Below are 72,089 nucleotides of genomic sequence, written 5' to 3'. Positions count from 1 at the left end.
ATATATATATATATATACACAATAACAGCAGCTGTACAAGTATTAAATGGAAATGAAGAATATAATGTCCAGTGTTGTGCAATCCACATTTGTAAGTGTCTTGTGCAGTGCAAATATGCTTAAAGTGATGAAGTGAAAACAATGTCCAGAGTGTCCAGTGTGTGTAAGAACTATATGTGTGGGTCAGTACTGTGTGGTGGTGTGATTGAGAGACCGTATCGCCTGCGTGAAGAAGCTCCTCCTCAGTCTCTCTGTGTTGGTCTTCAGGGAGCGGAATCGCTTTCCTGACCTCAACAGAGAGAACAGTCCGTTGTTGGGATGGCTGAGGTCCTTCACGATCTTCCTGGCCTTGGTCCAGCACCGCCTGCTGTAGATTGAGTGCAGGTCAGGGAGCTCGGAGCGGATGGTGCGCTCAGCTGATCGCACAACCCTCTGTAGAGCTCGTCTGTCCTGCATGGTGCTGTTCCCGAACCAGGTTAAGATGTTTCCCGTCAGGATGCTCTCTATGGTGCAGGAGTAAAAGTTTCTGAGCACCTTGGAGGGCAGTTGTAAGTCTCTCAAGCGTCTGAGGTGGTAGAGACGCTGACGGGCCTTTTTCACCACGGTGTTGATGTGACAGGACCATGACAGGTCCTGCGTGATGTGAACTCCGAGGTATTTGAAGCTGTCCACTCTCTCCACTGGGCACTCGTTGATGATGGGGGTCTGGTAGTTCCTCTCCTGCTTAGTGCTGAAGTCCAATAAGTCACAATAAGCGCGGCGTCCCGGTGTTGTGTCTGGTGCTGTGTGAGTGCCTCATGCAGCTCGCATAAGGCGGTGACCGTGTCCGCTTGTGGTGGAATATAAACGGCACTTATAATGACCGATGTAAACTCTCGAGGTAGATAAAAAGGACGACACATGATGGACAGTAGTTCCAGATTTGGTGTGCAGGAGCGTGTGAGAGGAACAACGTTCGCACTGTTGCACCAATTGTTGTTCACCATTAAACACACGCCGCCTCCCCTTGACTTCCCCGAGTCCCGTGTCCTGTCCATGCGGTGAACCGAGAAGAACTCGGCCGGCTGGATGGCGTGGTCCGGCACCGCTGGGTTCAGCCATGTCTCGGTGAAGCAGAGGAGATTGCAGTCCCGAATGTCTCTCTGGAACTTTATCCTGGCCCTGAGGTCATCAAGCTTGTTCTCCAGTGACTGGACGTTGGCGAGCAGGATGCTAGGCAGAGGTGTGCGGTGTGCACGAGCTCTCAGCCTGTTCCTGACGCCGGCTCGTTTCCCTCGAGGCCGCCGCTTCGCGTCGTGTCCTTTGTTCTCCCTCAAGATCTCACTCGGCCAGCTCGGATCCGGAGTTAAAAACTTCGAATTGTGAGTACATTGTATACCAATAGAAACAAGAGTGTCACTGTCATACCTAATGTACCCAATGGTGATGATTTTGCCGATTTAAAAACGCTGAACTTTGAGCTGCGCCATCTTGAATCATTGAATTATAGCATTCTGGGGTTTTTTCTTGATTTCATGCACCGTCCACCAGTGTTGGCTATGGTACTTGAAAATAGTAAGTACTAATTACTTCTCCAAGAAAGTAATACAGTTACTTTACTGGTGACTGGTGAGTGTCAGCACCACAGTCCAGGATGAGACAAGGAACATCTACGAATACATCACAAAGATGGCCCCAACTGACAGCGTGCTCAGTGAATACCTCAGGCAGCAGAAACCCAAGAAAGTGGAGGAAGGCGAGGAACCATCATGGAAGGACAGGCCCCTGCACCGTATGTACCACCGGCAGATAGAGGAGGTGGCTGATATCCAGAAATCCTACCAGTGGCTGGACAAAGCTGGACTGAAAGATAGCACAGAGGCACTAATCATGGCAGCACAAGAACAAGCACTAAGAACAAGACCCATAGAGGCTGGGGTCTATCACACCAGGCAAGACCCCAGGTGCAGGCTGTGTAAAGATGCCCCAGAGACAATCCAGCACATAACAGCAGGGTGCAAGATGCTAGCAGGCAAGGCATACATGGAACGCCATAACCAAGTGGCCGGCATAGTGTACAGGAACATCTGTGCCGAGTATAACCTGGAAGTCCCAAGGTCAAAATGGGAAATGCCCCCAAGGGTGGTGGAGAGTGACCGAGCTAAGATCCTGTGGGACTTCCAGATACAGACGGACAAAATGGTGGTGGCTAACCAACCGGACATAGTGGTGGTAGACAAACAGAAGAAGACAGCCGTAGTGATCGATGTAGCGAATGACAGCAACATCAGGAAGAAGGAACACGAGAAGCTCTAGAAATACCAAGGTCTCAGAGAAGAGCTCGAGAGGATGTGGAGGGTGAAGGTGACGGTGGTCCCAGTGGTAATCGGAGCACTAGGTGCAGTGACTCCCAAACTAGGTGAGTGGCTCCAGCAGATCCCGGGAACAACATTGGAGATCTCTGTCCAGAAGAGCGCAGTCCTGGGAACAGCTAAGATACTGCGCAGGACCCTCAAGCTCCCAGGCCTCTGGTAGAGGACCCGAGCTTGAAGGATTGACTGCCCACAGGGGCGTGCTGGGTGTTTTTATATATATATATATATATATATATATATATATATATATATATATATATATATATATACATATATATATATATAATGTCAGTGCTTCCAAGCTTTAAACACTGAATGGTTGTACTCTCTCCCACACTCCATATTGTTGTTGATCTGCACACGTCTGTTACCACAGACGTCGCACACTCGTATGTCATCGTCATGAGACACTCTCACAAACAAAATCACAGTTTAGTAACACAGTAACGCAGTTTGCTAAAGGGAAAGTAACAGTAATCTAATTACTTTTTTGCTATAGTAATCCCTTACTTTACTCATTACTTGAAAAAGTAATCGGATTACAGCATTTCTGCTTATCTCCGCTGTCCACTGGGTAGCCATGGCTCAGGAGGTAGACAGGTCATCAACTAACTGGAAAGTTGGTGGTTCGATCCCTGACTTCTCCGGTCAGCACATGTGTGATCACAGGTAAATGAGGGATGCTGTATAAAACACTTTGTGCGCCCAAGCGCAGTAGAAAAGCACCACATAATGCGAAGACCAAAGCATGGACAAGCTCATTTTTATTAAATTACCAGGCCCAGCTCCACTCAGCCCCCTCGGCTTCATGGAGGGCTGTGGTGAAATATCGATCTGAGGCCTGAGCTGACCGCTGCACAGATGACAGTAACTAAATGATGAGTCTTTCGATAGAATCCCTGAAGAGAGTATTTAAAACAGATATCTGCCGTCTTCCGGCCAGAACTAAGTGCCAGCAATGGCCTCGGGGATGTTAACTCTTATCTATGATGTATCAAGGTGGATTCGTGATTCCTAGCAAAGTGTTATAGCCTGTGTTCTGGCGCCCCAGGTTATATTTTCGCAGACTGTTCGAGCTGCAGACGTGTTCCTCAGATCTGCCTTTTTCCTCCACTCTCCTCCCATCTACCTGTCGAACACTGCAAGCTCCTGCAGTACAAGCCAACACAAATGCCTGGTTGGTGCTGATGGATAGAGACAGCTATAGTGCAAATTCAAATGTGTGAGCACACACTCACACACACAGGGTGCAACCAGAGCCCTGGAGCAGATTAACGACTTTACTTACCAATTAGCCCACTCAGCAGTAGAGGAAATGGCTCTAACTGGCCTTCTGCTTCCTTTCTTCTGTGTTTGTGCTTCCCCCTATGTAAGTATGAGCGTGTCGGCTCTGTCTGATCTAATTCTGGAGTGTTCGCCGCTGCTCCCTGACAGCTGCCTGCTGGCCAGCGGCTGTCACATGTTGCCTTCACTTCCTGTTCATGTTAAAGCTCTTCAGAGGCAGAACAGGTCTGGAAGCCTGTTACAGGGGGGTTACAAGTTGGATGTATATAAATGTGTTTGTGTGTGCCGTGTGACACACAGTCACACAGCAATTATTATTGACCCTGCAAGACAGAATCTTTACTATTTCCACTGGAAGTTTTTCAAAAGCCACATTTGTAGTGACCTAAATATCCGTGTACGTGACCTGCAGATCTCACAGCTAAGCCAACCATGTGCTAGCTGCTAAAAAATATTGAAGCAGCTTCCTCTTTTAGCATTTCAAAAAGGTGTTTTTTTATTGCAGGTAACCAGTGTTGGGTATATTACTTTTAACAGTAACTTACCACATTACACTGTAACAAAATACTTTTAAAAAGTCATCAGGACCTACTGAGAAGAGCAATTTGTATGTGTAATGAGCACTAGTGGTGTGCAATACTGCAAATACCAAGTACAGAGTACCAAGTAAATACAGGGCCGGTATTACTTGTACTAATATTCAATTCAATTCAATTTTATTTATATAGCGCCAAATCACAACAAAAGTCGCCTCAAGGCGCTTCATAGATACAGAGAAAAACCCAACAATAATATGACCCCCTATGAGCAGCACTTTGGCGACAGTGGGAAGGAAAAACTCCCTTTTAACAGGAAGAAACCTCCGGCAGAACCAGGCTCAGGGAGGGGCGGGGCCATCTGCTGTGATTGGTTGGTGTGAGAGAAGGAAGACAGGATAAAGACATGCTGTGGAAGAGAGACAGAGGTTAATAACAGATATGATTCAATGCAGAGAGGTCTGTTAACACATAGTGAGTGAGAATACTGATACTATTACTTTTAATTTGTCATGATTTATGAGATGAGGGGGCGACCGAATGGGGCAAGTTGTATAAAGTGCTTTGAGTGCTCAGATAGAGCAGAAAAGCACTATATAAGAACCAGTCCAACACATTTACCGACCCACTGTGATTTTCACATAGACATAAGTTAACACATCTTTCAGCTTTTCATGTATTCAAAGACCTGGAATGTAAACGTGCCTGTCTTTACAGCACTTTGAGTTAACGTCTGTTGATTGCACATGTTGACAACATAAAAAGGAAATTACATTCATATATTTTTAAATATAGTTGTTTCTATTTGGGGTAATTAATTAATTTCCAATAAAATAACTTATTTTAATGTAGTAAATTAAAACAATTCAGTTGGTTGAATATATTAATTGAATTTCTATGCCTGTAAGACGTATGATGAGCAATAACTAATGCAGTCATGACTGAAACGTTACTTTCACCACTGTAAGAGCTACCTGGTTATTCTTTGCCTCTCTGTCTCTGACTGTGACAGTGGGCTCTGTCTAATTACTGGGGTCTGTGTGAGGGATTTCCTTCTTCCTCTCTTCATTTCATTGCTGTTTGTTCTGGGCAAACCCCTCTTTTTTTCTTTTTCATGGTCTTTTGTGTCTTTATACAAGTCGATGGTGTTTCCACAGTGGAGAATTTCCTTCCAGCATGTATCGTTGTTTCCAGTTTTTTTTCTTTCACATCCCTGAAGCATAATGCTTTGCTTTCTCACTCACTGGCGGCTCAGTGCCACTGAGTCGTGTGGCCGCACAACTAAACACAATGAAGCAAAATATGAATACATGGGAGGAGAGGTGTTTGCACAGACATGTCTACTTTCTGCTGAATGGGAAAAAACTACTGAACTTATTGGAAGTAAAGTATTGACCCTATGGTGCTAGTATCGGTCTGTTATCATCATTATTTGGCTCAGTCGGCCCACCCCTAATGAGCACCTCTTAGTGGTTCTGCCACTATAACCTTTACACTTACTGGCTGTGCTGCCCATACAGTAGCATTTCTTTAGAGTTGCAACTTTAAACCTTCTAGGACCTGCGCCCACATATGTGGTCATCACATTTTGGGTTATTTAGACCAAAATACTCAGTTTTGCTCTACAAGGGCCTGATATCCACTTACAAGGACGTTATGCTGCCACTGTTCTATCAAAATTCTAACAAATATCCTCATTTGTGGCTCTCATTTTTCTTAGAGACAAAAATCAGGTAAAATAAAAATAACATTTGATAATTCTTTGTTTTTACATTCATCAGGCCCAAAGATCAAAGAGAAATTAAAAATGCATGCTCTGGAAGAGGTCGGGTTAAATGAGCTGAAAGCTCTCTTTCAGAGCTGTAGTGTCATTATTCTCTTCTTCAGTAGGCCACGCCACAATTGTTATGGAGCTATTTTTAGCTCGCTGGTACTTCTCCAAATATGAAGTGCGACAGAAATCTGTATGCTCTATAATATCCTGCTTTTGTTTTCTTACACGTTTTACATAATGTGCCTGTTTCCATGACATGCAGGCTATCCCGTCAGAGGTTCATTTTTGTGGACTTCTGTCACATCATCGTAATCTCAGGAATGCCATAATTGATATTCCACAATACATCTACAGAGGAGGATGTGTTCAGCTCTCTTAATGGTGACAAATTTAAAGGAGACAAACTTTTTGACTACAGAAAAACAATTCAGATCTGCATTTGTTGAATTAGAGAGCAGGTAGAAGCAAAAACATAAAATCCTCTGAGAGCTGCTCTCTCTGTGGTGCAGAGAAGCTTGAAAAGCCACTGATACACTTCCAGTGTAATATAAGCTCAGGCAGAGTTAGCAGTGCTCAGGCAAGTCACGCTTCCCAGTGACTCATATGCTTAATTTTCATTTCAACAGTTTGTAGCGCCTGTGTTACACAAACAGTGGTGTGTTTACTACAATAAAGAAACTCATTAAGACATCTGTGATCATAACAGATGCAAGTTTGTTCTGTGCACATGTAGGCAACACAAAGGATCAAAAGCGACTTCAGAAATTTACAGACTCAATCTGATGTTCATTTCAGAGCTCTCTCTCTCTCTCTGAGATCCCCCCTCCCCTCCCCCTCCCAGTTTGATTTTAACTAGCTTGTTATCAAGTGGGCAGATATGAAGCTGAGAAAACTGAGGACGGGGGGAAAGAAATAAACATAATTAAAAGAAGAGAGACACTGCTCAAAGAATTGACCACTAGAATAGGAAACAAATTGCATCATTGTAGTTGGAGGTGAGCAATAAAACACAATCTGAGCCAAGGACCAATGTAAAGTCTAGCTGGTACCATGTTCTCATCATATTCATCTTGAGATACTTGGAGTTTGTGAGTGTTGCAGGTGTAATCACTCTCACACTGATATTTGCAGAAAAAGTCCCGTGAACAACTAAGTACACCCCATGATTCTGCAGCTTGGAGAACTTCCTTTATTGCAGTAACACAAAGTAAGCCTCTTACATTACTGTGGAAGAATAGTGGCCTATGCTTCAGTTCAGTGAGCTCCATTTATGCATAGGTCTCAAACAACAGCATTTCAATCAGACTGCAGTCTGGACTTGGACTGGGCCTTTCCATCACCCTGAGTCTTTTGTGTGGGTTCACTGTCCTGTTGTCCTGCTCAGCAGAGCAAAGGGCCTGAACAGATCTAAAACATCATCTTTAGATAAACATTTAAATGTATTTTGTTTTCATAGAGCACTTTAGATTTATAACCACCATAACCACCACATAATGCAGAATTAAAATTAAAAAGTTTAGTGTGATGATAAGCAGCTGGATAAGCAAGTTGCAGTTCTAGCTGAACTTGATGAGACGCGTTGGGGGAATGAGTTATCACTGCTGCTGACCTTCAAAGTGTTCTGTTTATCGCTCCACTCCAAGGTTCTTACATGTTTGAAGTGTTTTAGTTCACATTAAAAACATCTGCTTGGCTCCTGCTAACACTCTGGGTTCTCCTTTCTGTCAGACCACCACCAACTGCTACTACCAACTACTATCAAAACCTCGTGCCATTCATTTGAGGAAATGAGTCATTTGAAGGACCTGGTAATTTAATTGGAAACTGCAAATTATTAATTTGAGGGAACAAATTGCTACTTTGTGCACGCAATTATAAAAAATTGTACCCTTGATACCTGATGGGCTGTGTACTTTTCAACCTCTCTGTCTCGCTTTGATAATTAGCCGAGTGAAAGTGCAAAAAGCCACAGCACTTTGATATTAACATGTCTGCAGACTGTGATTGTTTTCTAGGTTTGCACTTCCACTGAGCACTAGATCTATTTATATAAAAGTGAGAGTCAGATTTGACTGATATTGCATAAGGTCGGCAAAGAGCTCAGAACAAGCTTGATCATGCAGCTCTGTTTCTCCTGAGCTCTCTTTCTCTAACCAGTTCCCTGTTTTCTTCCTCCTTCCCGTCCTCCCTGTGGGTATTCTCCTACCTCTCAGCGATCCCAGCCGCTCCTGTGCTGTCTGCTTGACAGTGCTCTGTCAAGCCCCAGCATCATCTTCCTCCCCTTTAGTTGCCATAGAAACCGATGGCTGTGGAAAAGTACAAGTGAGTGGATTGTCTGGGTAAAGGACAGCGATAGTTGGCCATGCCACACTGCGAGGCAGCTGTGAAAAAGGGTCTGAGGAACCTTGGTGTTATCTGAAACAACAAAGAATTTTTTGCCTACTGCTGATGTCCGGATAATCAGAAGGTTCTGGAGGTTTTAGAACATTCAAGTTTGAAGTAATAACAGTAATAACACAAAAGCCATTCCCTTCCACCCAGACATCCAGGAACAGCATGTCGTGCAGAAAGTACACGAGCGGTTTAAATGTTTCAGGCACAGTCAGGCTTGTTTTGTATCGGACAACCGTTGCATGTCTACAGCTAGGAAACTAGAGCTTAGCAGCCCAATACGCTCGCATTTTTCTGTCACATGTTTCCACTAAATAAATATGAGTAGGGTGGAACTGCGTATGATCAAGATAAGAAAACAAATCAGTTAAATTACATTTGCAAAACCAAAAACAATTCTGGAGGGAGATGCAACACAAGCGTGCACATTACAACTTTTTGCAACTGTTTGCATGTGTTTTGCTCGTAGATATAAAAGATGGACGTAGGCAACAATTTATCAGTAAGGTTCCATACTGAAGCCTCACCATCTCACAGTCTTGTTTTTATGTATGGCTCTCACTGAGGGCTACTGCAAGCTCACAGTCAGTCATGTAAAATGATTTCTGATCAGTAACAGGGATCATATTTTAACTAATTAACAATTCTGTGTATTCAATTCAAGACTTGAAAGGAGCAATTAAAACATGCATTCTGAGTGCTGGTTAAGCTGACCAGGCAGAGCAGATGACCCACATGCTGTCATTTATGCCCCCACAAACATGTGTCTGTCTGCGTATGCATTTCCGGTTGGACAGCAAACAAAACTTGGTCCAGTGTAGTCCTCCGAAATCCCATCACAGATCGCTGTGAATGGGAGAAACAGGAAAACAACATTAAAATAAATGTCAGCTCTTCTTTCCAGCTGGCTGATGGACCAACACCAGAATAGTGAGACCAGCACAGACTGGTTCCAGATTCAATTCAATTCAATTTTATTTATATAGCGCCAAATCACAACAAAAGTCGCCTCAAGGCGCTTCATAGATACAGAGAAAAACCCAACAATCATATGACCCCCTATGAGCAAGCACTTTGGCGACAGTGGGAAGGAAAAACTCCCTTTTAACAGGAAGAAACCTCCAGCAGAACCAGGCTCAGGGAGGGGCGGGGCCATCTGCTGCGACCGGTTGGGGTGAGAGAAGGAAGACAGGATAAAGACATGCTGTGGAAGAGAGACAAAGGTTAATAACAGATATGATTCAATACAGAGAGGTCTGTTAATACATAGTGAGCGAGAAAGGTGACTGGAAAGGAAAAACTCAATGCATCATGGGAATCCCCCGGCAGCCTACATCTATTGCAGCATGACTAAGGGAGGATTCAGGGTCACCTGGTCCAGCCCTAACTATATGCTTTAGCAAAAAGGAAAGTTTGAAGCCTAATCTTAAAAGTAGAGATAGTGTCTGTCTCCCGAATCCAAACTGGAAGCTGGTTCCACAGAAGAGGGGCCTGAAAACTGAAGGCTCTCCCTCCCATTCTACTTTTAAATACTCTAGGAACAACAAGTAGGCCTGCAGAGCGGGAGCGAAGTGCTCTAATAGGGTGATATGGTACTACAAGGTCATTAAGATAAGATGGGGCCTGATTATTTAAGACCTTGTATGTGAGGAGCAGGATTTTGAATTCAATTCTGGATTTAACAGGAAGCCAAAACAGGAGAAATATGCTCTCTCTTTCTAGTCCCTGTCAGGACTCTTGCTCAAGCATTTTGGATTAACTGAAGGCTTTTCAGGGAGTTTTCCTGAGATGGTTCCAGATACTGATAGTATTCCTACCAGTGTTAGTACTGGTAGGAATACTACTCTGATATACTTGCATAGCGACTATCTTTCCTCATTCATGATGTGAGCCAAGTTAACATACACCTGACTGTGGTTTGTTGTTCTCTGCCAGAAAGTGAATATCCAACTATCGCATTAGTGTGGGAGCAGTTTGATACACACCCAGGGCACTGCTGGAAAAGTGTAAGCCTGTTATGTCGAATTTCACAGCATAAATAAAGGTTTCGAGCTTTGCCACCAAAGCTTTTGTAACACAACAACAGTCATCGCAGTGGTCCCACTCCTCTGCGTTTATCCTTGCACTGCAGGCAGCTGGGTTTTGGGGAGATATGCCGTAAAATCGAAGCTCAAATTTTAGCCGCCTGTCAGTCACCGGTTTGTTGTAAGTTCTCGCTGAAAGGAAAGGAAAGCCTGCTTCTTTTTTCTTTGTTCAAAGACTCAAAAGGAGTCTTTGAAGAAGCATTAAAGCAGCAAGCAGGAAGGGAAAAGCAACATAAAGAGCATATGTTCGTTTTTAACACAGGCGAAAAGGAGGTAGGCAATCACGAGCTAACTGGCTAACAGAGCAGAAATGAACAAATTCAATGGAGAAAAGGGGCTCCTTACTTTTATGGAGTTGCAGCTAGGTGTGACATGTTGCTCTCATTCATAAAAGCTGCTGATGGCAGTGAAGTCTCATCAGGGCCTCGCAGGCTACACATTTGTTATGCAACCACACAAGCCTATTTAGGGCATCTTCAGAGGGACGGGATCATCAATAATGAATGGCTTGCCCCTGTTTCAGAATACGCTGGTTTAATTTTGATCTCGCAGTCGGAGTGTGCACGTTGTCTGAGAGCTCATTTACCAAACACTGCCTGCATCGCAAGTGTGTAGCAGCCATGCCCAGAGCACGCACATGCTGCATTTACAATTTCACAACATATGAAGTTGTGATGTAACTGTCGCTTGTCCTGTTTCTGCGTCTTCATTCCACAGGAACGCTGAAATAAACAGAGCACTTCAGTTACAGACAATGAGACGTCACTTTCGCGTATTTGCAGGAGGGCGCGCTTGAAAACAGAAACGTTTGATGCAGCAGCCTAAACAGAATGAGTTTAAAGTCAGAAACGTTGTGTTGATAGATGTGCAGAAAAGGCTTCAGAGAGGATGATGAATTATACATGGGGTATATGCGCACTGACTGCATGTCAGTGTGGCTAGGGCTCCCAAATGTTTTAGATTTTCAGAGAAAAATGCCATAACCATTTAGAGTCGTTACTGTTTCAAAAAGGTTACAGCATGTGGTGGGGAATCAGCTTGCAGCTGGAGAGTTTCAGAATAATTCAGGGATGTAAATGTGAGCTGAAATTCATCGATGTCTTGCTGAAGAATTGAGTTTAAAGCAGCATGAAATGGGATTTTTGCTGAAAGAACTTGGAGATGTACGAATGACTCCCACAGACTGGTTCAGGTTCAGTGTTTCACTACAGGATGACTCTTGCATGTGTCGGCGTTAAGTTCTCTAAATGCTGACTGCAGCAGCCTCGCTCCGTCCTGTCTTTCTTCTTGTTTTGCTTGAAATTAGAAGTTACTTTTTGGTAAAGTTACAAAAATTCAAGTTTCTCATAGCTCGGTGCTTCCAGTATGTGATGATCAACTGAGTCGTGAAACGGTTAAACAGTTTAACCCTTTAAGACCTACCATAGAACCAAGTCCGCCAGAGCTTATATTATATTTTTACATGCTGTGGAGCCATTTTTGGGAGCATTTCAAGTTGCTATACATCAATACAACCATTACAGCCCAAATTTTAATAATATGTCTGCATTAAGTGCATAGTAATTACATAAATTGCAAAAAAGTGCAATAAACTACAAAAAAATTGAAAATCGTTTTTGTTTTTTTAACATATATTTCTAGTTAGAGAAATTTAAGAGGCTTATCCCTCAAAACTGTAAATACAAAAAAGTTGCACAAAATAGTTTCCCACCACAGGAAATTTATTTTGAGTGTCTTCATAGTTTTATTTTTGAAATACACCAATTTTTATACACTGCAGGAACAATGAAAATAAATATTATAATGCAAATTTGCATCAAAATAAACTATTTCCAGCAGTGCAATATGAGTCCTAAGCATCCCAGAAATGACACAGAAAGTCAGAAAGTCAAACATAACTTTTAAAAACACCAGTATAGGCTCATGAGGCCCTAATGGTAAAAAAAAAAACTACATTTCCGCGAAAATGACGTCACTTCCGGTTTCGGGCAGGTCATGGCGGACATGCAAAAGTTCGCACTGAAGTCTATTCCAAGTAGGAAGTGTTATGAACAGCTGATCGGATCGGCAAAGTGTGTTTCTGGAATATTATGTTTTTGTTGCCGCAAGTGCTTTTTATGCAGTTTTTGCAAAGCTATATGTGGAAGGAGACCGTGACCGAGGACAAGCTGATGGCATAAGATGTAAGTACAACTCATCAGTCCTTCAGTCTATACTTGTAACGGTTTCATATGCAAAAAAAATTATTGTGCTAGCTTACGTGGTTGCAGAGCTACCGGGATTTAAAAATAGTTACGCAAAACAGAGCGTGCTGCTCTGACCGGTTTTAAAGGGTTAAGAGTCCAGGTTTCTTTTGATTTGTCATTGCAACAGTGGTTCATTGCAGACTAGTTGCAGTTTGGACAAAATTTAAAAGCTGGAGAAAAATGTAAAAAATAAATGGGAAAGCTCAAACTAGAAGATGACAAAACTAAAGATAACTAAGAAAACTGTGGACTCAGTTGGGTCCAGCCCCAAACACATTTCACTTCAATCCAGTTCAGTTTAATTTATATAGCACCAGATCCCAACAACAGCTGCCTCGAGGTCCTTTATAATGTTAAGGTAAACATGCTAAAATATTAGAAAGAAACCCCAACAATCAGTCAAACCCTTATGTGCACGCACTTGGTGACAGAGGGAAGGAAAAACAGTTTTTTAAAAGAAGAAACCTCCACAGAACCAGGCTCAGGGAGGGGCGGCCATCTGCCACGACCGCTTGGAGGTGAGGGGAGGGACACAGGACAAAAGGCCCACTGTGGAAGAGAGCCAGAGATTAATAATAACTGAACTACTTTTAGTAAACACTAAATATGGTCACATGTATAAATTCACACATAGAAATGATGCTTTTCTTCACACTCTGCATTAAAACTGGTAAAATCAAGCAGTTCCGGGTCGTTGAGCTGTAGCTGAATCGTCACTGGCAGCAGCCCCTCGCGGTGACAATTACTTTAATTTCACTCAGACGGCCTCTTTCTCGCTCACGTACCTCACTCTGCAGTCTCTGAACATTCATAAATGTGACAGTATTGCTGTGAGAAAAATGCATGTACCTGTCTGTGAGAGGGAATATGAAGAGGGGGAGAAAGAGAGAGAGGAAAAGAAATAAAGTGGGGGTGGAGAGGCGACGATGAAGTGTGTGGGATTACAGGGTGACATTGAAAGAAGCCTCTCTGTCCCTTTTCACTCCATCTTTCTATCCCATGATTCACTCTCTGTGCACTCTTCACTTCCCACACATCATCCATCTCAACACACTGACTCCCCCATCTCAATTTTTCCCCATCAGTGAGGGTCCCCCAGCCATCCAGTGGCATTGCACGAGTACCTGTCAGCACTCGGGAGCGTCAAACATTTTCCCAAGGTGGGCGTGAATGAGATCATTGTCCTTCGACACAGCGGCGTACAGGAGGACGGCCTGGGGAGGGGTGAGGAGAAGGAATGTGGCATGAAAATGAAAGGTGAACTAACAGGAAACGGGAAAGAATGAGACGACAGGGAAGAAGGAAGAGAATTGGAAAATAGGAGAGGACGAAAAGAGGGTAGGAGGATAAAAACTGCAGTGGCTGATAGAAAAGATGATGAGTCTTCAAAGGAGAAGAATAAGGATTAAAACGAATGGTGGCAAGGAAAGGTGAGAAGACGAGAGGAGGGAAAGGAGAGGAAATGAGGAGGAAATGATGAACAATTGGAAAGAGCAGTTTTGAAAGAAGGTTGGGGGAGCTGAGCAGACCAGAAATAAAACGAGCAACAATGACAGGATGAAAAATAACAGAAATACTTTGAGGAAGAGAAAATGGGGGGTGTAAGATTAAGATCAGAGATGTGTAGATGGAGTAAAGAGTAAAGACACAGACATCAGATCATCTGCTGGTGTGTGGATTGCTGTTTGGCAAGTGGGCCATCACCATCTTGATTTTTTCCCCCTTTTTTGGAAATAGACATGAACATGTTTGAACGTTTCAGGACAGCTGGTCAGTTATCAGCTAGTTACTGAGGTGCAACCATAATACAGTGTAATTAATTCAATTCGATTTTATTTATATAGCGCCAAATCACAACAACAGTCGCCTCAAAGTGCTTTATAATGAACAGTGGATCCTACATCAAATCAAATCAAATCACTTTTATCGTCACATCACATGTGCAGGTACACTGGTACAGCACATGAGAGTGAAATTCATGTGTGCGAGCTTCACAAGCAACAGAGTTGTGCAAAAATACAATAACGTAAAACAAGCAAAATATAAGAATGGCTAAATCTGAGACTAATAAATATATGTACAATATATAACAGTATATGCATTACTGGATGTGTATACTAGATATGTTTTTCTATGTGTGTGTGTGTGTATACATATTTTACAAATTAAATAGAGTAAAATAAAATAAATATATAAAATAAACAGAGGTTTGTAGTTGGATATTGTGCAAAACAGTGGCATTTATATACAGTGTGGAGTGCATAATGTTGAAGTTCCAGTAGTGAAGCTGAGGTGTCTATGAAGTGTTCAGCAGTCTGATGGCCTGGTGGAAAAAGCTTCTCTCAGTCTGCTGGTTCGGGACCGGATGCTGCAGAACCTCCTGATGGAAGTAGTCTGAACAGTTTATGGCTGCAGTGACTGGAGTCCTTGATGATCCTCCCCGCTTTCCTCAGGCACCGCTTCCTGTAGATGTCTTGGAGGGAGGGAAGCTCACCTCCAATTATCCGTTCAGAGCACCGCACCGCTCTCTGGAGAGCTTTGCTGTTGTAAGCGGTGCTGTTGCCGTACCAGGTGGTGATGCATCCAGTGAGGATGCTCTCAGTGGCACAGCGATAGAAGGTCCTGAGGATGCGGGGGCTCATGCCGAATCTTTTCAGTCTCCTGAGAAAGAAGAGGCGCTGCTGCGCCTTCTTCACTGTTTTGTTTATGTGTACTGACCACGTAAGATCCTCAGCCAGATGTACACCAAGGGTGCTGTATTAATAGATACAGAGAAAAACCCAACAATCATATGACCCCCTATGAGCAAGCACTTTGGAGACAGTGGGAAGGAAAAACTCCCTTTTAACAGGAAGAAACCTCCAGCAGAACCAGGCTCAGGGAGGGGCGGGGCCATCTGCTGTGATTGGTTGGGGTGAGAGAAGGAAGACAGGAAAAAGACATGCTGTGGAAGAGAGACAGAGGTTAATAACAGGTACAGGTAATTGGCATTTAGATGCTGATTAATCCTGATACAGTGTCAGTGGATATTTTAGTACCTACAACAAAAGCGCCCTTTGAACATCGGGAACTATGCTTCCCTAAGCCTGGTCCTCTTTCTCTGCCCTCTCCATTGCATCCACCACCAACCTCATCTGAGTTGTCTTGGCTTTCTGGTGAAGGAAACAAACGAGAATCAAAGTAAAACTGCTCTCACCTTCTAAATTGTCCTGTACAAGTGAATCTCCAGTGGGTACTTTAATGGTGAATTTAAAAAGGTCACCTTTCTGGAAAAAGACATATGTACTGTACACATAATACTATATATTATTAAAGGGCACTATTTGGCTGCTGTTTTTGCAGAGACATTTTAAAAGCCATAGACAGCAGTCTGGTTATTTGCCTGATGCTCTGAAAGAACTGCCTGGATTGCTGAAATCTTCTGTCATATCTTAGTTTAGGGGACATTCAGTGAATGGCTTGAGCTGGATTCTTCCATATCTGCAACAGGCAATGAAGTACTTTGAATTACCATGAACTTTGGAAGTCTCCCAGAGTACACTGCAGCATTAAAGGAAAGGACACACTAAATATATCTTGTAGGAATGAAATTCAAGTACATTTGTGACTTGTTGTGGCTATTTTTCCAGAATTACTTTTGTAAGGTCAGACACTGATGTTGGACAAGAAGGCCTGGCTCACAATCTGCTCTAATTGACCCTGTGCACGAGAAAATGCTAACTTCCTGGTTTGAGACCGGATGTGGGGTTGTGCATTTCCGGTAGCTTTACTTTGCGGTCAATCGCTACTGCGAAGATATTCTCCAAAATCATGTCCAAAACTCGAAAACGGAAAGATCGCGTTAAGTTACAAAGAGCAGAAGGTGGGAACACTCACCACTGTGTGTCATAAAAAATCTAATGATCAATTTTGACGTTTAAAGAGTTTAGATCGATCAGTTGTTTACATCACTCAACACAAGCAGACCTGCATCACTGCAGCAGAAGACACATCGTCCACATTCAGAAGCTCATCTCTGTATAGTGACTGGTCTCATGATTTAAACAGGCAAATGTTCAGCATTCAAACTACAGGTGAACAATAGTCAAACCAGATGTTTCCCCGTTATGTCGATATCAGCTAGTCAAGTACACACCTACACAGCATGTTAACAAACCGTGAAAAAAGCCACACAAAAAATGAATGATTGCTGGTTTCTATACATTAGTATTTACGAAGGGTATGTTGTGACTTACCTTAAAAATTACAGCGGTCCCTCGCTATAACGCGGTTCACCTTTCACGTCGCTGTTTCGCGGATTTTTTAGTGCAAGTTTGCAGGCTTATTTTTTTACGTCACATCGTGTCCTGCGTCCTGATCGCTGCAGACGATCTCCTCCGTCTCTCCTGTACAATACAGAATCGCTGCATCGATCGCTAGCAGTGTGACTCTGAAGTGCAGTGCTGTATGTCCACGATGTCCACGAAAAGTTTTGCACAGTCAAAAAATAAAATTGGCTACTTGATTTCACCCATCGCTGGTTATTTTTAGAACATAACACCCGCGATAAACGAGGGACAGCTGAGAAATATAACATTTGAATCCATTTTCTCTTTTCCCCTGAGGCGTGGGGGAAAAATATCGACAAGTCGATGAACATCATTTACAGATATAATGGGTAAATGCCCGAGACATCTATAGAAATGTAAATCGCCGCTTGATTCATTCATTTGCTTAACTTGTTTTGGACCGTAAACCAGGCGCAAATAGGACACCGGAAACAAAGCTCCCCACAGGAGTTTCTGCACCGGAAGTAGCATATGCTAACGTGCACATAGTCTATTCATCCCAAAGGTGTTCTAACAAGTTGAAGTCAGGCCAGTCAAGTTCTTCCACACCAGACTTGCTCATCCGTGTCTTTATGTGCTTGCTTTGTGCACTGGTGCACAGTCATGATGCAACACGAAGGGGCCATCTCCAAACTGGAAGCATGAGAATGTCCAAAATGTTTTGGTATGCTGAACCACTAAGAGCTTATTTCACTGGAGCTAAGGTGCAGAGCCAGCGCCACACCATAATTCCCCCTCCACTAAATTTTGAACATGGCACAATGACTCATCCATCAACGTTCCAGATTTAGAAGCAGAGAACACATCTAGAGTCCAGTGGTGGTGTGGAATATTTAGCTTAGGGAGGAAATTTAACAGCTGGACCTGCACAGGTGGTACCACACTGGAGTTCACTGAGTTCCTGAGAGCAAACAACTCTTTCACAAATGTTTGTGGAAGCAGTCTGATAACAAGGACATCAAGAGAAACTGAGTGTTAAAAACAATGAACAGTTCACTGTCTCTACTGTTCATGCTGTATTTTTGGTCTTTCATGTTGTTTTCATATTGATCCCATTTCTGTTGAAGTCTGCCTTCACTGCCTTTGTGAAGGGAGTGAAGCCCACTTGTTAACCCAAACAGCATTCAGCCGACACATAGGTCATCCACCTCAAGCGGAGTGCAGTCGGAAACCCATTTTAGCAAACTTGGGAACAAAGAAAATAATCATTCAAACTGACACACATCAAAAACTATTCTTTTACTTAATTTTATTTCTCAGAAGTTGATACTGTTCATCTGGACGTAGTTTCAGTGGGAGAAACATTCATTTTATTTATTTATTCTTTTTATTTATTGCCACTTTATCAAAATACGATAGGGTTCGGTTTAGGATTACCACCTATGAAGACTTAGCCCTCTGAAGAAGTTTAAAAAAGTCATAATTTGACCTGTTACAGCCTCAATTTTCTTCTAAATAAATCTATATAGGTGTATTTAATCTGTAACAGATGTTTACAGATGTAAATGTAACGGTGTAACGCATAATTTACATCATATATAAATGCATATACAGTGGCACTCTTAAAAGATAATCAACAAGCTTATCTGCACTGTTATGAAATGAAGAAGAAATGAATCTGCTTGATGCCAGTGTTCAGTACCAGGATGCTGATAGTGTCGTCTGAATATTAAACACTCTACCAGGCTGGAACAACAATCACCCATATCAGCATTACAGGCCTGATATCAGATGCAACAGCAAACAAAGAGTTGAAGCTGTTTCCACGACGTTCTGTTTGCCTTTGAAAGAACGACTTTTATTGTTCCACATTATCAGATGACAGCCTGGGAGCTTCAACCAGCTCTGAACTCGCAACAACACGTAAACTTTCAAAAAGTACAAAAGCAACTTTTTTCTTGAGCAGTTTTTTATATGACTTAGTTAGTATGGCTTAGTCAACAGGTACTGACACCCACTGAAAATATTATTAGGTTATATATTGTAAGAAGACTCCTGTATAATCTTTATTTATGTGTGCATAAACTCTTGCCATTACTCCAAACCTTTAGTGTGTATTACGTTAGCTGAGGAGGGAAGCCATGGATTTAAAATGTATTAGCCTGGTGTTGCTAGCACCAGGCTAATAAACCTCTTAATTTCCTACTGCTGATTTATGTAGGGATGGGTTATAAGCAACCATTTTTACAAAACGTTTCAGTATTTGGAACAGCCAAACATCAAGAAAACACAAAAACCCCAATGAACGAGATTTAATATAAAAGGTAAAATATTGAATATAGAACTAAAGCAAAGCCATTTCTGGTTGACTTTTAAGGTGGCTTTATTCTTACTTACAGGATCAGTCTTTTAGTATTGGACAGTCACTGCCATCTTCTATGAAGAGGATCTGTGGGGTACCTCAGGGCTCTGTACTCAAAACTCACCTGTTTTCTTACCTGTGGGACATGTTTATGTCATGTAGACCAAGGCAGGTGAACTCAGTCGCAGACTTGGAAGGACAGTTCAGTGCGTTTATTTGAAGAGTGCTATATAAATACAGTTGTATTATTGTTGTTGTTGTCAAAGGAGCTTGCAAAGAAAAGCGTCTGGACTTCTTTAAGTTACTTGAAGACGTTTCACCTCTCATCTGAGAAGCTTCTTCAGTTCTAAGGTCAAATGGTGGAGAGTCCCAGATATAAACCTGGTGGGAGTTTCCCCCCACAGAGGGACAAAAGGACCCCCTGATGATCCTCTAATCGCCTGAACCAAGGTGTGGAACTGGGTGTGGGTCCCAATCAGCCAGAGTTTCGGGTGAGCTCATTGTGAAACCTGGCCCCACCTTATCATGTGATTTCCTGAGGTTAGATGGCCCAGGGTGTGAGTGGGCGTTAAGGCGTCTGGGAAGGGATCTCAAAACTGGATTATAGATGGCAGAGAGTTGGTGTCGTAAACCACCGCCTCTGTTCAAAGATGGTCGCTCACAGTGGACATAGATGCTTCTTTCACTCCTCTTTCAAACCATCTGTCCTCTCTGTCCAAAATGTGAACATTGGCATCCTCGAAAGAGTGACCTTTGACCTTTAGATGCAGATGGACAGCTGAGTCTTGTCCTGTGGAGGTGGCTCTTCTGTGTTGTGCCATGCGCTTGTGAAGTGGCTGTTTGGTCTCTCCGATGTAGAGGTCTGGGCATTCCTCGCTGCACTGTACAGCAAACACCACATTGTTAAGTCTGTGTTTTGGCGTTTTGTCTTTCGGGTGAACCAGTTTTTGTCTGAGTGTGTTGCTGGGTCTGAAGTACACCGGGATGTCATGCTTGGAGAAAACCCTCCTGAGTTTCTCTGATACACCGGCTACATAGGGGATGACAATGTTGTTGCGTCTGTCCTTCTTATCCTCCCTCGCTGGTGTCTGATCTTCTTTTCTGTGCTTCTTTGCTGACTTTAAGAACGCCCAATTAGGATAGCCGCATGTTTTGAGTGCTTCCTTTACATGTGTGTTCCTTCTTTTTCCCTTCAGGCTTAGAGGGAACATGTTCTGCCCGGTGGTGTAGGGTCCTAATTACTCCAAGTTTGTGTTCCAGAGGGTGATGGGAGTCAAAGAGGAGGTACTGGTCCGTGTGTGGGGGCTTCCGGTAAACTTCGATGTTGAGGTTGCCATTCTCTTCAATGTGCACGGCGCAGTCCAGGAAAGGCAAACTCCCACTAGGTTTATATCTGGGACTCTCCACCATTTGACCTTAGAACTGAAGAAGCCTCTCGGATGAAGGTGAAACGTCTTCAAGCAACTTAAAGAAGTCCAGACGCTTTTCTTTGTAAGCTCCTTTGACTACGATGACCTGGATGACTGAGAACCTTCACAGACATATTGTTGTTGTTGTTGTAAGCTGCACCATCAAGGTTGCCAGAGTAATGAGTTCAGAAAGTATTATTGGCAAAAAGGAATATTTGTTTATATAGATGTCAACAGAAGTGAATTCCTGCTTTGTAAGTATAAAAAATCCAAACTCTTCCCTCTTTTCTGGAGCAGCGTCTCCAGTTGGTGGACGGTTAAATTAAAAGTGACTGTAGCTCAAATTTATTGGTAAACAGGACAAGCTGACATTTCAAACAGCAACATAGGATTTGTTGTAAAACATTCCTCCACATTTTACATTCCCACTCAAACAATACAACTCAATGCAATAAGTGCAATTAATAATAAATGACAAAACTCTACCATGTTATAAAGTGCTTTAATAAGACTCTAAGACTTAAAAGATTACATCAACTTCAGTGAGGTACTGTTTGTGTAGCTTATTCTTATTCATATGAAAATATCAGTATTGATTACCATCATATCTTTTTATTAGAGCATCCATAACAAAAGACAACAAACAGTCACTGGAACAAAAGGAAACTTTGTCCTGGGGCTGTTTTCTTTCACCACATTGTTTAGCCTTGAAATATACACAAGGTGGTATCAGAAGCATCCGTCTCATTACACACACACACACACACACACACACACACACACACACACACACACACACACACACACACACACACACACATTACAAGCCTAACTGTGTGCTGTGAAAAGCTACAGTCAGACTACTTGTGTATCAGCTTGGGTGCTGATTCACAGTGTGCGTCACCGCTTATTCACATTCCTGGAGACTGAACAATGTCTGTGTTTATCATGACGATATGTAACACACAGGGGGGCCTCCTGCCAGGAAAAGCAATAAAGATTAGCCGTAATTGGAGAGGATTGAGTGGAAAATGTTGTTGCTTTTTAAGGACAAAAGGTTGGGTAATCATACAGATTTGGCAAATGTCAAGTCGGTTACTGTCGGTACACCCTAAAATTACACATAATCTCCTGTGTCTTGTTCTGTGTTTACATCTTTGAACAACAAAAAACTCACAGTCCCACCAGGAGTCACAAAAAATAAGATGCGATTTAAGCTAACGTTAAAATCTCCACAGATTTAACAAAGCTTTACGGTGACAGCGGAAGAATTTTCCCAGTCATAACACAGATCCAGGTCTGAACCACTTCCAGCTGCCAACTTTACTAACAAACCTTCCAAGCACAGTACAAAAAGAACATTTGCTTTCCAACAAGGTGACATCTCAGGGAGCACAAACAGGCTGTATCGCTCAAAAACGTTTTTGAGTGTGTTAGTGGAGCACCACTGCACGGTAGCAAACACTAATGTTACCTGATAGACTCAAGTAGAAGCAGACTGTTTATCATATTATGATGCAGACCTGGCCAGTGCATGTGCACGCACTTCCTTTACGAAAACGAACTGATAAGGTAGATTATAGACTGATGAAGGTGGACAACTATGGATATCTGTAATCATATTACGTTTCTCAGTCATGCTATATTGTAATGTATTACTGTATTCAATTTGAAAGGTACTTTACTACTTGTCTTGCAAAGTTTCTTCAGTTATCTGCACACCAGGTGGATAAAAATCAACAAATATGTTTTTTTTTCTTCCTGTCGTACCACAGTCAGCTGATTTAAGTTAATGTGCAGATGGAGGAAAATGATGGAGCGGTCACAGCTTTGTGGAGTGGCGATACGGGCACGCTTATTTTTATTGCACAAAAGGGTAAGAATGCGATGGTGAAACTGTGTCCAGGATGTAAAAAACATAAACCTGCTATTACAACTTCAGCTCTTTTCAAGCATCTGTGGAACGCCAGGACTGCCATAATGAATTAATTAAATACACCATTAAATAATTAATTAAATGTGTCAATAATTAATTAAATATGTCAATAATTAATTAAATATGTCAATAATTAATTAAATGTGTCAATAATTAATTAAAATCGGAAATAAATAAATAATTAATTAAATGTGTCAATAATTAATTAAATATGTCAATAATTAATTAAATTTGTCAATAATTAATTAAAATCGGAAATAAATAAATAATTAATTAAATGTGTCAATAATTAATTAAATATGTCAATAATTAATTAAATTTGTCAATAATTAATTAAATATGTCAAAATTAATTAAATGTGTCAATAATTAATTAAAATCGGAAATAAATAAATAATTAATTAAATGTGTCAGTAATTAATTAAATGTGTCAATAATTAATTAAAATCGGAAATAAATAAATAATTAATTAAATGTGTCAATAATTAATTAAATGTGTCAATAATTAATTAATTACATGTGTCGTAAAAAATTATGTAATTAATTATTTCCAATTTTAATTAATTATTGCCACATTTAATTAATTATTTAATGGTGTATTTAATTAATTCATTATGGCAGTCCTGGCGTTCCATAAGCATCTGCATAGATCACATGCTAAGGCAAAGCGAGATGAGAACCCAGAATCATGCAGGTCTGTACATTTTTCTACAGCAGAGTCATTGTGGTGATTTAGTGTCAGCTTTGTGTGAAAATGTGTGAAAAATAACACATTCCCTATTATTAGGATAGGGATTGTGTTGGTGTGGGGGACTGTAGCCTATAGGTTTATATTGCTAACTGCTACTTATGTGACGTTTCAGGTCATTTTGCACTGTAACAAGAAAGTAATGTAACAAGTAGTGTAACAAATTCCTAATTTACTGCACTAGAAAACTAGCAGATAAGGTCTAATACATTACGTTTTTCCTGTAATAACCCAACACTGGTTGTGACCTACTGTTATCTGACTTAGGATTTGTTGTTGTTTGTGAAGTAAAGTTAAGGTAATGTTGCCCAAGCCTTCTACTTTTGAGCCTACTTTAAAAACAACCAAAAAACAAAACTTAGATATGTGCGACATATTTCTGAATGTGCAGACAGTTTTGAAAATTAACAGAAATCTCGCTGCAGCACAGCCAAGCTAGTAGCCCTCGAAAGACAATGGGAAATTAACCGGTGCACCATTATGAGGACAGTCAAAAGTCATTTCAGTTTGATGGTTGGTTGCATTCATTAAAAACGGGGCTAAATCAAATAGAAAATGAGGCTCAGAGGCACACATAAGACGGGCTGATCTGAAAGATGGAGCATGTTGGCTCTGTGCTCACTGCTCTGCTGCAAAGAAGGAGACCTGCTGATGCCAGACTTATCAAATAATATGAATGAGAGTAATCCCAGTTATGGAAGCCTGACGACCACGCTGTCTACACGGACTAGTTGGTATCTAACATCAGTGCTCATCTTAGAGCTTTTTCTTCATAACATAGGAGTGTTGTGGCATTTATTGATGACAGTATAGCATGCAGCATAACGCACACACCTTTAACATCTGTTAAAACTGGCACAGATAACGGTATGAGGGGGGTTAAGCAGATTAAAGTGTCTTTTAATCCCATGGTTGGATGCTCACATCTTGCGCACTTTTCGCGAGTGGGAATTCCTCCCACTGAAGTAAACAGCATCACAGCACTCGCACATTTCCTCCTTAGATCTACCACGAGCCACTATTAGTGTTCCAGGTGAAGATATGAAAGTCACACCAACTGCTGTGTGTTAGAATAAGATTCTATATAACCAATGCATTAAAGTGCATCTCGAGCACTGAGAGGGATTTTAATGAAGGCAGGACATTGAATGGGCCCAGCTTCACCGTCTTCTTTACCTGATCTTATAGTGTTTGAAACAGAAACATGTCTGTTCACTTGTCTCCATTTTTGTTTAGAGCAATTTCATGGTTCTTGCATTTAGGAAATGCATGAACCGCAAAAAGTATTTGATTATTTGATTAACACCTGCTGCCAATATCTATAAAAATAAATCCTGTAGTTGTAATCATGAAAACGTTGCATCTTTAGTTGCCAAACGGGTTCTGGCCGACATATATTCCCCGATTAATTTACCTGCAAAGTGCTTTGGTGTCTCAGTTTACATTATTCAGAAACTGCCATTTGGCTACTGGCAGGAAATAATCCCAGTATAACGACAACATTATCTCATGCAAAAAAGGAAGTGTGCTTTTCACACAAACAAAGGAGGCACGTCATTGGCTGAGACACAGCTGTGCCTGCTGTTGCAGGCCTATCGCTGACCTTGATGGTGCAAGGAAGGTTGAGTCAGCTCAGCTGCTGGACTGCTGTTATCATAGGCACACACGGTATAACCTGTGTGCGTGTGTGTGTGTGTGTGTGTGTGTGTGTGTGTGTTTCCCTGTCAAACAGACTGTTGGTATATATTTGCATTCACGAGTCTAAAGCTTACACCAGCTGCATATTCATTCTGATAAAGGAATGGATACTTTGTGTGTGTGTGTGTGCGTGTGCGTGCGTGTGTGTGTGTGTGTGTGTGTGTGTGTGTGTGTGTGCGTGCGTGCGTGCGTGTGTGTGTGCGTGTGCGTGTGCGTGCGTGTGTGTGTGTGTGCGTGTGCGTGTGCGTGCGTGTGTGTGTGTGTGTGTGTGTGTGTACCCAACCGGCCTCCTGCCTACATTAGAGGACATAAATGTCACATAAATACATTTGATCCCTGTTTTGTAGACCTCGTGTTTTCATTACTGCTCAGCTAAAAGGGAAGAAAAACACTATAATTCTTCATTCCTCTCACCCATGTACGCACAGTACTGGACAAAACACACACAAAGACAATGCAAAAAACATATTTTGAGAGTTTTGCTATACTATTAATAATAAAAGAGCACACTCTATAATATGACACTTGCTGTTCAGCTCTACTTCTATCAGTTCAATTCAGTTCTCCTATATAAGCAGCCATTTGCAATAACAGTCACCTCAAGGTGCTTTAGGTAAACCTGAACAGTCAAAGCCCTGTAAGGAAACTGGGAAACAGTGGGAAGGAAAAACTCTCTTTTAACAGGATAAAACCTGCAACAGAGCCAGGTTCAGGGAAAAGAGAGGGAGTGTCATGAACCCCGAGTTTAAAGTTTTATGGGTTTGTGATTTCTTTTGGGTTTTGTGTGTATCATGTTTTTCTCTTGCTCTCTGTTATTTGTGTCCTTTTCACTATGTTCCTCCAGTCCTCTCCTCTCAGTGTAAGCTGCTTCTAGTTTTATTTTGATCATCTCTGATCTTGTGTGCCTTGTATTGAATTTAACTTGTTTTCCAGTCTAATTACCTTGTGTTTATGTTGTCTGAGTGTCCCCCTGCCCTTTGCCCTTCCTCAGTGCTGTGTGTCTACTTATGACGGTTTTTTTGTTGTTCAAGTTCAAGTTCAAATTTTATTTGCCACATGCAGTGGCAGGTTGCCCTGCAGTGGAATGAACCCGCCCCCCGACCTTACACACACAACACAGACATCACATGGGGATACAAGTCAGAGAATGGTTGCATTACAGAAAAACCACTGAAATATACACTACAATGGGAAAGTACAAGAGGAAAAAAAGAGACCTCTGCTCATGCTGGGCTACAGGAGGACAGCATGAGAACAGGAAACAAAAAAACTCCTCTGCACAGAAAAGCACATAAATGTCCACAATACAACATTATTCAGATCTGCAAACATTTTGGACTTTCTATATTTCAATATGTCAAAAACCTGCCTGTGTGAAAAAAAGCAGCCAACAAAAGAAGAAGAGACAGACGAGACCAAACATGTACCAAGTGATTGTATTTTCTTTATTACTGCAATAGTCCTGAAATGACATGATTTCAAAGTTTTGTAACCCTCTTTTATTTAAACCAGTCTGTGTGACGCAGCATTTACAAAGGATTTAAATATGTGTGGGGAGAAGGTCATCAGGTTAGTTCATTTGATAAATATCACCATGAGACTCTGGTAAGTCAGTGTGTTGGCTCAATTTAGATCACCTACATGTGTCAGTAAAAATATCTCACTGTGTTTCTCGGTTTTTTCACTTCCCCTAACACCCACTCAGTCATGGCCAAGGAGCCGCAAAATAAAGCACCAAAGTGACAAAAGCTGCAGTTCCTCTAGTCACAGCCTCAGCAGCACTTACACGCATATCACAGTTCTGCTCTCTGTGGATAGTTTCCTTCTTCACATTTTGATCGGGTGATTATTTTTGTACTTTTTTCCCCTTAATTGCATAAGGGCCACACTGATTAACCTAATTAAGGAGCCGGTTGGAATCTGCTTTTTCAAATCACTAAACTGAAATACTGATTTTGTAGCCCTCTTAAAAAATAGCTTTGTTGAGACGGATCTGTGCTGAAGCTAAACTGCAGGTTCTGTGATTTCTGGAACTCCCAAAGGTCGGTTGGTCATAAAAAATCTGATCTCATAAAGTTCGGTTTTACAGCCAACACATCTCTGCGTCTGTAAACCCTCACTCGGGATTTTATGGAGTTTTTTAGCAGGAAGAAGGACCAAGGTGACATTTCTACTCTTATCACCAACTTTCTTCTCTAATCACTGAGAAAGGAGAGCTGAGCCAGCTGACCAGCTCTGCCTCTGCTGGGCGGTTTGGCAACAGGTGCTGCTGTGTGTGGGAGGTCAGAGAGGGTTGAAGGGCAGAGACAGGTAGGAAAGCCAAATCTACAGACTCAACACATACACAGAGTAAAGAACCGTTTGAATTACACCAACACCACCCAGGGCTGGAGCAAAAAAACACCATCTTTTCCTATTTAAGGACACCGTATTTACTTTTTTTAGAGGGCATGTCGACCATCTAACAAGGTGCAATGACTGAAAATGCATTTTGGTCCAAATATAAAAGAAACAGGCTTGAAAACAGAGCAGCACGAGTTTGAATAGAAAAAGACCCACAGGTGCATTAAAGGTTACCTGACTGTGTAGAATTTTAGAAATTACATTTGTCTGAGTCGATAAAGAAAATCGACTTCCTTCTGGCTTTAATTATTCAATGTGCCGTGTCATTACTCAATTCTAATCTAAAAGTCATGCTTTTTTTATTGATCGCATGAAAGGCCACTAAACTGTTGCAAAGCAGCGTCACTTTTGGGACACAGAGAAAAGGTGTATTTGAGTAGCAAACATAAAAGCAGAGATAAAGGCACTGTGTTAAATATTCAAAAATAATAATTCCTTTACATCGTCTGGATTTCCAAAACACTTTGATTTTCAAAAGAAATATTTGGCACCGTCACATGCAAGTTACAAAAAAGTGAATCAACAAGAGAATCAAGATGATGACAACAACCCAAAAACACCCGCAAAATTAAAAGATGTACAGTGGGGCAAAAAAGTATTTAGTCAGCCACCGATTGTGCAAGTTCCCCCACTTAAAATGATGACAGAGGTCAGTAATTTGCACCAGAGGTACACTTCAACTGTGAGAGACAGAATGTGAAAAATGTGAAAAATAAGTATTTGGTCACCTCAAACAAGGAAAATCCCTGGCTCTCACAGACCTGTAACGTCTTCTGTAAGAAGCTTTTCTGTCCCCCACTCGTTACCTGTATGAATGGCACCTGTTTGACCTCATCATCTGTATAAAAGACACCTGTCCACAGCCTCAACCAGTCAGACTCCAAACTCCGCCATGGCCAAGACCAAAGAGCTTTCGAAGGACACCAGGAAAAGAATTGTAGACCTGCACCAGACTGGGAAGAGTGAATCTACAATAGGCAAGCAGCTTGGTGTGAAAAAATCAACTGTGGGAGCAATCATCAGAAAATGGAAGACATACAAGACCACTGATAATCTCCCTCGATCTGGGGCTCCACGCAAGATCTCATCCCGTGGGGTCAAAATGATCATGAGAACGGTGAGCAAAGATCCCAGAACCACACGGGGGGACCTGGTGAATGACCTGCAGAGAGCTGGGACCAAAGTAACAAAGGTCACCATCAGTAACACACTACAACGGCAGGGAATCAAATCCCGCAGTGCCAGACGTGTTCCGCTGCTGAAGCCAGTGCATGTCCAGGCCCGTCTGAAGTTTGCCAGAGAGCACATGGATGATACAGCAGAGGATTGGGAGAATGTCATGTGGTCAGATGAAACCAAAGTAGAACTTTTTGGTATAAACTCAACTCGTCGTGTTTGGAGGAAGAAGAATACTGAGTTGCATCCCAAGAACACCATACCTACTGTGAAGCATGGGGGTGGAAACATCATGCTATGGGGCTGTTTTTCTGCCAAGGGGACAGGACGACTGATCCGTGTTAAGGACAGAATGAATGGGGCCAAGTATCGTGAGATTTTGAGCCAAAACCTCCTTCCATCAGTGAGAACTTTGAAGATGAAACGAGGCTGGGTCTTCCAACATGACAATGATCCAAAACACACCGCCCGGGCAACAAAGGAGTGGCTCCGTAAGAAGCATTTGAAAGTCCTGGAGTGGCCTAGCCAGTCTCCAGACCTCAACCCCATAGAAAATCTGTGGCGGGAGTTGAAAGTCCGTGTTGCTCGGCGACAGCCCCAAAACATCACTGCTCTTGAGAAGATCTGCATGGAGGAATGGGCCAAAATACCAGCTACTGTGTGTGCAAACCTGGTAAAGACCTATAGTAAACGTTTGACCTCTGTTATTGCCAACAAAGGTTATGTTACAAAGTATTGAGTTGTATTTTTGTTATTGACCAAATACTTATTTTCCACCCTGATTTACGAATAAATTCTTTACAAATCCTACCATGTGAATTCATGGATTTTTTTTTCACATTCTGTCTCTCACAGTTGAAGTGTACCTCTGGTGCAAATTACTGACCTCTGTCATCATTTTAAGTGGGGGAACTTGCACAATCGGTGGCTGACTAAATACTTTTTTGCCCCACTGTATTTACTCCATGGATGATCTGATATCGTCGTGTTGGTGTTGTTCCCAGATCATCATGAAAATGTTGTTCCAGGTTCAACATTGCAAGTGACCAATCACATTATTGTGACGTTATTCTTTTGCGCACCAACCCATTCGTGCATTTATGAAATTCCAATGTTGCAAGGACAATATCAATTCTGCTTAGCGTTTATTAAAGGGTCAGGGTCAGGGTCCGTTGATCGGCGGACAAAGGCGGTTTCTCGCAGCTTAAGTACAGTTTTTTGTTTTACGCCGGTTTTTCCCGAAGTCGCAAAAGTATGACGTCACAACATTCTGATTGGTCACTTGCAATGTTGATCCTGGAACAACCTTTAGTATGATGATCTGGAACAACACCAACACGAGGATATCAGATCGTGCTTACTCTATTGTTGTCCTAGCCCTTACTTGGCTCGCTCGCCTCAACTTGACTCAGTTTTTAGGGTTTTCCATTAGGTAGTAGTTTTTAGTACTCGGCAGGAGTAGGTACTAGTGGGAAAGGGCTTCAAGTGTTCCTAGTTGAAGTTCAAAGAAAGCCGTACAGTTTAGAACAAGCTTGGCAGAGGTAGGAAAGGAAAGACTTCAAAGACTCTGGAAGGAAAACTAGTGAGAGATGTCTCTAAAGACCCCGGAATAACTGCCAAGACAGTAGTGAGTGACTTTGTAGTGTCACAGAGATGTTCACCAGAACCCTGCACGGGAATGGACTGCGAGGTTGCAGACCAAATAAAAAATCCACTTCTCCAGAAGAGACACCTTCAGGGGAGGCTGAAATATGCCAAGGACAACCTGGAGAGTCCCGTGACATCCTGTGGGGCGGATCATTTTGTTTCTTTCTGCAATATAAAAGTAAAATATAAGCATCTGAAATAAAATCAAGATGTTTGGAAAAGCAGAGCTCAAAGCGTCCTGCTCTGTTGAACAGCACTTTTTTAATGAATTTCCCATTTTACACGAGAAGCAGGCTAATGATTCTGTCCTCATCTGTAACCAGCTCACAGTTCTAGTTCGGAGCAATCGATGAAACACTGAATTGAGATGTAAAAGCAAAATAATAAATATTCATTTTGTTGCCGCACATATTTTTCACAGCCTGAATATCACAACTCAAACTGGCAGCACTGAAAAGGCAAATATTGCAAAGCTGCAGTTTGTCTGAAAACGCTGGACTCAGCTGTTTCTTCTGCTTTGATGAAACTTGCCTTGATAAGTCACATTTTGAAGTTGGGGCATTGAAGAAATATATCTTGGCCATGGTGCATGCTTCAGTTTAGCATCTTTGTGAAGCCTCTGCGTTCTGTCCATGGCTTTGTGACGATGCACAGGTTGACCAGGCTGCTGTTCACTGCTGTAATTATGAGGGACAGAGTACACTGCAACAGCTGAAGTGCTAGTACAGAATATGGGACGTTAAAATGATGCATAGATGCGAAAACTGTTTGTTTGTTTTGGATCAGGCTGTAACCGTGCGACATTTTAACGGGGATCGATTGCTTTTGGAGCCGACCTCAAGTAGCCACTAGAGCAACAGCTATTTCAAACACTTCAATGTTGGCTTCACTTCTCAGCCCCAAAGGTTGCTGCTTATTTCTCTTTTATCCTAACCTAACATTCTCTAACAGGAAAATCTGTGATATAACTCAAGCAAAGAGGCTATAAGGAATATAAAGCTGTAGCTATCTGATAAAAACCAACTGAGCCCCAAACACGTCACAGTGTCTATGAATCACAGAGAAGCCCAGCGATGATTTTATATTCCACGGCACTTTTGCCTGGAGACATGTTTGCTGAAACTCCAGTCTGTGCCCACACACACACATGGAATGAAATGGGCAAACTGACAAGCTGAAATACTTTCTCAAAGAGCCAGCTTGCCTTGCTCATTATAATTATAATTTTTTTCTTTCCATTTGGGTCATTTACATAGAAATTATAAAACACACTACTGAACAGATGGTTCAGTATTCCTGGATTCTTTGTATGGCTTTACCACACTGCACAGCCGGCTAATAGCTAATCACATAAAGCATAATGGTTTAAAAATGCTCAATAGTTCAAATGAAGGTCTAAAATATGGCGGTATTTATTTTGCGACTACAGAATAATGAAACTTCGATTAAACAAACAAAAAAAAAAAAACAGCAACTTGAGTGGAGCACTCGTGGTGTGCAGTCCATCAGACATACAGACAAAAGCTCAAACAAGTTGGCTCTGATTGTAACGTGCAGCATGAACAAAGCGCCGTATAGCAGTCTTACACCTATCTATCTCCCACCCACACAGCAGGGAGAAAATAAAACAGCTACCGTGTGAACAATCTGCACTCCGTTCTCTCCGCTGATGAGCCGTTTCCCCGTCTGACGAAGCCCGTGGAGTCGGGCCGACGCCAGATGTCCCAGAATAATGGGCCTTTCTTTGTGTACCTGTTATCGCTTCGCCACTTTGAATAACGAAGCAATCTGAGCGGCTGCCACACGAGCTGTGATACGACGTTGATGTAGCACAATAAGAGTGGCAGCTGAGGATGATTGTGGCTTTTAGACGGTGGTTAACAACACTTGTGGACCAAATCTTTTTCTATGATCAAGCAAACAAATATCAGAATAAAAACAAACCAGGAAATGTTCAGAGGAAGCGTAAAGCAGTAGAGCATCTGACTCTCAGACTGCTCATGAAGAAAAGCACAATACTGCTTGTGAAATGCTGTCACTTGTAAAAATCGCGCCATATTTCTGCACACTGTATAAACAGTGAGTTAAAGTATGCTGTGTGCGTCAGATAACAGAGGCACATTAGCAAAATCAAAATGTTATATGAAGGCGGGGCATACTGGTTTGCTGGTCCAGCGGCAGGATGTGTGGCTCATAAATATATAATCAGAGGTTGCCTGGTCTGCTGACCTCACCTTTTCATAACTGCTGAGCATAAAGAAAAAAATCCTTAAAAACTAACAATCAAAGGGAAAAATATGCTCTATGTATTAAAGTATGAAGGTGTCAGAGGTGTTTCAGATGCCTGCTGTGCAAAGTCTAACAAGCATGCAAATCCACACTCCTTAATTTGCAGATGAAATGAGATTAGTTGTATCCATGTTGCATATCTTTGTATAGCTGCAGCATATCATTTAGCTGAACACTATAGTAACCCCAAGATGGACAGTTCCAGTCTGGCCTGTTAATCTGTTCAGGAAGTTGAGGCAAAATCGGGGAGCAGTCCCAGCAGGTGACAGGGTGCGCCCTCGTTTCCCCTGGGAAGAGTGGGCTCAAGGAGCTGCAGAAGCCTCGGATGAGCACAGGAAACTCCAACAAGCTGCACAGCATCCTAGGCCATCGCAGGCCAGCTTTTCTGCCCATAGCCAAGAAAACCCAGAAACTAAAACAAAAAAAGAAGAAGAATGAAAAAAGAGTCCTCTGGTGTGAGCCTGTTCATAATCCTTTTTTCATCACCGAGGACCCCGCATTTTTGGACGGGGCACAAGAGGCAGCGGTGGAGGTGAGCTGGCACTTAGGCAACTTTTCATAAGTACTTAAGGTTTTGTCAGGGTACAAAACCCTGTTTACTCTTTCCCTCCTAGGCTCCTAGACTTCTGATTGAAAAGGGAAAATCTCAGTTTTCAAAAATACCCGTGTACGTGTGAATGTAGCCACAGTGACTCAGTGACTTGTAGCAAAAACAGGTTACACAATCGTTCGCGACACAAACTAAACAGGTACTGAGTCAAACTACCTTCAGCTAGGAGCTGCAATTGAAGCCACAACCAATGGGAGTAAAGAAAACCACTGACTGGCATATATTGATTGGCAACCCTCTAAAAGAATCGGAAGAGTGTGTGACAAGTCACTTACTCTTTTCGTGGACAGGAACCAGCGCCACCACTTCCAGTAAGATAATAGCAAACATAGCTAAAGAACATTATGGAGGAAACAAGTTTACTAATAGACGTAAATTCATCTGGTGGTCAGAAACACAGCTCCACAGCTTTTACTCACCTGGAACTGTGTTTCCTTACAGAGTTGGTGACAGGAGCAGACAACCCCCGACTGTCTGCTAAAGTAAAACAGACAATGTAGCAAATTTGTAACAACTTAAAGTGGTCACACCAATTTAGAATACTAAGCTATACTAAGCTAACCTGAACTGTAGCTTAGGTTAAATTAAATCTACTTTCTCAACAAGAGCATAAGCTACTGTACATGAGTGATATGCAGTCTGAGGATCAACGACTGCCCGAGGCACTCTTGTACTGCAGTTCTCACAAAGTCATTTAGCCTCATCATATAATAGTGGATCCAGGGAAGGTTGCTGGTTACCCGGAATATTCTGCAATTTATGGACACATGAATTCACTACTATAAAATCAACAAGGCCTGACAATTTTTATGCACCATTTGAGTGCCAGTATTGTGGCATACATACAAATGGTCTGCTTAAAGATCCAGGGCCAGAGTGTACCTGCTCCAAATGCAATATATAAGACTCAGCTTTGGAAGGGATCTTGTAAAGATCCAACACAAACTAAACGCAACAGATAAGGACACACAGACACACACTAGGTGATGAGTTTATGCTCTTTTTACATGTTTATACTATAGAAGGGAAGGAGATAAAGACTTCTAGGCATGTCTGCCAGCTGAACTTCATCACAGCATCACCTACCAAATTATGAAAGCTGCTATTCACCTGAAACAAGCAGGCTCATTCAAATTTAACATACAAAATCCTGCACTCTTAACCTGTGCAGGTGGTTGGACATGAAACCTTTAAACATATATATATTTGTCTGTGAACTTCAAGTCTGGGAAATAGACCTGAATATCTTAGACTTGCTGGCTTAGTTTCTACCTTTAAATCCTATTAGCTGTTCTTTTTTTAACATATAAAGACTGTCAACGAGTTCATTTAGTGTCTTACTCTCTTCATTCTTAAATTGTTGTGCTGCATTGTTTATTGCATTGCTTATGCAACACCTCAAAACTTGTATTATTCATCCAAAAGGGTCTTATGAAATCGCTCACTGTGGAATTAACTTCCATCAGCACCAAAGATGAGCTTCAAGTTTCAGTACAATGTGCCTGATTTTGTTCTGTTTCCTTTTGTCACAACTGAAATTATTCATTGTTCCCATATTTGTCTGTAGGAAAATACAGAATACAGAGAACTCTGGTGAAGGTATTGAAATGTGACACTGACATACTGATTCAATTTATATCTCTTAATACACAGTCAACTTTTAACTTCTGGACGTGACATATAAAGGATAAGCCAGAATCCAGTCGCCCAAAATAGTTTTGAATCAGCTTCTTGTTTGGAGATATTGAGTGAGCATCTTGATAAATAGGCTGGATACAGAAGAAACCTTTTTTTTTTTAAATTGTCCTTTCCTATGAGAAGCCCGGTGGTGGAACAATGGCAGCGGAGTATCCCGAAGGGACCCCACAAGTTTGGATTAGATGCTCTTCCTAAATCACTCGCAGCCACATGCACCTACATGTGGCACGATGTTCCTCCATCGTGAAAACCAAGTCCCCCACGTCCTGCTCCAGATCAAAGAGAGCCGCTGACGGTGAGGAATGAGTTAGCGGTCATCCTACATGCCAAGACGGAACTACAGAGGCTTCTTAAGTAATGTTTGAAGAGCAGCTGCCGCGGCTAGTTCAGAGGGGCCGGCTGCCATGTTGGACGGTCGCCAACGACAGCAAGAACTGTAATCGTATCCTTGTTGATCCTTTCTCTGCTTTGTAGGACAGTCTGAACACAGAGCTACAAATGAACACAGAAGCTAACCGCTTTTGTTAAAAAGAAAACATTTACCACTGACTGTGATGCACTTATTGTTAGCAGTAAAACTCTGGAATTAAGGTGTTACTGGATGGAAATTAACAATGCGATGTCTTTAACTAGAACGCTCATTCTGGATACTTGTTAAACTTTATTCTTTCCTTCGGCAAACTGAGTATTTTCAAAACTGTATCCATAAGTAGTGCCAAACGCTGAGTTTGTTACCCTTTTCTATCTCTTCTTGTTCAAAGTTGGTGTTCAGAATAACGTGTAAATTACCAAAAACAACAATGAAAGTACAAGTACAGAACCTTTTAACTTAAGTATTTTTGCTGTTCCAAACTTGTCCTGGTACGACCAGTGGGCTAATGTCACAAACTTACTGATAATTACGCAACCATTCTGCCTGTATTGCTGTCGTCACAGCTTGTAGCACTGATCATCAAATAAAAACATATTTAGCGTTCACCTTAGAGCTTCTGCTCTGCTTGATAGGAACATTAAGTAGAACAGGTAATGAAGGACGTGGTTCACACAGAGTAGTCCAGCATTCCTGTGTTGGAGAGAGTGCTGCCTGTCACATGCACCATGTTTAATGAAATTAACTCTGCTTTGAGCAGAGGAGAAGCTGGAGCCACGTGCGCTTTTGACATTACACGCTCAGTTTATCTGAGCGACGACAACTGCCAGTGAAACCCAATTCTCTCTGTGGTTTCTACTTTTAGAGCAGGAAACATGGGGTGAGAGGTTCAGGGGTTGTAAAGCACTGAAAGGCTGGAGACGGACAGAGCAGCAGCTCGTTAAACAGGTCAGGGAAAGACCCTGCAGGGCTCTGACATTCATCTGCCGCTGCAGGAGAAGAAGAAAGCACAGGAGACAACACACTGAGTTTGGTTTTTTGGTTTTTTCTTGCTTTTTTGTTTTTTTTAATGGAATGTATCTTGTATCGAGGTATGAAAATAGATCTCACGTTGAAATAAGAAATTGAACAGTGGCTACAAAGGGCACAGCTATAACTGTGTGTGTCATGATGGCAACAGGAAGGAATGTCAGAGAAGCATCACACCAGTTGCATTAGATAAAGGGCAAAGCTGTGACCCTGTGTGGGAGATGACAACAACACGGAGACATGTGCCGGTCTGCCGGTGAAACGCTGGCAAGTGGGGATAGCAGAGGGGAACTGCCAGCTAACAGGAAACGACACGAGCCACAGTGAGAGAAAATGTTTCCTGACAGATATTCCTCCATCGTGAAAACCAATAAAGGACATTTCTGAGCCCATTACCCAGCACGTCCCTGTAAATGTTGCCATGTACCACACCGTTTCAAAGTATTATCGGTCTGTTTGCTTTCACATGAAAAGTATGTCGTGCCTATTAAAACTTTGTTGTGGTTTTACAGACTTTTCTCAGAGGCAGAGCTGCTACAGAGAGAATCTCAGTGGTCATGATAAATGTCTGTTAGCACAGCGAATGACTTGGATGGCTGGCTAGCTTAAATTCACAAACTCCTATCAAAATACAGCTAACTGGGAAAACAAAACCTATCAGGTCTAAATGCCACAGTATTTTGTTGCACAACTACAATGCTTGTTGATACATAAGTTACTGATATAAGTATCACAGTGAACAACTCAAAATCTGGACCTGCAGCACTTTTTTCAATTTCTCCGTCTTCAGCAGTGATTTGAACAAATGGTAAAATGGTAAATGTATTTGTGTAGCGCTTTACTCGTTTTTACTAGTCGATTCTTTCAGTTACAAAGTTTCTGAAAGAATCAAATTCTGATGACCATTAAGTTTTACACGGGCCAAGTAGGTTTAACGTGACACATGAAACTAATTGCAAGCGGAGAAGGTAACATTGCATTTGGGGAGACTATGAATATGAAAATCCAAAGACCTGGCATTTAAAATAAGTCTTTTTTTTTTTTAATGTATAAATGTCAATAATCTCTGTATGAGTGATGATGTCTGTGCAAAGATTCGTTCAGATCGGCCCGCCCCTGAAGGAGGAGGTAGGGTTCATACTACAATCACTATAGTAATACTGTTAACCCAATCATGCTTATGTAAAGTCACTTAATACGCCAAGTAATAAGGACTTGGATTTCCTATGAACCTGAAATTTCAGAAGTAGGTAAGAAACTTAATATAACTTAAAAGCCACATGAGCTCTGTGCAAAGACTCGCTTGGCCCCTAACAGGACGGTAAAACTCAAAAACAGAAGCTTTACAGTTTCAACATCGGGACTGTCTGCTGTTTCTTTAAGTTTTCCTTCTCTGTGTTTCAGCCATGCCAGAAAGGATTTAACACAACCACTGAACCTGTCTCAGATTGCAGCTCAGATTCTGCACACTGGTGTTGTAACACACACACACACACTTTACTTTGCACTAATAATCTTCTGCTGTTACTAAGCTCTGCTCTGTAACCACTGAAAACCAACTAAGTGTGATGAGCTAGCATCTTCTGTAGTTTTAAGACTCACATGAAGCAAAGATATCAGACAACTTCTGTATCTATGAATGCAGCAAAAAAACAAAAACAAACTGATGATGGATTTACACTGTAAAACACTCCCGTATGCCGCCGCTATACAGATGAAGAGCGGAAAATAATGCTTGTATATACTGAGCAGGTATATCAGCTTATAGACTCCCTACAGATCTTCAGTATTGTGAGTTATAACACTGCACAAGAGAAAAAAATGTTTTGAAATGAGTCTTTGGTTCAGTTGAAAAATAAAACAATGGACAATGACACATTCTACTAATAGTGAACTGGTTTGGCTAACCTACGATATCCATCCTAATACATATGCAAGCTTGTTTCCAATGGCCTTGTAGGCTATGAACCGCAAAGCCACTCCTTCCTCTTCCATTTATCAACAACATTATAGAAAATATATATATACACTTCTAATAAATAAGAGATAAACCCATCGCATGGTAGAACGCGGCTCTTTTTTCTCACATGCTTTTTGTCCATGAGTCTTTTGTGAAACAAGTCTCTGTACTGAAAAAGGGCGAGGCGCAGGTCTGTGGAAACCACTGCATGGAAGAGGGGTTCTCCTGGAGAATGGAGGCTCGGCGGGGAAGCGGCAGGGGGAGATGCACCTCGGGTTCAGATTCATCCACCAGCTGAGTGTCCAGTTAACCTGCAGATGCAATCAGTTAGTCGGGCTGTTGCACGTGTATGCATTATATATATCATTATGCTTTTGCATGGAAAAGAAAGAAAGACACACAAATAGCAAAATATACAAAAAGTCATATTTCTGCTGTCACATCGTCTAACAGTATCAGCATCAGCAAATGCTATAATCCCCAAATAATGTCCTCAGTCTGCTCCTCTAGTGCACTTAAAGACCACAGAACAGCAAAATCCTGATCTATGACATTTACTGTGGGGGAAGGATCGCTTTTGAAATCTATTCTTCTTACAAAACCAGTGAATATGTTTTAATAGCGGTTTGGGTCTAAACTAAAGATGATGCACTCTGACTCTTCAGTAAGAGAGTTTGCGCCATATTTGTAACTGATGCTGATTATTTGTCACCGTGAATTGGGAAAAACAAACATCTGTGTTGATTCGGGCTGGGTTTAAATGTTTGACTGGACCAAAAGCTGCACGTGCTCCGTCCAGCTGCTCCTACAGATCACTTTAAGACGCATTTGTGGGCTTCACGACATGTGCGCGCGCACCTTCACGAATACGCCATCAGCTGCAAAGTCTGCGCATATCTACGCGTAATTTGGCGCGCGATGTTTCACTTTAGCTTTGCTTAAACTTTAGTGCATGAATCTTTACACCAGTTTAAAGTTAGTTTAAGTTTAGATTTAGACAGATGGACTAATATTTTAAACCGCGAGTCTTTCGGTTATTTATGGATAAAGTGAATTACTTAACTGTGATTATGTCAGGGGCATCATTTCATTTCACGGTTATCAGAGCGAAAGGTAAGTTTTGGTGAGAAACCCTTTTATTAAATGTCAAACCTGCCGTCGAAGTCTCTTTTCTTGCAAGCGAATTCACCTCCGGGGGGGGGGGGGGGGGGGGGGGGTACAAGGAGGCCTAAAGCGCGCGGGGGCTCCTAAACTTTTTTTTTTTTTTCACCAAAATAAATCCTGGTTTCGTGGGATTAGTTGGACCGCTGACAGTAAAACACGCGTCCCTGCTCTTGGTTCAAACATCCAGAAGATAAACGCTTTTTAATTTAAAGGGCTCCCCCGGGTGGTCCGCGGACCCGGGGGAGCCCCCTCCACCGCTTTCTCCTGTAGCTGTCTTACCGCAAATCGTGCACCAGTGTCTGCGGGACTCGCCGCAGGTCACGCTACGTTCGGAGAGCTGCGCACGGTCTTCTGTCCGGGCATCTGCACCACGAGCAGCTGCTGCTTCTGCCGGGTGGACTTAACGGCCAGGATCGCCTGCCGGTTCTTGTACTGGACCATCTGCAGCGTGATCTCCGCGTTCCAGCCCTCGTCTTGCGGGCACCTGAAGTCGATCTCCTTCCCCTCCGTCATGACCACCGTGAAGTACACGTATTTACCCTTCCGCTCCACGCAGTCCACCGTCTTCATGTTGGCGAAGTGGAGCTCCTTGACTTTGCCCGCGTCCCCGCCGCCGCCGTGGTGCTGCTGGTGGTCGTGTTGCTTGGGCGGCAGCAGCAGCACGCCGTCCTCGGTCAGGACGCAGTGTTTCTTCTTCCAGAGCTGCAGCAGCCCGTCGCTCCGTTTCTCCAGCAGACCCTCCTTGAACACTTTCCTCCCGTTTTCCAGCATGTTTACCCGGACGCCTCGGTGCTCCTGCCCTTCGTGGCTGCTTCACGGACTGGACGCGTGTTTTACTCCCAAGCAGGTGAAAGGCATGGGATGCTGCTTGTGACTGCGGCTCCAAGAAGCGCTGGCTGTAGTGAGAAGGCTGCCAGCCTGCCTGTCTGCTTGCGGTGTTTGTGTGTTGTGTGTGTGTGAGAGAGAGAGACAAGTGGGTTGGGGGCGGGAGGGGTCTGAAGAGGTGCACCGCCCCCCTGAGTAACATCCAGCCTCCTGGGATGAGCACAAAGCAGAGCACTGATAACGTCAGTATCTTCAGCATCTTCAGGAAGAAGAGACTGAAAGTCTGCCAGTATGTGCAGACGCATCAGAGGTGCTTTAAGTTGCGCAGAGCTGAGATTTCTCCTTCATGCATAAACACTGTAACACCGCCCAGACTGAGACGCAGGCAGATTCTTGTAGTCAGAGTCATTCAGATTCACGGCCCTCCACGTGAATCAGTGACAGTGAGCACCTGCAGTCTGCTTTACATGCATTCAGTTTTCATTTGCATCACCACTGCTACCCTTTACTCTCCATTCAATTGACCTTTTGGTTCCTGTGTGGGGTTTTGTGTGCTCATGTTCAGTTTCTATTACAACCACACTCCCCGGGGGACATGGTTTCAAAGGTTGCACAACTGCGCCATCTGCTGGAACAAGCACGTCATAGGCCACATTCCCAGTGTAGTTTGAAAAGTAATTTCTGGGGCTTGTTTTTGTTATTCAGTATGTTTTGTTGGTAATGAGTGGGTTATTTATAACACAAAGAAATCACCTGCTTTTCAAGTATGATGGCTTCATTATAATCAGTCCAGTTCTTTTTTGGTCCCTTCAATTACATTATTACTTAAATTACGTTATTCAGAATTTGACACTCTTGGCCAAATCTGTTTTGACAAAAGACATTTTTTCATGTCAATGAGACTTTAACAGGATAAATGAAGGAAATACGAGTCACTTTCCCAAAGAACAGGTATATTCAAGGCACTAAATGAAGCCAACTCAGTGCACAAGACAGTTTAAATTGGAACTCTTATTTTAAACACTTTGTCAGGACCCTTTGTGATATTTTATGATGCGCAACAAGTTAAAATAAAAGTGCCCGGGCATGCAAATTTACTTTGATGGCAGCCTAATAACCATGCTGTAGTTTCCGGGTGATAGCAAGCGAAGCATTGTGTTGATGTGAATGACAGATTTAAATATTCTACAAACAAAAACTTGATTGGGAGAGAAAAAGTCAGCCATCACATACATGTTTAACCAATTTATTCATGAACATACACGTACAGTTATTGAGTACATTAGTATTTTGTAGCATAGCATTTTGCCTTGACAACAGCTGCTCAGAAGGACGCCCCCACAGAAACCCAGTCAGTCCATTTCCAATGAACATGATCTGGATACTCCCTGCAAAATGCCAAGTACCCTGGATCTCCACAGTGGACATGATGATGCCCCAATGACAACCAACACATGGCTGTTCTCACAACCGAGGGGAGAGAAAGGGGGGGGGGGGGACGCTAAAGGACTGGGGGGAGCAAGGCTACTGTTTCATTTCAGTTCCTCTCCTGGCTTTGAGTATTGCTCCGACAACCTTTTCCAAGGCATTCTGGGTAACAAAGGAAGCAGGTTTGGTGGGCAGGGTGGGTCATGAGCCATTATCACACTCCCCCCGTTTCTTTCACAGTGATAAAAATGAACCGTGACCTCAGCTACTGGGCTCAGGTTCACATGAGACATGAATTGGTTACATGAGGGGGGGTAAACAAACCGAAGAGGGAAAAAGTGAGGCGTGAGCCCAATCTTGACACTCCACCCCCTCCCCTTGTCATCCACTGCGCTACATCTGCCCAACACTGTTCCTATAAAGCTTCCCTGAATGGGACGAGTGTGCCTCCCTCGACAACAACGGTAATGCACTTTAACCAAATAGCACAACTTGAACTCTACAGAGCGGGGCTACAGCAGCACCCCCTCACATCCCCTCGGGTGTGGGGTGGGAGGAGTCAAAGGGCTGCTCACATTGAATAATTGGACAGGACACCACTGGTACACCACACGAGTAACAAAGTGCTATAGAAAAAGACGACAGCCACACTACTGCGAGCCTTCGAGGAGCCTGAAGCGTGAGGTTATTGGGGCTGTGTCCCCAAACGACGCCATCCTGACAAACTCACCCCACCTTCCAGAGTTTTCTTAAGATAAGGAATGTTCGAGAGTCGGCTGTAGAGAGCCATAGGAGCGAAGTCGTCACTGCAAACGTCCGTTTTGATATCATTTTAACAGTCCGTCCGGAGGAAGAATGGCAGACTCTTTAAGAGGTTCACTAATGGGGCCAGCCAGTCCGTTTACCGGAATGTTTAAGCGGAAAGCAGCTGAGCACAGGAATTCCCAAAGAAATTGTGGGGGAGTGGGAAAAAAGAAAAGTCAGGTGAGGAGGTGGCAACTGTGGATCCCACAGAATAAACTGGACTGGACACTCAGGTGCAGCTAACACATCCGTCCTGTCTGGAAATGCTACAGTGCTTTGTGTGTTCTCTTTTAAGTGCTCAAGTCCCGCTAAGAGTTTAGAAAACAAAAGCTAAAATAAATCACTGGGACAACCTGGAATTTAGCTCGGAGGAGAGGATATATAGATCGGTGTCGCCGCAATGCCCGTCTAAACCACAGCTGTTGTCTAAGAGCAAATACAACAAAAGACTTCACAAGAACCCAAACTAGTTTAGCAGTGAAGAAACAAGTTCATGCTTTTTGAGGGAGGTTATCTTCCTGCAGTCTAACTATGGTACAGAGAAGGAAGAGAGGGGAAAACAGGTCTAGTAAAATACTATGTATATCGAGCCACGCTGCTCCCAGTATATTACCATGAGTTTTTGTAACAAAAATCTTGAAACCTTTTTTTCTCCAAGTTCTCTACCAAGAAAAATACAAAACATTATAAGGCGGTAAGTAACTATTTTTTTTAATTTTTTATTTATATATTTCTTCTTTTGAGAAGCCGTTACAGTGCAGTTGATCCTCGAGGCAGCCGGGTCAGGCTTCACTGCTGCTTGCACTCAGCTGGGGGGGCTGCATCCTTCTGTAAGAAACAGGATGGTGGGTGTTAAGATGAAGGCCGCTCCACACACACTCATTCAAATGGCACACAGTCACGCCACTCCACCACACAAGCAGCTACAAACTTCTCACCTCAGCTATTTTTAAATGCAACAGAAACGACACTGATGTGATGACTGACACGTTCACAGACAGACAGCAGTGTGAAAATACTTTTCGTTAAACAGTATCGATGCAAATAAACATCAGGCCAGGGATTCTTCAGGGTGCTGGTGAGACATTTGAAAGTCTAATCGACATGACTTTCAGAGGATCGCGTGCTCCCGTGGGACGCTCCAGCAGCAGGTTAGCTTAGCAGTAGGCTGGCTCTGCTAAGCTAACATTTGTTCTAATTATCATATGCAACTTGTGACCTTTAAGTGCTTCATATTAATCTTTCCCCATATGTCTTTTTGTATCAGCATGAGGCAAAATAATGACAAACCTTAGATGGCCATTTCAAGTTTTTCTTCTGGAGTGTAAGAGTCAGAGCACTCATGATGAAAGCTAAGCTGACCACAGGTGTGAGGGAGATAAAGTGCTTAAATGGATCAAATAAAGCCCGATGTGTGGCTTGGAGTTTTAGGCTACGTCCACACGTACACGGGTATTTTTGAAAACGGAGATTTTCCGTTTTCGTTTTAAAAATAATCCCGTCCACACGTAAAGGCAGAAATGAAGGAAAACGCTGCTAGGAACACGCCAAAGCAGCAGGTGGCGCTATATTCCTAACCGTGCAGAAATGTTAGCGTTAACCTTCGTCTTTGATGACCATTAATGGAAAAGGCACACAAATTATTATGAATGTTAGGTTAGCAACGTTATTCCTAACCGTTGGCCAATCAGAAGTCTAGAAGCCTCGGTGGGAAAAAGTAAACAAAGCTGGGGCATAGAAGCAGAACCGAGTCGTATGTGTGGAGGGACAGTAACTGTGTGTGTATATGTAAGCATTTAAACACTGCAGAGAGAACAATTAACAGTATTGTAGAAATTCATTTCACCGAAACAATAACGTGGCGCACAGTGTGACGTCAAAAAAGGCGCACATCTTTGGCGCTGCGTTTTCTCCGTTTTTCTCGTCCACACGTAAATGCAAAAACTGAGTTTTAGAAAATATCCACCCTGGCCGGAGTTTTTAGAAATCTCAGTTTTCAGTGACCGAAAACGCCGTTTACGTGTGGACGAAAGGTGCAAACGCATAGAAAAATCTGCGTTTTCAAAAATACCCGGGTACGTGTGGACGTAGCCTTATAGAGCCCTAAGTGAGCTGTAGGTATTGCAAGTATTTCTTTTACACAGCTAGGAGGTTCCTGTCATTTTTACTTCACTACAGCCGTGGCGGGGAAACTTCAGGGGGCTGTGCGCTCATGTCTGAGTAAGGACCACTTCCCCTCCCACCACCTCTACTGCACAAAAACCATCAGCTGCCAGCATCCCCAACATGCCAGTTTCAGCAATATTACAGTTCCTGCTTTAACGCACATTAGTCGACATCTACCGGCATGTCAATCTTATGCAACTCTTAAACCCTCAGACATTAACCATCTTTCAGCACTCACATGTTACTGAGCACTTCAGAAATCAGTGTGAGCCTAAAACCTTAGAGTTTCCAACATCATAGAATACACTTAGACTCTTATTGTCAGCTGTGCCAAAGGATTAAAGGATTATTCTGTTCCATTTATCAGCACATTCATCCAGCAAACACATTTCTACTCATCTACTTGATGCATTCTGAGCAACCAGAAACGACCGGTAAAGGTAATTTCTCATGAGATAAACAGTTTGCTCATTTTTCTGAGACTTAAACGTCGCCGTTTGAGAACGCCGAAATGTATCTTGGTGCCTTAGGAAATGACAACTTGCAGATCTCTCTGAAACATTACAGACATGATAGATCTCATTTTAAGACGAGCTGGTGGATCTTCTTGATGGGGTGTGTCAACAGAACAATCTGATGTCCTCAGTTTAACTTATGGCGAGGAAAGAAACTCAGCTCAGTAATCTTCAACAAATGCAGACAAATACTGGAGGTTCGAGGCCTCCATCACCGTGTGAGATAATCTCATAATGAGTCCTGTGGAGGACAAAATAATGAGAATGTTTGTTCACTAAAACAAAAAGAAATCAGACATTTCTGTGTAACTTGATTAGAGGCTGATATACCAACATCAAACCAGCTAACTGCCAGAGAGTCAGTGACTGAAAATCTAGCTTCTAAATCTCCACTGGTTAATTAAATTAATGGCTGGGGTATTTTTTTTTAAACCAGCAAAGTTGAATAATGGGACTCCATATCCACAGTACAAACTTGGGAGAGACCCAAACATCTGCCACAGGAGCCCGTTTTCCATTAGCCCTTTCAAAATAACAAATGTCGACACTTTAAACAAACTCAGGGACTTTAGATGCTAAAGCATATAGTTAGGGCTGGACCAGGTGACCCTGAATCCTCCCTTAGTTATGCTGCAATAGATGTAGGCTGCCGGGGGATTCCCATGATGCATTGAGTTTCCAGTCACCTTTCTCACTCACTATGTGTTAACAGACCTCTCTGCATTGAATCATATCTGTTATTAATCTCTGTCTCTCTTCCACAGCATGTCTTTATCCTGTCTTCCTTCTCTCACCCCAACCAATCACAGCAGATGGCCCCGCCCCTCCCTGAGCCTGGTTCTGCTGGAGGTTTCTTCCTGTTAAAAGGGAGTTTTTCCTTCCCACTGTCGCCAAAGTGCTGCTCATAGGGGGTCATATGATTGTTGGGTTTTTCTCTGTATCTATGAAGCACCTTGAGGCGACTTTTGTTGTGATTTGGCGCTATATAAATAAAATTGAATTGAATTGATCAAATCAATTAGCTGCCAAATAAATGAAACACTGAACAAATTAAGGTTTAAAAAGCACACAGAGGATGATTAAGCCCCCGGCACACTCAGGGTGGGACGTCCTTGGAGTAGACATTACACACTTGCAGAGGTGATGATGGCACGCTGCAGCTGTTCATGGCCTGATGCCACACACATTACTACAGAGTGAGGTCGTTGCTGCCACCGTTCAACACACGTGGCTTTTAATGAGCGATTCAAAGTACGCATTCAAAAAACGAATGCCGTGTCTGTAACCAACACCACTGCTGCAGCATCCGAGCTTCTTTCTCCATATACTACCACAGCTCCAGGTTCTAATGGATTGTAACAGGCCCTTTAGAATTAAAAGCACTTTTGGGGACATTTGAGAGCCATTTAACCAGACATTAAGACATCACAGCAGCCTTGTATTGGGGGCATGTAGATGAACAGAGGTCATGAAGTAAAACAAAGGACGTTCATGGACGAACAGACCAATGACATTTAAATGGGAACTCATACACATAAACAAAAAGGACATTTTTGCCAAACAAATCATCACCCTGATGAACGAGCCTGTGTTTGTGCATGGGAAGAGTTCAACATGGTGGGGACAAAACAAAGCAGGTTGGGCTCGCTTCAACATACAGAAATGATACAGGTGCAAATGCAGAGCTCTAATGTGGGTTAAACTTCATGAAAAATAAATAAAAAAGCCAAACCAGTGAGTTAGTAAGTCAGGATAGTGTTAACACAGCAGCCGAGGAAGGGTGGAGAGAGACAAAGATGGAAAAGCCATAACCCAAAACCAAAAGGTGTGGGGGTGGAGGGTGGTGGGGGTGTGATGGTGGAAAAGCTGACAATTAATGAGCTGTACCTACCAGGATAGGGTTATTTTTCTACAGTCACCACTTAAACCTAGTGAGGAAAAATTTAAAGAGTAGCTGACAAAATATGCCAAAGTGACAGGTGATGAAGACACATCAATGAATAGGAGAAAAAAAAAGCCAAACTCGCAGAATACAGAATGTCAGATGTTTTAGTCGAGCAAAGCAGCAGCAGAGCTCATGCTTGTTTACATGCTGTGGTGTCAAACTCAGCTTCAGTTTGGTGTAATTCAAAGTTGTCTCAGGCCAAATGAGTCAACACGCAAGGTCATGCAGGTAACCCTCACAAACCCAACCTTACAAATACGACTACCTACAAAAGGACACTGAGTCCATTGATCACAGACGTTCATGCATCTTGCTGCTGTTTCCAGTGCTTTTGTTTACTCTTCATCAAGAAGGATGCAGAGAATCTCTGAACAAAGAGCCCCGCAGGAGACAACCTGTTATTGTGTCTCAGTGGGGCCAAATCTCATCAGATTTGCACTTCATTTGGTGTGTGCATGCCCACTTCTATTCAAATGGTCAAAGATGGGTACAGAATTTCTGGCCCTGTCTGTAAAATGTTAAACTGATAAATACTGTATAATGTTCTCTTTACATTAAATGCATTTTCAAGTTTATTTCTAATGCAGTGAATGTTTACTGACAGGTGATGAAGGACCCCTGGCTCTCAGTCACAAAGTGGTCTGGCTGATTGTGTCTATGGGGGGGGGGGGGGGGGGGGGGAGAGAAGCACCTACTTTAACTTGATTTATGACTTTAATTTGTCATTTGTGACTTAAATTAAAGTTTTATATCCAGTCTAAGGTTTAGACCAGGGGTCGGCAACCTTTCTGATGGCGAGTGCCATTTAAAATTTCCTCAGAAGTCAATGTGCCATATGATTGCATTAGCAATAAATTTAATAACTCTATATGAAGCTACACAATATAAACAAAAAAAATACTTTTTATCCATAACAACAAATGAACTGTACAACAGAAAATACAAATGCTATTTATGGTCTCCTCACAACAATGATAAGAAAAATAAACTGGGCCAATTTGGCATGTTTGTTAATACAGAGACACACATGTTAATGTGATCTCTGGTCTCCCACTCAGACACAGGTCTGCGAGTGTCCAGCATTCAGAGGCTACCTGAGGACTCATGTGAGAGAAAATCTGCTCACACAGACATGTAGAGCCAAATACTGTCAATAAGGCCTCTGCAATGTTCTGAAGACAGTTAAACTTTTCAGGTTGTGATGTCCAGCAGGTGAAAAGGCAGCTCCATGAACACGCACAGCTGTGGATTCCAGCTGCTTCGATGTTGCATTAACTCAGCCAGTTGTGTGTCCGTGGTGCTGAAGCTTTTGAAGTGTCAGAATATGGAAAGCTAACAACGTCCCTCTAAGTTATTTTTAGCCAATTACAAGTTGAATCTGGTAGTTGGGGTTGTTAGCTAAGATACCGTCATTAAGAAGCGGCACAACTAATGTGTGTATGCGAGCTGATTTGCGATGTGCACCGCTGGCCCAGCCATTTATTTTTTAATGCACCTTCTCAGATTAATTCACTGCGTGTCGTGCCCAGGGCTGGACTGGGACAAAAAATCATTTTGACTAGAGACCGGCCCCCCAGGTATTAAAGCCATAAAGCCTTTGAATGAAAACAGACACTGTTGTGACAGTGATGTACAGTCTTGTTGGTATATGTATGATTTCTATACATTTTACATCAGATAAAAACTTTGGTTGTAAGATTCAGATAATTATTTAATAACAGACATTTTAAATGAGAATAAGAAAGTATTTCTTTGTGCCCCCCTCTCCCTGTTAATGCCCTACCTGGACCCCCTGGCAACACTTTGCTAGACCCGCCCCTGCACAGTTACCAGCTGTCAGCTACTTAGAAAAGGATCCTGGTGTTATTTGTCTCTCAGAAACAGTTCATAACTTCAGCTCATCCATGTCACCTAAAAGGTAAACCTGTTTCTCCATCACCTGTTCAGCTCTGATGATTCAGTAAGGACATCTCCTGGTTTCATCTTCATGTTTCCCTCTCACCACATATCCAAACCATCATGACCAGCAGCTTTACAGCTGTGGCTCCAGCAAACATCAGCTGATACTAGAAATTATTATTAAATAAATTCTAACAGCTGATCAAACGTGCTGCTGTTTAGTGCGACATCCGGTTTCCTCTTTCTGGCGCAAAGTGGGCGATAAACAAACAAGAGAGAAAAGCTGATCAGCTGATCATTGATCAGTTTTATGGTTGAAGTAGCAACAGGAGAGGGAGGGGAGAGAATGAGAGAAGAAGAAACAGCTGAAGTCCGAGACAAACTGCGTCCCCTCTCAGCTCAACACGAAACTCGTACTATTTTCTCTGAATACGAGACGATTCCGTCTTTTTACGGGACGGTTGGCAACTCTACGAACTAACCTTATGAATAAAATAAAGTTCACTATCAGTAACATCATAGCACCCACCCAGCTGTATAGAAACTCCATCATGCTAGCTAGCACGCAGTACGAGTTATTGTAACTGACTGTAAAAAGTCAGCACAACAAAAATAAACTGCACCTAAACTTGGTTCATATCTGACCCAGATAGACTGCAGGTCATAACTTCTTACCTGAAGTTCAGTTCACCGTCTCGGGTCTCTCCTCCTGCCTCCCCTTCCCTCATCCACCTGCTGCCTCCACCACTTGCTAATGTTACTGAATCTGTGGAAGCTCCGCGATGCCACCAAACAGTTATTTTTACACACCGGCCAGCATCCACCACCTTTCATTGTTTATACCATTACAAAAAATAAAAATCTGGCCAGTGCAGCTATGGTCGTGCCATCAGTAAACCCGTCGCGTGCCGTGCCTAGGGTTGCCGACCCCTGGTTTAGACTAAGATTGCCGTGGTTTCCAGATGAATTTGTTTATTAGGTGATGAAGTAAACTGCTTACTGGCAGATTTTGATACGTTTCTGGGCAGTGACCATAAAATGAGGTTAAATCTTGTCCAAATGTGGCAGAAAAATGGCAGAAAGCCTATTGGCTAAAATTCTGTACAAACTTGAAGGATTTTTTTCCTCGTGTCCTTTTGTTTCTGGCGTACTGTATCTGTGTTACTTTAGCTTTAACGACAACATGCAGCATTCAAATTTCAACAACTTGTAAAACTCAAAATGGAGCGCTGAAAAGACAAAATATCAGCTGGATGCATTTTGTGTCTTAACCAGAGGACCAAACCGAGGTCACAACAGAACAGAAGCTGAAGCAAATTAAAGCTGGTGTAAAATGAGATGCATTTGTTGACAGTATGTATTCTGTATGTTGAAATCAGCTGTTCTCCACCTGCAGCTCAGGATCCTCAGTGACAGAAAATTATGCAGAAAGATTCTGAACGCAGTGACTCATGAAGCTACCCGTCGCCTTAGTAAGAAAATCCTGAGCCATCAAAGTTGAGAACTGCTGAGTAAGGTCTTTTCTCACAGCACCAGAGATCTTTAGACATGTCCTCTCACCTTGGGATCATAGTCGGGGTCGTTCTCCTCGTCAGCCTCCTCTTCACCTTCCTGAACACACAGCACAGGCAACTTCAGTCTACAACTTCTAAAATGTAAGCTTTAGTGGCCTGTGGTAGTTTTTTGGTGGTTTTACCTCATCATCTGCCTCCTCTCCCTCTTCATCATACTGTAAAACAAAAACATTTGTTAAGGATCATGCCAAATTAAAATGCTTATTTAAGTTGAATTAATTCTTACAACTCAATCACTTTGTAACCCCACCCGAGATATCAAATGCCCACACTCACATCATCGTCATCATCCTCTATGGCCTCTCCTGTGAAATACAGCACCGCTCGGGGTACGATACGTTCGCGGATGAAGTGGCCGATTTCAAAGTCAGCAGCCAGAATGGCTTCCGAATCCTCATCCTGAAATCAGACAGTTTATTCGTGCATTTCCTGAACAAAGTGAGAAGCAACCAGAGCTGCCCCTGATTCAGCATGTCTATACAAATGGCATCGGAAGTGCGTTTCCTCCTTGGAGGGAAGAAGGGGTACAAAACTGATTACAAATCCTCTGGACTGTCAGTCTCTAAGGTTTGCCTTTAACATGTGCCAGGATGCAGCCGGAGTTAGTTTGTGATCAAATTTGAATTTTGTCAAAATCAAAAGTTGAGAAAACAGTTTGTTGCCAAACTCTAGCGGCTTTGCTCAATATTAAGAGTCACAGCCCCTCTGGCAACCGTGACTGTAGTTACTTATCTGGGTCAACAAATCATGTTTTTAAGTGACTACATGATCTTTGAGGTTAATGGAAGTGTCTCATATAAAGAAGCTCAAGTTAATATCAAAAGACATCCCAGGTGAAAACGTGTGTAAAAGCACTAACTTACCAACTCGCCGTTTTCTGGGACTGCAAAGAAAGCACAGATCAAAATGAAACGATGCAAACAAAACTCAGACTGGAGCAAACTCTGCATAGCAACGGTATTTCTGCCATGTCACTCTTACCCTCTGGTGGGGTGAAGAAGTTGAAAAAGGAGTCGTTGGGGACCGTTTTGGTGACCGTCCTGACCGTGCCGCGGCCCTTGTGCTTTTGTTTCTTTTTGATTGTTTTCAATGTGACGTTCTTGCCCTTCGTCCACTCAATCGTGCAGCTGTTGTCAAAAACAAAGAGCAATGGAAACAAGGTCAGGAGGCAGCATTTGAAGGGTCAAATCTAAAAAAAAACATCTGGGATGAGTTATCCAGTAAGAACTTTCAATTATCCTCTGGCTCTCTGGTTGGAGAACAACCAGTTTGGTATACATTTGATTTATAAATTGTGACGTCGAGGTCACAGAGTTCAGACTCATCTCAGATATTTGGTAGATGCACCAATGCTATGACTTTCAAAGTCCTGTCAGTTCACAAGCTGCCACGTTGCCCACTCAACAGCACCACTCCATCAGCCTGTGACAGCTGAGGTGCCAAACTGAAGAACTGATAAGCTCTTTGGCAGCTTTTCATTATGTGCATCGAAATTTGTTTAGAAAACAAAAACCTGCAAAGAAGAAAGAATGGCCGACACTCACCCTGTGCAGCTCATGATCTCTGGCCCGTCGAAGGAGAAGGGGTCGTTCTCATCAGGCTCTGACCTCATCTTGTAGGTTTTTGTCAACACTGTGTTTGTGAAGAAGTCGTTTGGCTCAAAGTGGAACTCTAATGTGAAGCTCTGTGAACACAAGAGGCTGATGAGCAAATAGACTGGTTTCAGCCATTTAAAGTATGAAGCACACTTACCATTGGCTGTCCTGGATCTGAGAATTTTACTTTAATGTCTTGTAAATGCTTAAGGATGGGTTCATCATGTTCCTGAGGGGAGGGAAAAAGTGGTTTAGAAGCAAACACAGAAAAAAACCACACAGCCTATACAGCTATTGGCCAGGAGGTGGAAGCAAACCCTGATTATTGAATTAGAGAAGTCGTCGCTGTCTGTGACCCATTTTCTGTGTGTGCAAACATACCTGCAGCATGTCACTGAGCAGGTCCACATTTTTGAAAACCGTTAACCAGAATTCAGGAATGCCTTTGGGGTCTTCTTTTTCCTCATCCTTCTTCTCTTCCTCCAACTTGGCCTTCTCCTTCATCTCATCCTGGTTAAAAGAGGTTTTCTTCTAAATATTTGTTTGTGTGTTTGGTGAATAAACAAACCAAATATTTTACGCCCTGTCCACATATACAAACCACACAGCACTGAACAATAATGACCAAAAGGGGGTGTTTAAAAACAAACCTAGCTTCACATGCAGCACCATAGTACAGATTTAATCCACTCTTTGAGAGCAGATGTCTGAAATAGTGATGGTTGGATGCTGCGCTGTCACTTTGGGAAGACAATTGGGTCCACGTACGAAATGTGAAAGCAGAAAAATGCAGTAAGCATGCAGGTGTGTTTGTCATTGTCCCTGCTTACGTACTGTCAGCTCTTCCTCTTCATCCGCTTTCCATTCACATTCCTCATCTGTGGGCTCATAAGCTGCTTTCACTATGTCGCTTCTCTGTGAGGAAACGAGAGAACCATCTGAATTACAAATTTACACATGCATTTGTTTTACACTGCAAGTTATACCACAGCAAATCAGGTCTTACAAAATAAACAATTCCTGCAGTCTGTGAGTTGTATGAGAACAAGCAACCTCTGGATGCTAATGGCAGAGTAGTCATTTCAAACAGTGTTATTTTACAGGAAAAAGAGCCTTTAACACAGCATTAGTGACATCAGAAACACCCAGAACAGCAGCTTGAAAGCAGTCCTCACTGCACTTGTGTTACACGCAGCACAACAGTGTGATCCAAATCCATAAAGGGGCTTTTTACAACCTCCTCTTTCATCACCTTCTGATGCAACACAAAGCAAACCTTTCAACACAAGTCAGCTTAAAGCATTTACTTGACTATCAGTTAACATTTAAGAGGAACTCTTTTTATAGTTGAGAAAACAACTCGTTTCATTTCCCAGAAAAATTCTGGTCCCAGATTATCAAAGGTTTGCAGCATATCTGAGAAAAGCTGCTTTTTTGGCTCCACCACAGATGGAAGAATGATGAAAGAGCTATGGTTACTATAGATACACTTACACACACATGGAGTGTGCTCAAACAGCAGACCAGAGCCATACGTTTTCTATGCAAGCTCTAAGTTCCCTGAGCTGCTTCTAAATCCTGATGTAGCTTCATAGAAGTGTGCACTCGAGGCAAATGATGCTCAAGGCGAAAGCGTCAAACACATCAGCATCAATGCAGGTCTAAACCTACTCGTGTCCAGTTACAACGCGAGAGCTGCAAGTCTTGTTCAAATCGAGTGCTTTGGTCCTCATCAAGCGCTCAGCAGATTCTTGTATTTAATCAATATTTAGGTAAATGTATATGCAACCTGTAGACTCATGAGAGTTTCTTCTGAAGAGCAGAATTTGTGATTCAACAGTTCTTCCAAAAAACAAAAATAAATAAATAGATTCTAAAAAGACAGTTTTTAAATTGTCATTTATGTCATAAGTCTCTGTAAAGAGCCATTCAAAATTAGGCTTCTGGTCTTACTGTGAGTGACTAAAGAGTGGCTGCATCACGCTGGAACACATAATACGCAGCAAGTTTGACTTTGTGGTGACAAATCATGACTTCTTTACATAGTATACACAAGACCAAAAACATACTTTGTCGAAGAGGGGCTGGTAGAGGGCAGCATACTTTCTTTCCAGCTCATGTACTTCCTCGTAGAACTTCGCTTCAATGTGGGCGCATTTGACCTGCAGGTTCTTGAGAGCATTGACACGTCTCTTTACGACCTTTGGTAAACTGAGGGAGGACACATGAACAGAAGACATGAGGACAATCCTGGTTATTGAAAAGTAATATTTAAACTCCAAGTTAAAATAAATGGATATCCACTTGATTGGCATTCGTTTTCTAGCCCTTACAAAAAATTTAGGTCACAGGGGGAAATAGTGATTGAGGCAAATAGTGGCCCCCTCTTCAGAAGTTAATCTGCAGAGAGTGCACAGACATACTCTCCCCAGAGGATCCATAGTGAGTCAGGATGGCCTTCCAAGAAAACATTTTAAAAACAGTAAAACTATGCTGAGAACTGCTTTTATTCAGATTTGCTTCACTTAACATCGTCTTTTTTTATAGCAGATTTATTGGTGGACACTTGGTGAACTTGTAGCCTGGTTCTTGCTGTAGATGAGAGAGGGGTTCCTCGTGTCTTACAAGGTCACTTCCATGTTTGCTTTTAATGACAGTTTATATTTTTAAGACCTAAACTGAAATGAATATGAAACGATTTCATCACATCCATGCTTCTCATTTCCAACTCGTCGCAGACTTATTTTGTAGGATGCTACCAATTCCATTCAGCTAGCTTTCAATATAGTGCATTTATCTGATGGTGGAATAAATTCTCCTGTAATGCAAATCTGCTCTTTCTGCTTGTTCATTCACATCAGACCTCATGTTTCTGCATTTGAAGGTGCACATCTCTGCGGTCCCATTTGGACACCCTGCAACTTTAACATCCTAATTATATCTTTAGAATCTGTTGAATGATCTCAGAACAGTTAACCAGACTCAGAAGTGCAGAGAGACTGCACCGAGTCCAGTTTCTCTGCAGCGTGGTAAATTAGAGACGCCTGCACTAGCCTGGCAGGGGAACGCGTGTTTGAGTCCCAAGTGCTGGGATGCAACCGGTGAGTTTGGTGACTGCCAAACACTCGACATGTTGATTAAAGAGCTGCTTGCTGATGGTTTTGCTGAAGAGAGCAGTGGGTGGCTCAGCCCCGTAGCCAAGACGCACAGCGACGCTCACAACCTAGCATCTCAGAAGCCCCAACCACTGACTGAGCTGTCGCCGTTTCAGCAAGCATCCTTCGGAGTGGTTTTTGTTAAAAGTATCTCCTCCACTTGGATTATTTTCGTTTTAACTATGACTCACGTCAGCTGCGATTACATTTCCTGGACTCAGGCAACAAATTGATCCATGTTAGCTCAAGTGACTACACAAAATAAAGTCATTGTGCAGCTATTCGCCCACTAAAGCAGCCCTCATTTACAACTGATGCCAGTACTATGCCCTGAAATGCAGTGCCCCACTGTCCTTTTCCACAACATCCTTGTATGCATTTATTTTAAAGGCTCTCTGGTTTGCTGGTTTATGAAGGACACCAGGTGCTCACAGCCACTTACACTGAGAAAGCAGTGCTAGACTGGATTAAAATGCAAAATCCAAACAGACAATTTTGTCTTGTTTGAACTTCTGTTTAATGTTTCACTGCCTACAGTCTGGAAGTCTCTAACACATTAAAATGGATTTTCCTATTACCATACATCTCACCTTTATGTGCCTCAGCATACCCAATTTAAAACCAGCTGTCCTTAAAAAGTGACGTTTGAAACTCAACATGCGTTCTTCCTTCATTGCATCCGAGATGATAATAGCTGACCTCGCCAGGGGCTGACGCTTCACACTTCAATGTAAGAAGCCCACCTGCTTCACACTGAAAGCCGGTTGTATTTCTTGGGCCATGTAGTGTCACACTGGTAGATGCTCATCAACTCATGACTCTCTTGTTTTGACTGTACCGTTGATGCTAACCGCTGGTGTGGCTGACCTCAACTCCAAACTCATTTGCATTTCTACTCAACAAGGTGTAGTCACCATTTCAGATACTCATCAGTATGCTAAAGCATGTAGATTGTAGGTGGATGTGATTGCTGTAACTGATGGAAAGCCCACAGCAACAGTTGCCAACAGCCAGACTTAAAAAAAGAAAAAAGCAGGATCTACTGAACAAAATGTAGTGAATACCACTCTTGCATAAAAACCTTAATATAAAAACAAAGTGTGTACATTATTTTCAATTCAGAGCTGCCTGTGTGTTGCTCAGGCAAGACAAATGAGCCGTCCCTCACCTCTCCATGTACCCTGATGGTGAGCCATTCAAACCATCCAGCCTCTCCTGCAGCGCAGCCAGGATCTGTGGATTCTGCATCATCTGGACAGTCAGCTGACGAGCTGAAGAGAAACATACAGTGAAAAGAAATCTGAGCAGAACTTGAGCATCATCTCAGAACGGATGTTGAGTGGGATTCACTTAAAACTACACTCAAATATACTGGTTTATAATTGAAACCCAAATCAGGAGCTGCACAACAACAATTTTACGATTGTTTTTGTAACCATTGCATCACTGCTTGGTGGAGTGCTCTTAAGTACTTTGCTTGTTGTATGCTTTAACCCTTTAAAACCAATCGGAGCGGGCACGCTGTGTTTTGCGTAACTATTTTTAAATCCCGGTAGCTCTGCAACCACGTAAGCTAGCGCAGTAATTTTTTTTTGCATATGAAAGCGGAGGAGTTGTACTTACATCTTATGCCATCAGCTTGTCCTCGGTCACAGTTTCCTTCCACATATAGCTTTACAAAAACTGCATAAAAAGCACTTGCAGCAACAAAAACATAATATTCCAGAAACGCGCTTTGCCGATCCGATCAGCTGTTCATAACACTTCCTACGTTGGAAAAGACGCCAGCACGAACTATCGCATGTCCGCCATGACCTGCCCGAAACCGGAATTGATGTCATTTTCGCGGAAATGTAGTTTTTTTACCATCAGGGCCTCATGAGCCTATACTGGTGTTTTTAAAAGTTATCTTTGACTTTCTGACTTTCTGTGTTGTTTCTGGGATGCTTAGGACTCATATTGCACTGCTGGAAATAGTTTATTTTGATGCATATGCTGCTTTTTTGCAAATTTGCATTATAATATTTATTTTCGTTTTTCCTGCAGTATATAAAAATTGGTGTATTTCAAAAATAAAACTATGAAGACACTCAAAATAAATTTCCTGTGGTGGGAAACTATTTTGTGCAACTTTTTTGTATTTACAGTTTTGAGGGATAAGCCTCTTAAATTTCTCTAACTAGAAATATATGTTAAAAAAACAAAAACTATTTTGCACTTTTTTGTATTTATTGCACTTTTTTGCAATTTATGTAATTACTATGCACTTAATGCAGACATATTATTAAAATTTGGGCTGTAATGGTTGTATTGATGTATAGCAACTTGAAATGCTCATAAAAATGGCTCCACAGCATGTAAAAATATAATATAAGCTCTGGCGGACTTGGTTCTATCGTAGGTCTTAAAGGGTTAAAGTGTGGAAACAGAGGTTGATGTCTGGTTATGTGCATTATGAATGTTGCATATACATATATGCTCAGCAGTCAAAGAGTGCTCTTCCTTTGTGCAGCCAGACAGGTGACAGATGGTACAACCCAAGTGTCCGACACATTGCTCACACCTATCAAAGCTCAGTCAGATTGCTGCTGGCAGGTGAGAAGATTAAAAAGACTGGAAGTCACTTTTCTCTGCTGGCACATCCTGGACATGTCCCTTGTATTACAAGCCAAAAATCAGTGAGCTGTCTGGGATGCTGCACTGAGTCAAATAAAGAAATAAGCTTCTCTGAATTTAGACAAAATCAGCTCCTTAAGCAGATGCTTTAATGTAGCATTCTGTAGTAGAGCAAAAACACAAGAAGGGGGCTGTTATGAAGTGACAAAACAAATGTTGCTCCCCTTGTGACAAGGGGTCACTGCAGCAAGCAGCGCCACATGTTTTTATTTGGTATAGTTTAACCCTGGATAACCTTCCTGAAGAAACCTGAAAGTGGATTTGTGTCTCTGGCTGAAACTGAACCACTGACCTGTGTGTAAACCACCACAGTAGATTGTTTTAGAGAAGCATCACTACACCTTTACACACTGATCCCCCTGTAGTCTTCAATTGTTATATTTGAGGTTTTAAAGCTATACACACTTAAACTGGGTCACTGTGGGGGATTTGAATTATGTTAAAACACATTTGCAGCACTGTCAGAATTCAGTTAACTAGCAGTTGTAGCACATTCCTCAAGTTATGTAAATGCAGGGGCAAGTTCAGCAACTATAACTGCCCCTGTTGTTAAACACACCAAAAACAAACAAAAGAAAAAAAACCTCAAGTCAAAGTCTATCGGCTCAGCTTACTGGAACGACTGTAGGTAGGGCTGTTCGATATAACGATATAAAAACGTCTATAGTTTCATTTTACGCTATCGTTTGTTTCGTGTGTCACAAAATAAACTGTTTATGGCAATGTTTTTTCATGGTTTTGATGGTCACTGTAGTGGTTATATTAATTTCTTAAAGTTCTCTCTTTCTCTTATATTTAATATAACCACACTACGGACGGACAAGCGCCTGTTTTTATGCGTTGTTGTTAGCAACAACGATGGTAACGCCATCGCGTGTCCGCTTGTTTATGTTCCACATAAACCTTTCACAATAAAGCTCAAGATCCTGTTGAGACTTTTCAAAATAAACTGAATCCCGTGAAAGAGCAGATTATTTACGGATGAGAAGTAAAAGACGCCAGGTGCTAAAAAATAAACCTTAGACTCAAACGTTAGAACAGGCTGCAGCACGCCGTGTAATAAATACTCAAAGAAAACGGCGGCTGTTACAACTTATGTCTAAAAATGTATCGTTTCATGCATTGGTTAAAACACTCGACTCCAGCTACACGACGCGCAGCTGGAAACACTTCACGCAAGTCGAGCTGCCCGAGATTCACAGAAGTTACAGAAAATGTAACATTTTTGTGATTTATATCGTTATCGGACGATAGATGTCTTATATCGGGAGATGAGATTTTGGTCATATCGCACAGCCCTAACTGTAGTAGTAACTGAATTTCAACCAAGGTGCCGCTAATACACAGCCAGCAATAAAAACTTGTTTTTAATCATTCCCAAATCTACCAACCACAGGAACTGTTCTCTAGTGCATCCACACACTACAGAAACTGTACCTGTGCAACTGAAGCTACAGCATTACTGAAACCCTACAATGAAGCAGAGGAGTATCTGCAGGGCGTGGGGTGCTTCATGTAATCAATAGATTTACATTCAGCTCAAACATGTTCAGAGCTTGTGATTCCCAAGTTACAGGTGTTCCACAACAGCCCTCATGTGTGAAACCTCAAAAGATTTCTTAATGAGGGTCTACACTGCATGTTAACGCCAGCAGGCTGCAACCATGTATTACTCATGCATTTATAATCCTCCCCCAGCTTCTAGGTCTTGTGTACAGATTTCCTTAAAGTCCGGCGGCTGTGACAGATCAGACGTAGGCAGCCAGAATCAGTCTTCTTTCAAGTCTGGCTTTTAAAAGACTGCTCAAACTAGCTATAAAAAGATAGGCCCGAGCAGCAATCTATATCTAGCCACAATAAGCTGGGAGTAGGCCAATGTGTGAGGAGTCGTCGGAACCATTGAGGATCAAAGAATACATAAACAGCATCGAGATCCCAAAATAAAACGGATCAGTGCTCCCAGCTCTCAACTGTTAAGTCTATTATGCTGTATTCATGTTTATGTGCCACTTTGTTCTCCCACTGATCGTGTTTGAATTGTCATCTTCTCAATGTTATCACTTGGCTATTGATATTCCTTTGGCACTGGCTAAATAGCTTTTTTGGGGAGGGGGGGGCACATGTGACCCCACATTCCCCCACTTCTACATTTCACCTAAACCACAGAATATGCACAATTCAACTCTAGACTGCAAGTATACTGAGACTGCCTTACCTTTGCTGTTTTCATCTTCTCCCGTCTCCTCCTCTTCCACTTCCTCAACATCCTCCATATCTGCTGGGTCCATCTCAGCCTGATCTTTGCTGCTCGAGGAGAGAGGGGGAGGACAGAAGGTGGAGATGTTAGCCAAAACAAAGCCATACTTATGAAGGAACATTTAAGATTGGCCAAACTACTCCTGGCATCTTTTGGCTGACCACTATGGCAGCCACATGTGGCAGTAATAGCATGACTAACAACGAAGAGCCAACTGCCATGCTGACACACCTTGCCCAAGATCATCCTGATACTGAGTGAGGGCCAGCAGTGATGCGGTGCAGCTCTAAAAATTCACTAGTAAACAAAACTGGAGTCTGCCTTTACCCATGATGCTGTTCAAAGCAGTGAAACATGATGCCCAACTTCAAGACGCAGCACTATCAGAGTTCAATACTGAACATAACACAGCTTCACTAGCCCGTCTCATCCTTCCATCAGGCTGCAGACTGTTGTGAAAAATCAATGCCCAAGAGTGGAAGAATTTAAGAGTCAAAGAGACAGCTTCCATCCGATTGGGCCATTGTTACAGAGCCATACGTGTTTTAAAGGTGGCCTGTAAAACGCGCATTTAAAGGGGAAAAAAAGGTAGCCCTAGCTGTTGGAGAGGTGTGTGGAGGAGCTCCTACTGCACTGCACCCTTAGATTTAAGCTGAGGGGCACTTTCTGAATCTGAAAACTCAGTACCAGAAACTGCAGTTCCTCCAATGACCACATGAAGCTGGCTCCAAACACAAGTCCAACTACTGTAGGCTTCATGTTAAAAAGTCCGATTTCATATCTTTTGCAACCACGACACAGGAATTTTAGAATAAAAGGCTGGGGTGTGGATGCTTTGACAGGTGTCCCAACAGGAGCACCTGTAGCAAACCCTTTGTCAGGCTTTACTGCAACTAATCTGGACCCCTCCATGGTTCTGCTTTTCGTGTATTCAAGGTTTACCTTATAAGCACAAAAAAATGTCACCTTCAACTTAGAAAAGAAAAAAAACGAGTTGACAGAGAGGCCAAATGTTTAATTTTGGTTACCAACACCACATAATGTACTTACTTGTCGATGTCTGCCATATTAACCGAGTCTCAAGTGATGCTAGAAAGAAAGAACAGAACCAGTTAGCTTAGAAATCCTGGATGAAACGTTATTGTTACCAGAGGGGTGCACAACACAGGCTTTTTGCAACATTGTTCAGCCTAAAGGCAAAGCTGCATCTATCCTAACCAGGTTAGGAGATGACAACTTATTAACACAACCTGCTCAAAATGACTAGTTTCAGTTTAAAAACTGGCTGCAAGAGCCAGAGTAAATCATTTAATGACAATAGGCAGAAATTTCATACGCACAAAGGTGTAGTGCAATTTGTATAAGTACCAGAGGGCACCAAAGAGACATGCATGAGGTTACGCATGATTGAGCTATAGCACACTTTATGTTATGCAACTTCTGTTGTCACAGTGGAAAGTTCAGGAGTAATGACCACCACCAGAATGCGGCTCTTATCAGTAGTTCATCCGTCTGTTGAGCCTCATCTCTACCTTTACACATCTTTTTCTAGTAAGCAGTTAAAGGGTGAATACCATCACTTTGAACAATTTTATGTAATATACTTAAAAACAAGAAGCCTGGCATTTCCACTAATATTAAGAACTTGCAGAAAGGAAAGGTATCTGCGGGGGCATTGAGGATATTAATGTGCATTCATGTTTTTAATTAGTACACTAAGATTTCCATTGAACACTGTTTACAACCAACTTCTAAGCTAATATAAAGATACTGGTTTAAATGTAACAGTCCTTCATTGTGTTGTTAAACAGCTACTGGAATGTTACTGAGCACCTCCACAGTAAAAAAAATAAATCCAAACAAATTTCTGCAATAAGCGCCCCACAATGTTGTTAGAGAACGCTAATAATAAACCACAAAAACTCGAGTTACTTCATTTCAAGTCCTCTTCCCTTCTTATTGCCACAAAAGAACTAAAATGATAGTTTTTATTGTATAATTTTAAAAATGTAAAACTGCAGACTCACCATTTTGATGCAAATGAAACTAAACTGGCTGTATAACTAATGCTACTCCTGAAAATAGTGCACACACAGCACTACCCTCCACTCCAGAGGAAATGCATGAAAAATGCATATAAAAGGAACCCTGGGCTGCAGTCAACACAGCATTGACAGCATCTCATGAAAGATCAAAGAGAGCAGAGCCTTATGAGGCATTCACACACTGATTAAAAACAAAAGACTGAAAATGACTTTAGTGCATATGAATGTCATTTTCCCCTCATTAGTCCTTTGCCGATCAGTACAGCCATCTGTTTAGCACTGTGGCTACTATTAGCTGCTATGATCGATATTCAAATAAACTTTAATCTCTACAAACACACCCATCCCCAAATAATTAAGTAAATAAATAATTAACTTCTTTTTCCAAAGAATTTTTATTAAACACTCAGGATTTGTCTAAATCCATCACATGCTTATTTTAAGAGTCCCATCCCAGTCTACATGGGATCAACCCTGGCTGTTAGCCACCCACCCCCTTGCCACTCAGCCAAGGCCACCTTCCCCTGAGAGACTGATTAGGGGTCCGTGATGCAATTCAGTTGCCTCTCCCTACAGACATATTCCAACTCCACCAGCTAGGAGTTTAGCTGCTTGACAGCAGTCCCTTTTCTACTCCTGTAGCCTGGTACAGTTTGGCTTAGCACTACAGGAACCAGTTCTCCACCAGCTCTAGGATGCGACTTGCATGCAATTATGTCCATGGAACAGGAAAAGAACTGCTAAAACCCATAAAGGATGGACCGAGACTCACTGAAGAGGCAGCTGAGTGCCATGGAGGAACACATGAGCCAGAGTATTTTTCCCCATTAAGAAAAAAAAACATTCAATTTTTTAAAAGTCTAATGGACTTTGACTACCACTACTTTATCATGACAACGTTACAAGACACATTTTATAAGAACCATCATTGACCTAGCAACACATGAATGACACGATGGCATTTCAGCAGAGTGCAGATGATGTAAAAGCTCCATAATCCTTTTCCTGACTGCCATGTTCTGGCTGCTGTCCCAACTCATCAGCTCATTAACTACATTCACCTGTCATCCCAGGGGCAAATCTGTCCCTTGTTAGCCTGTAACACTAGCAGCTGCAGGGCTTCAAGAACTAAAGCCCAGGAGCTTATAATCTATTACACTTAACTTTTGACAAATTAGAATCGAAACCAAAAATCTATGTAGGTCTTTCAACCGAGCAAGGAAATTATTTCAACAAAGCAGCATATCATAACCGTTTATCTCAGGTGGGCTATATTCAGCCGATATGCCAAGATTATTCAGCTGCAGAGCTGGTGTGACACTTAGCTTGGAAAAGTCACACGACAGATCAATGTGTTTCTTCCCTCTTGCAGAGGATAACTGATTTAGGGAGACGCCTGCCTTGTTGGCTGGTTTGTGACTTTAATTACATAACCTGCAGGCTGCCACTTTTGGAATAGCAAGAAACGTTTTTCAGGCTTTCACTTTTTAAGTTTACACTGACAAATGAATAAATCTGAAAGTGTCTAGGAATAATAAAAGCACATGTGCTTTATGGGACTCTAGGATGACACCCACCATCCCTACCAACTCTCTATTTCTCCAAATTATTGATAAGTACTGGAGAAAGCTCTTAGGACAAAAAAAAAAAAAAAACTTCCACTGTGGAGAATGAGATGACAGTGTTTTTAGTTGGGGTGGTTGGCTTATAATGCACGAAAAAAGACCTGGGTATATTACGCACAGGATAATACCAGCCTGGAGCATTTTCTATCAAATTGACCAGGCCAACCTGCGTCAATATCAACAGCATGCCTCATTGTTTAAGTCCCTAAAAATACCTCAACTTGTTTTTTCACTGTGAAAAGTGATAACAACATCAGCGCTTCCAGAGCTATATGTGGAGATTCATTTGAACAAAAAAAAACAGATTTAAGCTGCTCCCACCTTGTTTGGTGTGTAATTGCCATTAAAAAAAAAGAAAAGACAACTTAAACCCACCTAAGTCTTCCCAGAGAAGACTAATTGCAACACGGAGCAGCTAATTGATTACATTCTCCTAAAAACATCAAACTGGCCCAAAGACAGACCCTTACTCAAGATAGCCATTTCTTCTATCCCTGCCCAGCGACCACGTGTTGCATGCTGAAGTCATGTCGACCCATTCATGACTAACAAAAAGCCCCGGGTGGATGCCTGCCTGCTGAAACCACATTTCGGCTTCATTTGGCAGCCAACCTGTTGAAACGTTTACTCATTTTACCTACATAAAACAAGCCGGACCACGGCTAGTGTACAGACCAACTTTAGCCGGCCTGCCTCAGTCTAGTATCAAAGAGCTCTTGTGTGTGCGCTGCTAGTTAAAGCTAGCTTGCGTGCTGCTAGCTCGATGCGCACTACTCGGGGAGAGCAAGTGGGAGGAACAGTTTCGACAGACACGGTGCTGTAACTAGAAAATATGGGCCAGTTAGGAAGTGGTGTCAACGCTCCAGCACCACGTTTTAACCAGCTTCCCCTTATGTAATAGAAACAACTATCTAATTCAACCAAACGCCGCGTGCTGTTATCAGTAAAGCTCAGTCTCGTGAACAGTCCCCCGTCCCCCTCCATCTCCACCCACCCATCCTCCACAAAAATAAAAATAAGGTCAAGTCCAAAATTACAAGATAGGAGACACGTGTCAACAAATGTCGAAAAACGCCGACAAGTGCCGGACTTGGCCAGCGTTTTGTCCTCTCTGCGAACGCAATGACCGGTCAAACAGTCCGGTGGAAGCGGACGAACATAAACGCTGTTTTATTGTTTTTTCCAAATCGCGTGTAACGTTAACACACATCATGGTGGAGCCAGTCTCAATGGCTGCTGCCACTGTCTGACTTGACTAGCATTAGCAAAAGCAGCGCTGTCACCCTCTTGCCACCGTTCGCTCGTACAGTGGGACTGAAATTCAACTTCGGGGACGACGACCAAGTTTGGGGCGTTAGCACCGAAGCCATTTCCAACTCCCGTCTCTTACCTTCGCTGTCTAGCCGGAGGCTGGTTTGGTTAGCGGCGCTACGCAGTGAAGCGGTCTCGAGGAAGAAAGAGACTCCGCTCCGATGGCGGTAAAAGGGAGAGAGATCCCGCCGCCTGCGCTCATATACATCCGACGTCATCACGTAAACCGGCAATCACCGGGGCAACGCTGTGCATGGGAGGGGCGGCAGTGAGGTTGCCCCTTGGGGGGAAAGCAGAGGATGAGGAAACATCGTTCCAGTCCTCCTTATAGTCTTCTAATCATCTGGTTGCTGCTCTTCATCACCTCATTCATTCATTATCGTCACAACTCTCTCTTAATCAGCGTCTTAAACTTCTTCACCATGTCATTTCCTGTCATCTTATACCACGATTGTCATGATCGCAGCTACCTGCTCCATTGTCTTCATCATCACTACCTGGGGAACTGATTACACTCATCATGGACGTTGTGACGCTCGTCCTTTTGCCATAATCTTCATTCTCAGTTTCCCCAGCAAGACTCGTGCTCCCCCTGTTATTAGCATCAAAATCACGTCTTCACCAGCATCCTCAGCCACTTTGACAACAACAAACCACACTTTGGGACCTTTTATTGGTGGTATCTGTTTTAGTCATAAAACCTCTCAGACTTCAATGCTAATGTGTGTTTCAGCTGTTCTGGCTATGTTTTAGCTTTTCTGTGAAGCACTTTGTGATTTTTATCTTGAAAGGTGTTATGCAAATAAAATTTTACTTACTTTTTACTTTACTTACATGGTGACCCAACAACGTACTCACACTTTATGGTGGTTTGCTTAAAAATGAACTGTGTGTACACCGCTGTTACACTGAACAATAGCACACCCAAAAAAGTTTTTTTTATAGATTGAGGACTTAAAATCTGAGATAGGTAATGGGGTGTGGTGGTTAGCACTCTTGCCTGGCAGCAAGTAGGTGCTGGGTTCAAATCCACCATCTGGCCAGGGCCTTCCTGTGTGGTGTTTGCATGTTCTCCCTTTGTCTGTGTGAGTTCTCCCTCTGGGTGCTCTGGTTCCTCCCACAGTCTAAAGGCATGCAGTTAGTGGGGTTAGGTCCAGTGTTGATTCTGTCTATCAATATCCCACCATATAAGCGAAAATTTATCAGGTGGTTTTCAAGGGAAAGTGTATACTGGTTAAAAAAAAAATACACACATGTGAGTGATGACATATCTCAAAACAGAGACAGCTGGATAGAAAACCTCTTCCCAGTGATCCGGAATGAAGCCAGAAGCAAAGACTGGAAGGATTTCACTGTGATTCATCCATCAGGCAGCACCGGACTCAGTGTTACTAACACCAGGCACACTGCTTGGCTTCTACCCTCCTCTGAGCAATACCTGGCACCAGCCCAGAGGTCGGATCTCTCTCATTCCACACTTTCCCACAAGACAAAGCCTTCCCACATGTGTCTTTGACGGCACAAAACTCAAAAGTGAATATTTCCCTGAGTCATGCCAGCCAGAAGCGCAGGAACAGAAAGCGGATAAAAACAGTGAGAGGAATTGTTTTCCAGCGTTCACATTGTAGTTCCACGCGAGAGCTGCCAGGTAAAGCCCACTTTGAAACACGTGTATTTTTATTGTCTAAACCTACCAAAAGCCTTTCCCCCCCAAGGACACCTATATCCGTTTCTGTTATATTAATTCATTTTTATTTCTAGTGTTACTTTTTTCTTGCAGCTTTTGTGCTTAGCTTGTATTTTCTGCTTCTTCTCTCTTTTCAGTGACTTCCTTCATCTTTTGAAAAGTCACTTACATTATGCATCTTCTGCGCTTTTCCTTCCTGTCCCTGCGTCTCTGTTTTTGTCCTCTTGTGTGTCCTTCTATTTTTCCGCCCTGCCTACTGCTTTCCAGTTTGTTGTCTTGTGTTTCTGAGTTACTGCTGAAGACTTTTCTTTTTCCTGTTTTGTGCAGTGTCTTAAGTTACTAGTTTTATACGAACAGTTCACACCAGGGGCCTTAAAGTTGCTCCCTGAATGTAACCACCATTAATGTTAGCAATTACTTCTGCCAGAGAGGTTGTGTTTTTGGTCGTGTTTGTGTGCATGTGTTTCATTCTGTCTGTAAATGTGGGATTTCAAAGAGTTCTAAATTAATTCTGGTAAACCTTGTAGAGCGGGGTGATGTTAAAACTCCATTAAAATTTGCTTTACATCCACCAAGGTCTTCAAGGGCAGCGTAATATTCATTGGTCAAAAATTGACAAAAAGCCTTAAATTTAGAAACTATGAGTGTTTGACTTCTTATCTCTCCTTCAAGGTCAGCAGATTAATCCGAAGGTCAAAACGATTCTATATAAATTAGATGTAAAGCTATTTAATTCTTACTCCCATAGTTTGTAATTACAACATATAGGCATAAGGCATATAGGGGAATTTAAATATCACATTACTTTGCACCTCTTACCTCTTCTTCAAGGTCAAATAAAGTCAAACTTTCATGAAATGTCTTTTATTTTTAAAACATTAGACATGATTTACATCCAAATAGCATGTCACCTTTGACCTCTGACCTCACTTTTACATTTCTGGCTTCCTGTCACGTTGATCCCAAAATGTGTCATATCTTTAAAGAGAACCTTGACTAGAGAATGAGCTGCCTAGAAATATACTGTAGTATCATTTTATATAATAAACTCAAGTTATTCATGTCCGGTTATTTACAAATCAATATTAAGTTCCTACTCCTACATAATGTTTATATATGAAATATTCTACTATTGCCTTAAAAGTAAATAAAGCCGAGCTTTGAGCTTTGATGTCAAAAAAATGGTCATCATTAAAAACTGTAGTCAACCAACCAACAGGGGCTGACCCGCTGGCGTCCTATGATGTCTTATTCCATTGCACTGTTAGCAGCATTTCTATAAACAATAATTACATTTCATTATATTTTTATTCATCCATCTTATGTTGTACAGGAATGATTATTCACTAACATCTGAATATATCACCACATGCTCTTTTAGCTGGAGTGTGGATATGGGACTCCAGACTGCAAATCTGCTCCAACAAATGGGAGTTTCGCCTGCTGCAAAGAAACTGCCCTGTTCTTGTCATCGTTTTTCACACCACTGACTGTTATCTGGTGACATATCCACCAGTCAATAAGACCCAAACCATTTTTTAGCATTTTTTCCCAGTCAGTAGGAATACAGTATTGTGAAAAAGCCAGCCATCGTTTCTTCATATCCTGCTTCCAAGGAGACTTTATTTTTATGTCATTAGCAGCCTGATGCAAAAACACATAATTTGTTCCCATTTCTTCAGTTAAATCTATTTTTAAGACTGAAAATAACAGAATTTGACATGCATAAAATAGCATTTTAGCACCAACAAGATGATTCCCAAAGAGCTTCTTGATAAAAAAAAACTTCTCATCATGGGTGTGCAGTAGAGGACAAAAGAAGAGGAAGGCCTAAGATTCTACAGCATCTGAGAGTCGTGGCATTAAGATTCGGGCAAAATCTCAGCAAAGAATATATATAAACAAGAGGTCTTATGAAGTGATGAATCCAAATTTGAAACTTTTGGTTTAAATTATCGTCAATATGTATGGAGGAGTTTGGGAGAGAGGACACAGCAGAGAGTGTCTACAGATATGGTGAAGGGTCTGTCTGCATTTCAGTCAGTGATTTTGAGGGATCTTTTAAAATTGACAGAATTATTAATGCAGAAAAATACAATCAGATTTTGAGCCACCATGCAGATCCAGACAGTACAAAGTAAACCCACAGACCACTGACCCCACCACATGCTGTTGAGAATCATTCCTCTAGAAAAAGTAAAAACAGGCAAACAGGCTGAACTGCACACCTGAGCAAGTCAAGTCAGCATCAGACACGAGTTAGAGGCAACATCATTTTTACTCTCTAGCTTTTAATTGTGACTGAGTTTTGTTTTGTTCTCTGTGTGTGTTTGATCTACTTTTTACTTTTTTACTATATGCAGAACTTTGGCCAACCTGTGTTGTTTTTAAATGTGCTTATTGATTGATTGATTGATTGATTGATTGAATGAACCATAAGATAGCTGTGGTTGATCTGCCCCCAAAAAAGTATTATTCCAAAGTATAACATGTACCTTGACCAGAGATGGGGCACAGTAGCATCTTTATGCCTGGCATGGTCCAGCTTAAGACTTTGATTTGTGGCATTTCTGAATTTGAATGCATGTTTTTCCAGTAAAAGCACCAGCAGATGAACCTGACTGTACTATTTGAAATGTTGAAGCCTTAAGTTTGGCATTTTTGTCTGTTTCTCCCAGCAGTCTTTCCAAACAACCCATATTCGTTCAGACCTTTTCTAGTTTAACTGGGGCCCTCAGAATCTGAGATGTAGCTCTTAGGTATTTTGCAGTTTTTCTAAGCATTGCACAATCTTACCTTGGGTTGGATTTGCAAGAATGTCCACTTCTGGAAAGATTATTGCCCTGTATTTAGACACACCTGAATACACCAGCTGCTACTTTTCCTCTTAAAGTGAGGATGTGCTTAATTTTTCTGTTATTTAGTAAGGACTATATATACACGGTAACCTTGGGATGCATTGCACACAAACAGATGCTAACATAGTTCGTGAAACTAACAGTTGATTTTATTCACTGAGAAAAGTTCATTAAGTTAACCAGACAAGCATAAAAAGAAAAATTAAAAATGTCAGAAGTTCAATCACAACACTATCACAAATCAAGACTGAACTTCTTAACTCAAGGCCCTTTATATTGTGAGATAAAGACCCTACAGTAACCCCAACAATCATATGACCCCTTATAATCAAGGGCTTTAGTGACAGTGGGAAGGAAAAACTCCCTCTTAACAGGAAGAAACCTCCAGCAGAGCAAGGCTCAGGGTATTTACTCTGAAATATAGAGAAAGAAGAAGAAGAAGAAAAAGAGGACTCCAAACCTTTCCCAATAAGTCAGAGGTTTGTTCCTTAATTTTAACATGAGCTGATGGTTTTTTCAGCAGTTTGAATAGCTCTTGTAACATCTGTAAATACACTGTATTGGAGTGGATAAATCGCTAAAGAGCAGCAAGTCCCAAAAGTAGCAAAGATCACATGTTAGCCAGAACTCACAGGTTTGTTACTTTGATGCAAGTTATTTTCCCTGCTACAGTAGTTCTTAGGGTTCCAAGACTTTAAACCCTAGTTAGTTCTGCTCTAATATTGGGCATTTCAACATGGCACATAGAGTGACTCATATTTGGAACCAGCCCCAACAGCCCCCCACAATCATGGAAATAGAGTAACTTCATGGCCAGGCGTAGACACTGGCCGCCAATCTCCTTTTGATGGGAAAAATGATTTCTCTGACCAGTTTCTGGAGTTTGCAGATGAATCCGTTTCAAAGAGGACGCTGTACCAAAATTTCCAAAATTGGTTGCCAATTACTCTGAACCCTGAAAACATGCCACCCAAACCTGAAAGAGAATGTTTGCTTTAAAGCAGAAGTTGTGCCTTACTACTGCAACTAACATATTTCAAAGGGTGCAGATTTTATTTTTAAACTCAGTGGTCTTTTTCCACTTTGTGAGGAGTTTGTAAGTTTTTGCAGAGAAGTTGGCATCTTCCATGCAAGCTACTGGTGTCATGTGTGAGCTGTGTGTAGGCAGGAGTGGTGAAATGGAAGACCTAAAGTGCAGACTCCGGAGACAAAACGTGAACTCAAAAATAATAAACTTCAAAATACAAAGAATAAACTCAGGCAGGGAGCCAAAACACAGCACGATTGAGGATGGATCACGACAAAAAGCTGAAATACACAGAGGGAGCAATCAGGGAATGAGAGACAGGAGGGAAACACAGCCAGGGCAAATCAGGGCTAACGAGACAAAGGAAACAAAATCAGATACATTAACATGAGACACGGACTTTCAAAGTAAAACAGGAAACTTAACCCAGAGACGTGGACTTGACAAGGGGACACAGCAGACAGGGGAGACAGAGCAACTAAGAAACACAGACAGAAACCAGAACATTAACAAAGAAACCAAAAGACTAGAAACAATAAATAATGGCAGAATCAAAGTACAATAGTAAAGAAAACTCAAAACTCAGGGTCAGCGACCCAGGTCTCCTAACGATGGTGACCGAGGCTACCAACAACTGCAAGGAGGCTTCGCAAGCAATTTCACCCTAGCAACCGCCAATAAACGTCACTGACGGGTATCTATGCCTGTGTGATTAGGGCCCAAGTTAAAACCTGGGTAATTTATTTTTAACAATGCATTTTAAAAGTTACTTAATAACTACAGATATACTACACATCTCTGAAACTTGTGAGTGTTTTATAGGCTGAAGCTATTCAACTCTTGAGCCAGATAAGAGGGCTGTTCTTGCTAGAAGTAATTATATTACTGCTTATTGGAGAGGAATAACGTCACAATTTTTGCACACTGTCAACACGTTATTCTTCATTTGATGCATAATTAGCTGCCGAAGCTTGCAGGCGTGCCTCCTCTCAGTCACACGGTGTCCTTCCTCTGTTAGTAATACTGTGGGGGTTGGTGGAACTTTAATTTTCAACTCGAGTGCATTTGCAGTAACTAACTGGTGTGCACTCCCCTCCTCGCACAGTCAGCTCACTGTCAGTGTGTGTAAACAAAGCAGGACTCTTCACAGACATAACACTTGATAGCTCTGTTGAATTGTCATTAATATGATAGTGGATCTAAAAAAAGAAGTACTGCTGCTGTGGCATTTCTCACAACTTCAGAGACCTGCCTAATTAATA

The 72,089-nt window shown here is 42.1% G+C and overlaps 2 protein-coding genes across 4 annotated transcripts; both read right to left on the bottom strand.

Annotated features, from left to right (window-relative positions):
- Positions 1-37,521: 37,521 nt before the first annotated feature.
- On the bottom strand, positions 37,522-40,681 carry phlda1 (pleckstrin homology-like domain, family A, member 1). Its single transcript, XM_006805551.3, has 2 exons — positions 39,715-40,681; positions 37,522-38,582 (listed from the first exon to the last, which is right to left on the bottom strand). The coding sequence occupies exon 1, from the start codon at positions 40,204-40,206 to the stop codon at positions 39,754-39,756; it is 453 nt and encodes a 150-aa protein (XP_006805614.1). The 5' UTR covers positions 40,207-40,681; the 3' UTR covers positions 37,522-38,582; positions 39,715-39,753.
- An 811-nt stretch (positions 40,682-41,492) lies between these two features.
- Positions 41,493-65,473, bottom strand: nap1l1 (nucleosome assembly protein 1-like 1). 3 transcript variants are annotated; one of them, XM_006805550.3, is made up of 16 exons: positions 65,335-65,462; positions 61,325-61,363; positions 60,233-60,321; positions 56,510-56,612; positions 54,256-54,397; positions 53,021-53,101; positions 52,568-52,696; positions 52,344-52,415; positions 52,136-52,275; positions 51,573-51,718; positions 51,455-51,474; positions 50,868-50,990; positions 50,714-50,746; positions 50,578-50,628; positions 47,065-47,101; positions 41,493-43,320 (listed from the first exon to the last, which is right to left on the bottom strand). In XM_006805550.3, exons 2-15 carry the CDS (start codon positions 61,339-61,341, stop codon positions 47,096-47,098), a joined length of 1,152 nt encoding a protein of 383 aa, XP_006805613.1. In that variant the 5' UTR covers positions 61,342-61,363; positions 65,335-65,462; the 3' UTR covers positions 41,493-43,320; positions 47,065-47,095. The 3 variants fall into 3 exon arrangements, with proteins under 3 accessions (XP_006805613.1, XP_087687263.1, XP_006805612.1); XM_087831137.1 differs by lacking the exon at positions 47,065-47,101 and having other exon boundaries at positions 60,233-60,354; positions 61,321-61,363; positions 65,335-65,473; XM_006805549.3 differs by lacking the exon at positions 47,065-47,101.
- Positions 65,474-72,089: the final 6,616 nt, after the last annotated feature.

The sequence above is a fragment of the Neolamprologus brichardi genome, chromosome 17 (assembly GCF_056152115.1).
Source record: "Neolamprologus brichardi isolate AB-2024 chromosome 17, ASM5615211v1, whole genome shotgun sequence".
Classification (NCBI taxonomy): domain Eukaryota; kingdom Metazoa; phylum Chordata; class Actinopteri; order Cichliformes; family Cichlidae; genus Neolamprologus; species Neolamprologus brichardi.
The sequence above is the reverse complement of the archived record's forward strand: the minus strand, read 5'-3'. Positions and strand labels throughout refer to the sequence as shown.

Excerpts from the sequence above, each read along its gene's own strand:
- phlda1 (XM_006805551.3), bottom strand. The coding sequence starts at position 40,206 with ATGCTGGAAAACGGGAGGAAAGTGTTCAAGGAGGGTCTGCTGGAGAAA.
- nap1l1 (XM_087831137.1), bottom strand. The coding sequence starts at position 65,473 with ATGACGTCGGATGTATATGAGCGCAGGCGGCGGGATCTCTCTCCCTTT. Across the intron at positions 50,747-50,867 it reads TAGAGGATGATGACGATGAT|TATGATGAAGAGGGAGAGGA; the intron begins GTGAGTGTGGGC and ends TTTGTTTTACAG. Across the intron at positions 50,629-50,713 it reads GAGAGGAGGCAGATGATGAG|GAAGGTGAAGAGGAGGCTGA; the intron begins GTAAAACCACCA and ends CTGTGTGTTCAG.